This window comes from Chiloscyllium punctatum, chromosome 45 (assembly GCF_047496795.1).
Source record: "Chiloscyllium punctatum isolate Juve2018m chromosome 45, sChiPun1.3, whole genome shotgun sequence".
Classification (NCBI taxonomy): Eukaryota; Metazoa; Chordata; class Chondrichthyes; order Orectolobiformes; family Hemiscylliidae; genus Chiloscyllium; species Chiloscyllium punctatum.
This window is the reverse complement of record NC_092783.1, coordinates 45,933,247-46,005,335: the sequence shown is the minus strand read 5'-3', so window position 1 is coordinate 46,005,335 and position 72,089 is coordinate 45,933,247. Positions and strand designations below refer to the sequence as shown.

At 40.7% G+C, this 72,089-nt stretch overlaps 1 protein-coding gene across 1 annotated transcript; it reads left to right on the top strand.

The window, feature by feature from the left end:
• The first annotated feature begins 16,486 nt into the window (after positions 1-16,486).
• lamb3 (laminin subunit beta 3) lies at positions 16,487-68,995 on the top strand. Its single transcript, XM_072563644.1, has 22 exons — positions 16,487-16,494; positions 16,808-16,868; positions 22,672-22,835; positions 32,563-32,689; positions 38,392-38,465; positions 39,649-39,834; positions 40,097-40,160; positions 40,571-40,770; positions 41,729-41,849; positions 42,577-42,765; positions 44,132-44,328; positions 45,512-45,620; positions 48,337-48,706; positions 50,712-50,881; positions 54,294-54,502; positions 55,744-55,932; positions 56,225-56,369; positions 61,859-62,066; positions 62,450-62,591; positions 63,272-63,448; positions 67,265-67,415; positions 68,499-68,995. Exons 2-22 carry the CDS (start codon positions 16,844-16,846, stop codon positions 68,636-68,638), a joined length of 3,357 nt encoding a protein of 1,118 aa, XP_072419745.1. The 5' UTR covers positions 16,487-16,494; positions 16,808-16,843; the 3' UTR covers positions 68,639-68,995.
• The last annotated feature ends 3,094 nt before the right edge of the window (positions 68,996-72,089 follow it).

Here is a 72,089-nt window from a genome sequence, read left to right as displayed (position 1 = left end):
CCACAGATCAATGCCATTTCCCTAACTATGTACAATCTTTATCAATGATTTGGATGAGGTGGCAGAATGTTTGATTGCTTAATTTACTAATGCCAACTAAAAGGTACAAAAGCAAATTGTCAAGTGGAATAGAGATTCTGCAAAAGGCTATACACAGGTTAAATGAGTGAGCAGCAATTTGACAGGTGGAGTATAATTTGGCTAGATGTGAACTTGTTCACTTTGGCAGAAAGAATAAGACAAGTGATATGCTATTTACATGCAGAAAAGTCACAAACCTCAGTGGTACTGATGAATCCGTGGTTCCTGGTACATGAGTTACAAAAGTTAGTATGCAGCAAATTATTAGGAAGGTGAATGGAATGTGTCCATTTATTACAAGGGGAATGGAGCATAAGAGCAGGGAAGTTTTACTGCTGAAGTATATAGTGTTGATGATACCATATCTGGTGTACTCTTTATAGTTTTGGTCACCTTATTTGGAAAAAATAATTGCGTTAGAAGCTGTTGCAAGAATGTTCACTTCATTCATGCCTGGAATGAAGGACTTATATTAGGATGAACACGTGGACATACATTTAAACTGCAGTTTAAAAGTTCTTATTGAAATGTCAAATCCTGTGGGGTGTGGAAAGAGTAGATTCCAGGAGGATATTTCCTCTTATGCAAGAGACTAAAATTAGGGGGCATAATTTAAGAATAAAGAAGGAGGAGGTTGTCTGTTCTAAGAGGGTCATTAGAGAGTGGGGTTTTCTTCTCCAAAGGCGGTGGAGGCTGAGTTAGGTGCATTTGGATAGACAAGGGAGTCAACGGGTGACAGATGGGCAAGTGGAGCTAAGATCGCATTCAGATCTGCCATGATTTATTGAATGATAAGGCAGGCTTGAAGGGACAAATTTTTACTGCTGCATCTATATTGTTTTGTCTTGTTTCATTGCTGAATTTCATACTTATTTTTAAGCAGGAAAATTGAGGGATCTCCATTTGTTGATGGTAAAGGATTTACGAAGTACATCACACATTTCACTGTGTCTACAGCACCAGAACAGTTTTAGCTTTGTCATTCAGTTGCCATTCTAACTTACTGCTTTGAGTTTTAATGCCACTGGGTCTTCACCCTTCACCTAGTTTGCTCAGTTCCGAACTGTTGTGATTCATAATAGCTAAACATAAGTATCTCTGAATCAACTTGAAGCATTACTAATAGTTGCCAAACTCACTTCCAGTAAGTGATCATAAAACACTTTTCTTCTCCAACTTCCCGCCTGCTCCCACTCCACATTCCCCATTTCTGCTTTCTCTCATTATGCAGAACAACACTCCATGAACAAAAAGTAATATTTGTCTTCTGTACAACGTAAATTGCCTGAAAGTCTTACATACTTCTCACACTTTTGCAATATATTCTTTTTTCCAATATGGCCTTTCTTGAGATTTTAATTTCAAAGTTGGTATTTTGTTGAAATTGTAGACAGATGGTGTTCACTAATAAGTTATTGTGTAATACTAGATTCTTAGAGTAATGCCAAGCACACAGTTTGTGAATCAGTTGTACATTTATTTAATTTTGAACAGTTTCCATGCTAGTTTTCCAACTTGGCATTTCTGTAGGGAATTGTAGTATTATATTGAGTAAAGAAACTTGGTTGGACGTCGGGAATGACAACAACAAATTACATGTAGTGACTTGAACATAAATGCTCTTCACAGAAGCATTATAAAATAAAATATTGCGCCACCTAAAGGAGAAAGGTAAAATAGAGACAGAGATATCCGGAAAGAACATTCTACTTTTGTTTGAGAATCTGACCATCACCCCATGATATTCAATAGTATTACTGACATTTAACTCCCCTGCCCCACTGTCAATATCCTGGGAATTACCTTTGACTAGAACCTGAACTTGTGGTATTGTGGAGAACATTTAACATCGTATGATGGGAAAAACAAACTGGACCAGTCATATATGCTCTTTAGCTATCAGGAACTCTGTGGTTAGTAGCTCAACTCCTCATTCTTGTGCTTATTCACCATCTACAAGACAAGTCAGGAATGGGATGGAATACTCCTTATTCACCTGGATGAGTGCAGTTCTAACAACACTCAGGACATTTGACACCACCCAGGACAAAGCGGCCAACTTTACCTGTCCACCTCCTTCAACATTTACCCTTTAGCATTCACAGTAGCAGCACTGAGCTCCATCAGCAAAATGCACTTCAACAACTCCTCACAGCTCCTTTTACAACACCTGCCAATTCTGCAACCTCTACCATGTAGAAGGGCACTCACCAGTGCGTTCTCCAAGCCATGCGCCACCCTGACTTGATACTATATTATTGTTCTTCTACTGTTGCTGGGATAAATTCTTGGAACCAGTCTTCCTAGTAGCATTGCAGGTATATGGAAAATCCAAGGACTGCAGTGGTTCAAGGAGGCAGCTCACCACCATTGTCTCAATGTGAATTAGTATTGAGCAATTAAAATGCAGGTCTAGTCAGTGAACCCAATATCTGGCAAGTCTGAGAAGGGAGCTCAAACTGCCAAAATAAAACTTTTCCATCTTATGCCAAGAGCTGGTCAGAACTGGAATACTGACCAGAACATAGAAGTCAAGTTTGCACACCTACCTCTGTTCGGAGGAAGGGTTATGGGACCTGAAACATTAACTCTGACTTCTCTCCACAGATGCTGGCAGACCTGCCAAGCTTTTCCAGCAATTTCTGTTTTTGTTAGCACACCAATGTGGGTTAGTATGACAGGCTTAAATATGTTCTTTTTATACATAGAAAAAGGTGAAATAAGAACATAAGAACTAGGAGCAGGAGTAGGCAATCCAGTCCCTTGAGCTGAATGCCATTTAAGACAATCATAGCTGACTTCATCTGAGCCTCAACCCCACTTGCGTGCCCACTCCCTTTAATCCTTCATCCCATTATTAACTTAAAATTTGTCTATTCAGTATTCAGGCATCCACCACACTCTGGGGTAGTGAATTCCACACATTCACAACCCTTTAAGTGATGTATCTCTACCTCATCTCTGTTTTAAATCTGCTACACCTTAACCTTAAACTATGACCTCACATCCTAAATTGCCCCACAATGGGAATCATCTGCTCTATGTTTACTTTGCCAAACCTCCTTTCGCATATTACATTCTGAAATTAGAACTCCTCTCATCCTTCTAAATGCTTGCAGGTATATGCCTAAAGTGGTCAATCTTGTTAAAAGACAAACCTTTCATCTCTGGAATTAATTTAATGGAATGTTCAATTAATGTCTTCAAAACAAAATAGTGTATATAATTGGCAGTGGCCTTTGTCACATAGAAGAGGCATTATAGTATTGTGACTGGAGTTATAATCTCTCTGATTCACAATCCTTAGTTTTGCAGATTAGTATAGATTTTGTAATCTGAAATTGTGACTGAATTCCAGGTTTCACATTGAAGTAGAGTCCTTTTGTTGTGTTCTTTCCCTTTTTGCTGGCTAATAGTTAGTTGATGTCCAGCATTTGGAGTAAGAGCATAACTTTACCTGCAACACAAGGGTGACTGAGGAAATAGTTCTTCAACTGTGACTTTTATTCCATGCTAATGCTCAGTCCCAGGCTGGTACACATGAGAACGTTCAATCCCGCTAGCAAATCCCAGCAATGTTGAAACTTATGTTTAAACTGTTGTCCATATACATTCTTCAAAGGGAAAATCTCAAAATTTGACTGCAGCGTGCTGATTGAAACAAGGTCAGCTAGCTGGACCTCACAGAATATACCTCCCTAATTGGGGCTGTTAATTTAGTCTAAACAGAGAGTTCTGGCTGACACATAAAAAAGTCAAAATTTACCGCAGTTAGGCGGTAGTGTGGAGGTTTAAAAAAAAAGTCAAGATTAGAGTGGTGCTGGAAAAGCACTAAAGTCAAGGACTGTTCATGTTTAAATAAAGAGTGACTTGATGACAAGATACCAGCCTCTGTGGAGTTATTTCATACAGTCTGGGACATAATCTACAGGGGGTGGCTGTACAAGAACGATGTATTGCACCTAACTTGGAAGGGGACTAATATACTGGCAGGGAAATTTGCGAGAGCTGCTCAGGAGGATTTAAACTAGTAAAGTTGGGGGGGGTGGGACCCAGAGAGATAGCGAGGAAAGAGATCAAACTGAGACTGGTACAGTTGAGAATAGAAGCAAGTCAAACAGTCAGGGCAGGCAGGGACAAGGTAGGACTAATAAATTATACTGTATTTATTTCGATGCAAGGGGCCTAATAGGGAAGGCAGATGAACTCAGGGCATGGATCGGAACATGGGGCTGGGATATCATAGCAATTACAGAAACATGGCTCAGGGATGGGCAGGACTGGCAGCTTAATGTTCCAGGATACAAATGCTATAGAAAGGAGGCGGGGGGTAGCATTTTTGATAAGGGACAGCATTACAGCTGCGCTGAGGGAGGATATTCCTGGAAATACATCCAGGGAAGTTATTTGGGTGGAACTGAGAAATAAGAAAGTGATGGTAACCTTATTGGGATTGTATTATAAACCCCCTAATAGGGGATTTTAACTTTCCAAACATAGACTGGGACTGCCATAATGTTAAGGGTTTAGATGGAGTGGAATTTGTTAAGTGTGTACAAGTCAATTTTCTGATTCAGTATGTGGATGTACCGACTAGAGAAGGTGCAAAACTTGACCTACTCTTGGGAAATAAGGCAGGGCAGGTGACTGAGGTGTCAGTGGGGGAGCACTTTGGGGCTAGCGACAATAATTCTATTAGATTTAAAATAATGATGGAAAAGGATAGACCAGATCTAAAAGTTGAAGTTCTAAATTGGAGACAGGCCAATTTAGGCAAGAACTTTCAAAAGCTGGGGGGGGGGGGTGGTGGGACCCAGGGAGATAGTGAGGAAAGAGATCAAACTGAGACTGGTACAGTTGAGAATAGAAGCAAGTCAAACAGTCAGGGCAGGCAGGGACAAGGTAGGACTAATAAATTATACTGCATTTATTTCGATGCAAGGGGCCTAACAGGGAAGGCAGATGAACTCAGGGCATGGATTGGAACATGGGCCTTGGATATCATAGCAATTACAGAAACATGGCTCAGGGATGGGCAGCACAGGCAGCTTAATGTTCCAGGATACAAATGCTATAGAAAGGGGGGGGGGGGGGGGTGGCATTTTTGATAAGGGACAGCATTACAGCTGCGCTGAGGGAGGATATTCCCGGAAATACATCCAGGGAAGTTATTTGGGTGGAACTGAGAAATAAGAAAGTGATGGTAACCTTATTGGGATTGTATTATAGACCCCCTAATTGGGGATTTTAACTTTCCAAACATAGACTGGGACTGCCATAATGTTAAGGGTTTAGATGGAGTGGAATTTGTTAAGTGTGTACAAGTCAATTTTCTGATTCAGTATGTGGATGTACCGACTAGAGAAGGTGCAAAACTTGACCGACTCTTGGGAAATAAGGCAGGGCAGGTGACTGAGGTGTCAGTGGGGGAGCACTTTGGGGCTAGCGACAATAATTCTATTAGATTTAAAATAATGATGGAAAAGGATAGACCAGATCTAAAAGTTGAAGTTCTAAATTGGAGATAGGCCAATTTAGGCAAGAACTTTCAAAAGCTGATTGGGGGCAGATGTTCACAGATAAAGGGACGGCTGGAAAATGGGAAGCCTTCAGAAATGAGATAATGAGAATCCAGAGAAAGTATATTCCTGTCAGGGTGAAAGGAAAGGCTAGTAGGTATAGGGAATGCGGGATGACTAAAGAAATTGAGGGTTTGGTTAAGAAAAAGGAAGCATATGTCAAGTATAGACAGGATAAATCGAGTGTATCCTTAGAAGAGTATAAAGGAAGTAGGAGTATACTTAAGAGGGAAATCAGAAGGGCAAAAAGGGGACATGAGATAGCTTTGGCAAATAGAATAAAGGAGAATCCAAAGAGTTTTTATAAATACATTAAGGACAAAAGGGTAACTAGGGAGAGAATAGGGCCCCTCAAGGCGGCCTCTGTGTGGAGCCACAGAAAATGGGGAGATACTAAATGAGTATTTTGCATCAGTGTTTACTGTGGAAAAGGACATGGAAGATATAGACTGTAGGAAATAGATGGTGACATCTTGCAAAATGTCCAGATTACAGAGGAGGAAGTGCTGGATGTCTTGAAACGGGTAAAGGTGGATAAATCCCCAGGACCTGATCAGGTGTACCCGAGAACTCTGTAGGAAGCTAGAGAAGTGATTGCTGGTCCTCTTGCTGAGATATTTATTTAATTGATAGTCACAGGTGAGGTGGCGGAACACTGGAAATTGGCTAATGTGGTGCTACTGTATAAGAAGGGCGGTAAGGACAAGCCAGGAAACTATAGACCAGTGAGTCTGATGTCGGTGGTGGGCAAGTTGTTGGAGGGAATCCTGAGAGACAGGATGTACATGTATTTGGAAAGGCAAGAACTGATTAGGGATAGTCAACATGGCTTTGTGCGTGGGAAATCATGTGTCACAAACTTGATTGAATTTTTTGAGGAAGTACCAAAGACGATTGACAAGGGCAGAGTGGTTGATGTAATCCATATGGACTTCAGTACTGTGTTTGACAAGGTTCCCCATGGGAGACGGATTAGCAAGGTTAGATCTCATAGAATACAGGGAGAACTAGCCATTTGGATACAGAACTGGCTCAAAGGTAGAAGTCAGAAGGTGGGAGTGGAGGGTTGTTTTTCAGACTGGAGGCCTGTGACCAGTGGAGTGCCACAAAGATCGGTGCTGGGTCCTCTACTTTTTGTTATTTACATATGATAAATGATTTGGATGTGAGCATAAGAGGTACAGTTAGTAAGTTTGCAGATGACACCAAAATTGGAGGTATAGTGGACAGCAAAGAGGGTTACCTCAGATTACAACAGGATCTTGATCAGATGGACCAATGGTCTGTGAAGTGGCAGATGGAGTTTAATTCAGATAAAAGCGAGGTGCTGCATTTTGGGAAAGCAAATCTTAGCAGGACCTATACACTTAATGGTAAGGTCCTAGGGAGTGTTGCTGAACAAAGAGACCTTGGCATGCAGGTTCATAGCTCCTTGAAAGTGGAGGCGCAGGTAGATAGGATAGTGAAGAAGACGTTTGGTATGCTTTCCTTAATTGGTCAGATTATTGCTTACAGGAGTTGGGAGGTCATGTTACGGCTGTACAAGACATTGGTTAAGTCACTGTTGGAATATTGTGTGCATTTCTGGTCTCCTTCCTATCGGAAAGATGTTGTGAAACTTGAAAGGGTTCAGAAAAGATTTACAAGGATGTTGCCAGGATTGGAAGATTTGAGCTATCGGGAGAGGCTGAACAGGCTGGGGCTGTTTTCCCTGGAGCGTTGGAGGTTGAGGGGTGACCTTATAGAGGTTTACAAAATTATGAGGGGCATGAATAGAGTAAGTAGGCAAAGTCTTTTCCCTGGGGTCGGGGAGTCCAGAACTAGAGGGCGTAGGTTTAGGGTGAGAGGGGAAAGATATAAAAGAGACCTGGGGGCAACATTTTCATGCAGAGGGTGGTATGTATATGGAATGAGCTGCCAGAGGAAATGGTGGAGGCATTTGGATTGGTATGTGAATAGGAAGGGTTTGGAGGGATATGGGCCAGGTGCTGGCAGGTGGGACTAGATTGGTTTGGGATATCTGGTCAGCATGGACAGGTTGGACAAAAGGGTCTGTTTCCATGCTGTACATCTCTATGACTCTATTGAGCATGGGGTCCTCAGCCCTTTGTTATCTTTGTAGACACAGGAGATCATAGTTCAATCCTTTTGTAAATTTTTCAAATCTTTAGGTGCTATATCCCATTGGTCCCATGCTGAAATTATACCAGATAACCACTGAATTTAACCTGCAGCCATTTTGTTTCTGTACTAATCCATTTCTAAAAGACATATTTTGTAATTTTGTATAGCTAAAATGGCCATATTTCTGGGTTCTGATCTGTCCTTAAACAGCACCGCAAAATACAATATTTCTCACTCCACAGGTACAGTTTGAGAAATAAAGAGATGGAAATAAAGATTAGATTAAGGCCAAGAGGGAAGCGGAAAGAAAAAAATGTCATTACAAAATTTCATTTCTTTAAAATGAAGCAAAATAGTTTACCATCCAGAAATGAGAGTCAACAGTTCTAATTCTGGTTGAATTGAATATGCAAATCTAACTAGCTTTCTTAGAAGTAACAGGGAAGATAAGGCTGAATTGGTGTTTGTGTGAGATTAACAGCAGAATGATATACATTTTCCTACAACTTAGAGTGATTCAGAGCTCACACTGTATCACTATATTGTCCAAACCTGTTCAGTGGCTTGCTCATTAACAGACAAACATCGGAAATCAACCTTTATTTTTCTTGAATGCTTTGGGCTATTATTGCAAATCTAATATTGCTGTACCACAAGAGGGAGCTATACTTCCTCATTCAATAATTGGGAGTATTAGCTGAACTGCAACATGCAAATGGCTCAGACTCATTTACCTTTAATATGTTGTGATGCTATTCAGTGTTTAGAGTGCAGAGATAAATTACTGGAGCACTGCCATGATCTTATGCCAGTGCTGACCAAGTGGACTGTCTCTGGTGACGGGAGAGGCATGGGATTAGAGGATTCAGAAGGGGAGGTTATTTATTAGGAATTTTTTAATTCATTGAGCATAAGATCACTGTCTGGGCTAAATTCTTGTCAATAATAAACTGCCCATAAATTACGCAAAACATAAATTCCCCAATAACCTGATTAATTAAAGCTTTCTAGTGTGTATTGGAAATGTCTTTTTCTGTTTCTGCCTGTCCCGCATAGGAGAGAAGATTTCTCTTAACTCACTTAGAGCCCATGCAAACCTGAAAGAGAATAAAACAAATAAGAGCCTGGGTCAAATACAGCAAGAATAATCAAAAATTCATCATTCACCCCATTAGGTATTTGAGCCGAGGCTCTGATGTGAGGTGATGAATCACCCAGACTGATCAGCCAGCAAGAATTCAGCAAACCAATGTTCAGACTGGTTACATGCTTCACTATTCTCTGGGGGGGTGGGGGGGGGGGGTGCGGGAGGGGGTGGGGAAGGAACACTACCTAAAATCTTCTCCAGTTTTACTTTGTATGGAACATCTGACAAAGTCAATGTTGGGCTCAACATGTTAAGTCTGTTTCTCTCTCCCCAGAGGCAGTCAGATCTTCCTCTTTTTATTACAGAATTCCAGCATCCTCAACATGTTACTTTTGTTTCTAACTAATTCCTCCATCATAATATAATCCTAATTAAAATCTAAAGCTGGAAAAAGCACAGCAGGACTGATGAAACGTTCCGACCTGGAACACTGACTTCCCTTCTCCTCTGATGCTGCTGGACCTGCTGTGCTTTTTCCAGGTCAACTCTTTATCTACTCCATGCCGACCATAACCCCAACTAGACTAATCCCACCTGCCTGCTTCTGGCCCATATCCCTCCAAACATTTCTTATTCATGCACTTACCTAAATGTATTCAGCTTAGACTAGGAGAAGGCTTTTGACAGGGTATCACACACCTGCATGTGGGACATGATCTCCAAAATGGACTTTGGGGAGGGAATTTGCAATTGGATCCAACTGCTCCACCCCAACATTGTTCGTGCAGTCTCAATCAATGGGTGGGAGTCAGCTTTCCAGTCAGGCAGGGCTGCCCATTCTCTCCTGCCTTGTTTGTGTGTTGTATAGAGCCCTTAGCTGAGTCCATTAGGAAGGATGTGAGCATGAGAGGGGTGACAATTCCAGGCAGCGGAGACCTACAGATCAAAGCCTCCCTGTGATGTCGCCGTTTTCTGCTCAGATCTGCTGTCATTGCGCAGACTGATGAGCATCTGCAACCAGTTCAAACTGGCCTCAGGAGCCAAGGAAAGTCAAGACAAGAGTGAGGCCATATTCCTTGAGAACTGGCCGACTGATCCTTTACTCCCTTCAGCATTAGGACAGATTATCTAAATGTGCTGGAATATGGTTCGGAGGGGTTGGGGTATATGCAAAACCTTGGATGAAGCAGAAACTGGTCCTTTGGGAGTACTGTGGGTGAAAACATGGTCATCAGGTGTGAGGCATTCTCGCTGTTGTTGTACATGGCTTGGGTCTGGCCCATCCCCTCAAACTGCACTGTTTCAGTCACCTGAGGCATCTTCTGCTTAACATGGAGGTTGCAGATGGACTGTATCCACAGGCACTCCATGTACAAAATTCTGGATAAGAGGGGGAAGAAAGTACCCAATATTGCCCTCAATTTTTTTGTGTGTGGCTGCATCAGGCTGTGCATAGACCCTCGGTACACAAACAGCAAGTGTCACCATGTAGTGAGGTTCGACCTGACCCCAATGTTGTGAAGGATGGGACTTGCCTCGTTGTCACAAATACTTCAAGTAGTTGGATTGTTCCTGTATCACCTGTCCTTCATGGAGAAATTTGCAAAAGAAATTTGCCTACAGTCCATCAGGAAGAGGTCTGTTCGTAGTGTCCTTGAGAGACTGAGGGAAAAGGACAAGGTGGATCCTGTCACATGGTTCCCTGAGCAGACCATCAAAGTCATTTGGCAGAAAGCCTCATCATCAGAACTTTCCAACAAGCACCAAGACATCGCTTGGCTGGTAGTGAGAAGGGCATTTTCTATGAGATCCTTCATGTACTCCTGGTCAATCTGCATCATTGCATTCTGCCCTTGGAGAAGCTGTGGGATGGGGGAGGGTGGGAAGTTGATACTGTCATACATCTCCTTCAGGAATGTGTCTTTGCAAAAGCAGTCTAGAGAAAGGTGCAGTGTTTTTCGTTCTGAACAGCTTCATGGCGCAGGACTCTGTGTTCCCTGGGGGACACACCTCGGTACAAACATCAACTGTGCCTGGGTGACCATAAATTCAGTGAAAGATGCTCTTCATTCTGCCTGAAACTTGTCAGTCTTCCAAAGCAAGGAGTTGTCCTGATCGAACGTTGCAGACTGACACATTCCACAGTCCAGGACTACATGTTCAGGGATGCACTAAATCTTGGGGCAGCTGCCCCAAGACACAGTGGGGAAAGTCCACTGTCTGAGGTCTTCCTGTTGAAGTTAATTGGGGGTCTGTTAAGTTATCAGACCCTCAATGTATGTAAATATAATCTTGTATGTGAGAGATGCCTTTGGTTTCCTGTGATAGAGTCAAACTCAAATGTTTGTTTACTTGATATGCTACTGTACAGAATCGAACTGCATTTGTGACAATGTATATATACAAAGTATATTTTGTATGAATAAAGTATATTTTTGAAATAAAAATATCTTTTAAATATTGTAACTTTACCTGCTTCCATCACTTCCTCTGGCAGTTCATTCCACACACAAACCACTTCCTATGTAAAAACATTCTCCCCCATGTCGTTTTCATATCTTTCGCCTTTCATTTTAAAAATATGCCCACTAGTCTTGAAATCAAGCACCCTAGGAAAAAGACTGTTGTCATTCACCTTATATACATCCCTCATGATTTTATACACCTCTGTAAGGTCACCTCTGAACCTCCTACGCTCCAGTGAAAATAGTCCCCAGCCTCATCCCATAACTCAAACCCTCCATTCCTGGAAACATGCTTCTGAACCCTGCGTTATAGACTTTATGGTGTAATAATGCTCTTAGTAAGATATATTTTAGAAAGGAATGGTTGATGCGAACAGTTTATTGCAGGTTTAATGCTCCAATTGAGTCTGCAATACATGTAGCAAACAGGTGTTGAACATCTACAGAGCAGGCAGATCGAAACATCAATCAGTGTGTGACATCGATTAAATACCAAAAGTGCAATTTTGGAGCTTACACTCTAAATAATGCAGCCTCTTCCCCTCACATTCAGCAGGAGGCAAGAAAGCCCACCAGCACTATTTATAGAAATGATTAATAAGCCGCAGATTCGATATTATTTTGATGTGACTGTTACTGCAAATCTCCAAGTGTTTGGTGCTTTCTACAGTTGTTTCAAATTGCAAACATCTGCAGGAGGGTTGTGATGAATGCTGGCGAACTTTGTACTGACTGTAGACTTCTCCACAAACTGGCTACTCTCAGAGCCAGGAGCACTAGGAAGGGCATTTTTCTTCAGACACAGCATGCATTGGTGAATGAACAGCGGTCACATAGAGCAGGATAAGCTGGTGGAAAAGGTAAGAGGGGAAAGGTGAGAAGGGGTCTCAATAGAAGACATACCTAACTCGGGGGTTTAAGCATTAATCCTGCTACCTGGAGTTCAGTGATGAATGATGGAGGGAACATAATGCTCTTCTTGAGGTGAGTGGGCTGGTCAAACTCTAGTTGGTATCTGGTGGTTTAATAGGGCTTGGGGTGGGCAAGGAAGGGGATGTGAATAGTGTGGCTAGAGAGTTTCTGCCAGAGGTTTCAAGGGTAGGATATCCACTTTGCTAGACAGAATGAGGGCTTCCCATCTACGGGAGGCCTCAGCAAAGTGATTGAAATATAAAACATCAGGTCTCCTGGAGAAGAGAAAAGCTCCTGTCTTTCATGTGCCTTTGCCTGTCCGAGCAATTCTAATGCAATGCTTTCCTAATGATTGCAGTATGACTGGAGGAAGACCAGTGACCCCCAGTGGAGGAGAATGCAAGTGGGCTTTTGCAAATGACGTCAGCAGCTTTGGGCTGAATGGCCTGGTTACAAAATGCACATTACAGCATGGAGAGCAGCAGTCAGGGCTGCCTGACTGATAGGCAACAGCAAAACATTGATGAGAACTCCTTAGAGGCAGCATACATGAAGGGGTTGATGGGAATGCCTTAGTGTTTTGGCAAGTTGAATGGACAGTTCAGTATTGTGATTTCTACGGGGCCAGTGGAACCACCAGGGGATTGGACTGTCACCCACAGCAACAGAACTTGGGGGCAACAAGATAGTGAATTAAGTATTCCTGAAACTCAGGGATGAGAAAATTCTGCCAAAGGTCAGATAATGGAATGTTAAAAATCTGCCATTGGCCTCTTCCTTTAAAACCTTAAAAAGAAATGTTGAGGCAAGTGGCATTTGTTGCTTCTTACCTTCAGATAGTTTTCTGGTGGGCTTTAAACTGAATCCATATTCCTCGTTCGTGGCAACTCTTAGATTTGTTTGATAAATTTGTTAACTGCCAGTTGTTGAGAGTCAGAACTGATTATCAGGCAGTGATTGAAGAAGCAACTAATGAATGTAAGATCAAGCTGTTCCTCCTATCACACAGGCTATCTCACCCATGTTGACTGCTGCAATCACAGGTTCATTTTCTTCAGATCTTGCTGCTCCTCCACAGATAGTATCTATGACTGGTGGGTAAGAAGGAGGAACCCTATCAATGAAAATCAATGAGATGTCATTTTGGCCATTGACATGCAGGAGACATTCAGCCTTTCTCTGTTACCTATCCCAAAACCAAACCCGAGATGACCAGCTTGATCAGTTTGGCCTTGTCTATAACAAAAAAACCCCATGAAGACTAATAAGAGAGAAGAGAGGCAGGAGGCTGGCTGAAGCCTTGACATGGAGTGGACTGCAATGGGGGGTCACTGATTGCTTTTTATGATTTATGAAGGAAGGCCCCAAACCATTTTGTTCCGTGGTTTTCCGCAGTTTAAATAATTGTCAGCTCTTCTCTTCTTTCTGCCAAAATGCATAATCTCACATTTCTACACAGTATATTCCATTTGCCAGGTTTTTGCCCATTCACTTAACTTGTCTTTATCCCTCTTCAGTCTCTTTGTGTCCTCCTCACCATTTTCCTTTCCGCCTATGTTTGTGTCATCCATAAACTTGGCTACAGTACATTCACTTTCCTCATCCATGCTATGAAGCTATGTTGTAATTCTCTGTCTTCCATTAGTTAATCAATCCTCTATCCATGCTAATATGCTATCTCCAAACCATGAGTTTTTAACTCATTAAGTAGCTTAATGTGTAGCATCTTACCAAACACCTTTGAAAAATCCAAACACATTACATCTAGTACTTCCCCTTCATCTATCCTGCTTGTTACCTTTTGAAAAGAATTCTTGTAAATTTGTCAGGTATGCTATTTTGAGTATATGAAAGAAGTAATTTGTTAGTCACTAACTGCAAGAAGAAATAATAGATTAGAAATAGGAAATGAATGCAGGAAAAGGAAAAAGTTATAAGATATATGGATCTAATCATCTAGACTGCTCATAAAGAGAAGATGCTCAACATTAGGCTTGTTACATAGCGTGGTAACAGTAGTACTGATATTGGTGGGTGAGTGATTGATTTTGTGATTTGCTTGTCAGCTGAAAGCCCTTTGTCCTGTTTCTGTGAGCTCCCAGGTAGGATCAGAATAAATGAAGTTTATAAGAGCAAGTGAACAGTCAGGCAGCTTGGTCCAGTCCATGAGCTGGGTGTGTGTCCCTGAGTGCAATGTCCTTTCCGCAGCGTTACAATGTTAGTTACCAGTGCAACCTGAGTGCAGAATCATCCTGTAATTGTATCTGAGGATTCAGAGATTAACACGTCAGATACTAATGTCTATGAAAGTGGGGTGCATGTGACTGGTGCCCCTGGTGTGTTTATTGCAAAGTAAGTGCTCGGAGTTCAATATGGAACAAGTGGCAAACTGAAATCGCCAAGTACCTGCTCTGATTTCTATGCCAAGAAGTCTTGATATCTACCTTCTTCAGTGCATTGAGTAAGTTAGGAAGGTGAAAATTAAGAGGACGATCAGTGGCATTAACCAGCTCTAACCTCCCTTCATTAACTCAGCAATGCCTATTAGGAAACTCAGCACTTGACAAATACATAAAAGATGCAGTGTGTTGCTGCTGACGTTGAGATAGGTCTCGTCAGACCTCTCACATGATCTACTCATGTCTCGCCATAGCCTACATGTTCAAGCGCCTATAAAATTTCACTCATGGTAAGTATTGTGGCAGCACATAGCAAGATGTGTGAGCCATATAGCAAATTATAACCACTGTTTCTTCAGGTACCAAACCTGGGAAAAGTGTAGAACAATGAAAATGTACCATCACTATCATCATATCCTGCTTTTTCATGTAAGATTTTAAAAAACAACTCTATGTAATGACAAACTGCAGAAATTCTATTCATATTACGCATAATATTCATTTTGTAAGTTAATTATGGGGGAGGTGGTGGCAAAATATTATAATTTTTGTAGAGCCTCCCAGTACACCTTCATTGACCTTGATTTCTATGCAATTCTTTCTCTCTGAACTCTCAGCCTAAATGAATTGCTAATATGCATGTTTTATAATATTTCAAACAAACAAATTGAATACCCTTGCCCCACAATGGTTTCATTCTGTAACGTGTCGTTCTTAGTTGCTGAATTCACTAGTTACTAACCAATGTATCGTGATTCAGAGCTGTCTTTTAAAGTCAGTGGATCAGATTACTGAATATACTCTATTGTCCCTTAAGGTCTTTACAGTAATTTCCTCAGACAGGTTGTAACACCTGGAAGATTGTCTCATTGGGCTGCAATGGCAGGGTGGAGTTTTTTTTATGTGTATAAAGGGTTGTTCAAAATGACTCCATCCAGGGAAATTGTCTAGACAGGCCACTCATAAAGCTTCAGGTGAATCATATTCAGAAACATTAAACAAAAACAACTCTTAAATGAATTTAAAGGAGTATAGAACACAGTCGCCGTGATCTTCTTTAAAGACAATGACGAACTTTTTAAAATGCTCGTAACAAGTAATTTTTTTGGAAAGTGAACATGCTCATGAAAATTTTGTAAACTTGCTGAGGTCAATTGGCACCATGCCTGTGATTTCCTAGTGCTGTGGCATTGATGTACCCCTCATCTTTTTCATTTATAAATAGATGCTTATCAGGTCAAGCTTCTTCGGCCACATGTAACAGGCCAATTACCATATTCAAGTTGGCCACATCAAGAGAAGGTACTATAGTTAGTCCCAATTTTTAAATAATCAAAATAAGCATTGTGTTTCACTAGCCAACAATATTTGCAGACCTGTACTGTACTAGTTTGAAAAAAGAACCAGTAAAATGCGCTTCTTTATTAAAAAGTTTTTCTTCAATGCCATATGATGTGCATTTTTTATGTTATTGCAAAATACCACAATAGTTCTGGACTTCTTGTTTTGGAACTATTTAAAGTATTAGTGAGAAATTACAGTAGTTTTATGCAAAATTTAACTTATTAAAATATGAATATTTGAAATGTTTAGCATCTTTATGCAGAAACTGGAAAGAACACTCAAGACAGAACTTAATGAATATTTTAGGTAATGACTTTAAGATCAGTTTGTAATTGTTTGCAGTATTACACCAAAGGATATTGATGCCAATGGGTGTGTATCTGAATAATCCTGAGACATTCCTTCGTCACTTGGAGACTCACTCAAGCTGAGACACTCCCAGGTGAGGGCGTCAATTAAAAGAGAAACTCACATATTCAGAGGTAGAGACGGATCTGAGGCAGGTAGGAACAGCCAGCAAAGAGAGGTTTAATGGAGAATTAAAGAGATTTTTCTCTTGGTAATATTTGTATTAAAACATTCAGAATTAATATGAAGTAGTTTCTGTAAAAGTTATATTGTAATGAGAAGTATTAAATACTATCAGCTCACCTTAATAACTTCATAGATCTAAATAAGGACTTTGATCATTTTTCAGATTATGATCTCCTCAGAATAGAAAGCCAAAAATATCTGTAAAGGTTCATCAAATGTCAGCAGAAAAAGAGGACTGATTCTTATGAAATATTGTTATTGTATTTACGATTAATCCTACAGGTTTTCTATTTTAAGAGGTTTCCTTCCAAGCTGAAGATGTTGCCGCTATTCCTAAGTCTAGGTGAGTTTGAAAATCAAAACATTTACCGAATGAAGTTTAATCTGTCACTAATCTGATTTTCTACAACTGTTTTGTGCTTTGCTTTCATAATGAATTAGTTTAGCGAACTAATTTATCATTGAAAAGAAAGATGGATTTTGAGATAAAAGATTTAAAACATTCCAAAAGAAGCATCGTGCATGCATGATACTTCTGGGCTGGTTTGGGCATGTTTCCCGTAGGAAACGATACAGGCAACCACACACCAACCCTGTCAATACTTCTGCTGACAGTACATTTTTAGTATTTTTAATTTTTTTTTAAATTGCTGTCACTAACTACAGTTATTTGCCAATTTAATAGCAATTATCAGCTGGGCAGTACTAATGTTAGGTTTATTTTGCTAGCATTATTAAATTATCTGAATTTTCTTGAGAAGCAATTGTCTTGAAAAGTCATTAATGAAGGATTGATGCAATAGTTCCATTCAACTTTCTGTGTGTGTGTATATGGTACCAACAAATGCTAAGGTCTATCAATCTGAAATTGTATTACTTGAACCATGGTGACATAGTTTGTTAGAAGTTCCAGTGCATCAAGGATTATATTACTTAAATTAAGCTTCAACTTGTTTGTGGATCGGTAGAGAATTTTCACCAGGAATATCTCAAGGGCTACGCAATATCATTCTAATGCCCAAGTTTGCAAAATATGAACTGTATATTGCAAGGAGGTCAGAAGTGAGGATGTTCACTGATGATTGCTCAGTGTTCAGGTTCGTTTGTAGCCATTCAGATAATGAAGCAGTCCATTCCTATGCACAGCAAGACCCAAGGAATTTCGTTGGCTAGATAAGTGGCTAGTTACATCTGTGTTACACATGTGCTAGGCAATGATTGTACCCAACATGACATTTAATGGTAATACTATTATACAGTATGTAAACATCAACATCATAAGAGCCATCATGGCCATAAATTTAACTGGACCAGCCACATTCATTTTGTAGCTACAAAAGCAGATTAGGAGCTTTGAATTCTGCACTGAGTGACTGATTTCCCCAAAATTTATCATTCATCCACAAAGCACAAGTCAGGAATATGATAGAATACTTTTAATTTCATGGATGAGTTTCAACAGCATTCGTGAATTTCAGAACAAGCAGTCCTATTTGATTGGCATCCACTCAACTATCTTAAATATTCCCTCCTTTGACTATCAGTGTAATCTGTAGGGTGTAATGTAGAATGCAGAATTTACAAGAAGCCCGTAGCAACTTTCTAAGGTTTCTTTGTCAGAACCTCCTAAACTTGCAGCCCAAGGCATCTTGAAGAATAAAGCCAACAGGCACCTGGGAATGCGACCAGCCCAAGCCTCCCTTCAATTTGCACACCATTCTGATTTGGAAAAACTGTCTCCCTCCCTTCATTGCTGTTGGGTTTAAATCCTGGAACTCATTTACATCAGCATGGGTGTACTGTCACCAAATGACCGCAGTTTAAGACAACCCAATACCACCTTCTCAAGGATAATTAGGTATGGGCAACGAGTCCTGACCTTGCTAGTCATGCCATCATCTGATGAATGAACAAAAACACAAGTTTTCAGATGTTATGAATCACAAACACATTGTGCATTTGAGCATGAGAAATACAAATCTGATGCAAATTGGAAAATTAGGCAGTCAAACAAAGTTAGGAGTCTGCAATTTAAGAATGTTGAATTCAGAAGTATAATCTCTGAGTGACTAGAACCCTTGTGATGAAAACTGCTCTTGTGTGTAAGTAGTGCTTTAGGCCAGCACACAATGAACAGGGTAATATTCAAGGTACACTCAATTTCAAAGCTTGTTACATTAGCAATGAGGCCTGTTGCAAGGATTTCAATGAGACACGTAGTTCAATTCATAGGTATTGAGAGGAATTCAAAAGTGACAAGCAGTGAGACCAGTAGACTGTGTGTGTGCGTGTGAGAGAGAGAGAAAGTGAGAAGCATGTTCCATGTTAGGCAGGCTGCTGTTAGCTATGCTGTAAAGGCAGCTAACTACATAACATCTGTATAGTTGGGGCTCAAGGAAGTCCTCAGTCAGTTGAATAGGTCTATGTAAGGAGGACTCTGGGGAGTCCTAGAGGTTCTGAAGAGCTCAAAGGAAGCCAGTGGACAATTAATTGTTCAATATAGAGCAGAAAGGGGCTTGAAAGTCCAAAAGTGGTATTTCCAGCTCAGCCCTGTCCCCATGACTTGTCCTACCTGCCTATCTTCTTTTCCACCTATCCACTCACCCCTCCCACCCCCAACCTATCACCTTCATCCCCTCCCTCATTCACCTATTGTACTCTATGCTACTTTCTCCCCACCCCCACCCTCCTCTTACTTATCTCTCCACCCTTCAGGCTCTGCCTGTATTCCTAATGAAGGGCTTTTGCCCGAAATTAGATTAGATTAGATTACAGTGTGGAAACAGGCCCTTCGGCCCAACAAGTCCACACCGACCCACCGAAGTGTAAGCCACCCAAACCCCTATAATTACCCCTTACCTAACACTACGGGCAATTTAGCACGGCCAATTCACCTAACCTGCACATCTTTGGACTGTGGGAGGAAACCGGAGCACCCGGAGGAAACCCACGCAGACACGGGGAGAACGTGCAAACTCCACACAGTCAGTCGCCCGAGGCAGGAATTGAACCCGGGTCTCTGGCGCTGTGAGGCAGCTGTGCTAACCACTGTGCCACCGTGCCACCCAAATGTCGAGTTTACTGCTCCTTGGATGCTGCCTGAACTGCTGTGCTTTTCCAGCACCACTCTAATCTAGACTTTGTGTAACAAAGCCAGATACGCACTACAAAAACAAATCCAGGAACACCGCTAGCTTTGTGAAACTCTATGTTTGCGTAAACACTACAGTTCTGTGTATGCATAAGGGGTGGACTGCCATTTCCAAGAGTCGAGAGGCAGTGTAGTCACAGAAAGGAAGGTGGACCCCCAAAACATCAAACAGCTAGTGAGGCAGTAGAAAGTGAGGACTGCAGATGCTGGAGAATAGAGTCGAGAGTGGGATGCTGGAAAAGCACAGCAGGTCAGGCAGCATCCTAGGAGCAGGAGAATCGATGCTTCGGGCATAAGCCCTTCATCAGGAATCAGGGCTGATGGTTAATGATGGTTTCTAATGAAGGGTTTATGCCCGAAATGTTGATTCTCCTGCTCCTTGGATGCTGCCAGTCATTGAGGCATCCATGATACAACCACCTGTTTCAAGGAGAGGTCATCAAAAGTGAAGAATTGTAATCACTTGTGAATCTTCAATGAAATTTGGTGACTCACAGCATCTCTATCATCGATCGGTTGGGAAGGTGATGGATTTGTTGAGAAATCCATGAAATATGTTTGATCGCATGTGCTATTTGATATGCTTTGTGGAGTGTGTAATCACCATTTATCATTTGTTTACATTTGCCTCATGTTAACTTTGATATGTTAAATATAACTAAAAGCTATCTATCCACACTTAAACTTACATTTTCTGCTAGTACAGCGGTGCTACAAACCAATTTGTTTATAATTGAAAGTGTGAACATCTAGCTGATTAGTCCAATTTGTAATGTGGTGGCTTAAGCTAATTATTCAACAAACTCTTCAAAAGTACATAAGTAAAGGAAAACCTACCCAAGAAGTCAAACAAATGTGCCAACAGTAGCCGTGTTTGTTACTCATTTTGTTATTGCATAGATGAAAATAAATGCAGAGTTCAACCATTAGCCAGTGCTGAATTACTGGGTCAGAATTATAGTAGCATTATAATTAATTTCAGCGTGGCGAAATTCAGGTGAGTGTTCAGATTGTATTCTCACGATAGTGACTCCTGATGAAACCTGTTTCTGTGTGGATATAAGTTTATGTAAGTGTGGATATAAGTACCCCAGAATAGTACAGTGAGAGACATGAGCATTGTTACAGAAGTCTACAACACAGATAAAGGCCTTTTGGCCCATCAAGACTGCACTAGACAAAAACAATAACCTACTATTCCAACAGAAATTGCTGAAGAAAGTCTACAGGTCTGGTGGCATCTGTGGAGGCAAAGCAGAGTTAACCATAGAATCCCTATAGTGTTGAGCCCGCAATGAGCCTCAGAAAAGCATGCCACCACCCTTACCTTATATGTCCCATGGCTAATCCACCTAGCCTGCATATCCCTTGACACAATGGGCAATTTAGTGTGGCCAATCCACATAACCTGTAGATCTTTGGACTGTGGGAGGAAACCCACACAGACTTGTGGAGAATGTGCAAACTCCACACAGTCACCTGAGGATGGAATTGAGTCTAGATTAGAGTGGTGCTGGAAAAGCATAGCAGATCAGGCAGCATCCGAGGAGCAGGAAAATCGACGTTTCGGGCAAAAGCCCTTCATCAGGAATGAGGCAGAGGGCCTCTCGGGTGGAAAGATAAATGGGGGGTGGGGAGGTAGGTGAGAAGGTAGCCAAGAGTACAGTAGGTGAATGGGGGTGGGAATGGATGTGATAGTTTGGAGGAAGGAAGATTGGCAGGTAGGACAGGTCATGAGGATAGTGCTGAGCTGGCAGGTTGGAACTGGGGTAAGGTGGGGGAGGGGAAATGAGAAAACTGGTGAAGTCCACATTGATGCCATGGGGTTGAAGTGTTCCGAGGCGAAAGATAAGACGTTCGTCCTCCAGGCGTCGGGTGGTGAGGGAGTGGTGGTGGAGGAGGAGGCCGAGGACCTGCGTGTCCTTGGCAGAGTGGGAGGGGGAGTTGAAATGTTCGACCATGGGGCGGTGGTGTTGATTGGTGTGGGTGTCCCGGAGATGTTCCTTAAAGTGCTCTGCGAGAAGGCATCCAGTCTCCTCAATGTAAAGGAGACCGCATTGGGAGCACCGGCTACAATAAATGACATTGATGGATGTGCAGGTGAAACTTTGATGGATGTGGAAGGCTCTGTTAGGGTCTTGGATGGATGTGAGGGGGGAGGTGTGGGCACAGGTTTTGCAATTACTGCAGTGGTAGGGGAAAGTGCCAGGAGGAGACAGTGGGGTGTTGGGGGGCATGGACCTAACCAGGTAGTCACGGAGGGAACGGTCTTTGCGGAAAGGGGTGGGGAGGGAAATATATCCCTGGTGGTGGGTCTGTTTGTAAGTGGTGGTGTGGAATTGAACCCAGGTCCTTGGTGCTGTAAGGCAGCAGCACTAACCACTGTGCCAGCTTTAATGTTTTCAGTTTTTCCAGCAATTTCAGTTTTTGTTCCTTATCTTCAGCATCCACAGTTCTTTGTTTTATTATAATTTAAAATTTTAATCCCATTTTCCAACAGTTAGCCTTTTATGCCTTGTCATTGCAAGATTATATCTAAAATGTTCTCAAATCTCATGAGGGTTTCTGCCTCTATCACTCTTATAGTCATAGTCCCACCACTGTCTGGGTGATTTTTTTTTTCTCCTGACATCCCCTCTAAACCTTCTTCCCCTTGCCTTAAGTCTACGCCCCTGGTCATTTATCTGCCCTGATAATTTTATATGCCTTAATCATGTCACCTCCTCAGTCTTCTCTGCTCCAAGGAAAACAACATCAGGTTGTCCGATATCTCTTCATAGCTGAAAGCTCTTCATAACATTCTGTCACCTACACATGTGGAACTCTTTCTTTAATAATGCATTATAGCTGCTTTTATTCTTTTAAGCCATTTCCCTCTAATAAAGATTATGCAAAGTAAATGATACATATTTATTCAATGATTATTAACATTGCTTGAATTTGTTCATAGTGGAGTTTCTTCTTGTATTTTAATTGTTATCATTTATGTTTTCAGTATTTAACAGTTATGTAATGGCACAGACAGACTGCTCTCAATGGGCATGCTACCCCACACCAACAGACCTAATCATTGGTCGAGCAGACAGACTACAAGCATCATCTACATGTGGCCTTCGTGCATCTGAGAGATACTGCAGCCCAAGGATGTACTATGGAAGGGTCAGTGATATTACTAAATTATAACTTATTCCTGGGCTGTTGGCAAGTGTCAATAACCTGTACAAAGATTAAGTAGAGCACAAACCATTTGTTAACCATTAAGTAATCTGGCTACCATGTGGCTAATTTTATCATGAAAGAACTTCATTTCTTCAAATTCATATTTCTGATTATTTTCAATATGAAATTAAAGCAAATGATGCAGGTCATGGTATATTTGACACATTCATGGAAATGCTCAAAGTTTAGTCCAGTGTCATGATTGATGTGGTTATTTTATTTCTTTTCTTCCACATTGGAATATGGTTGGATAGGCAGCAGGCATTTTTTTCATTCACAAGATATGGTCATCACTTGCTAGGCCATCATTTATTGCCCATCCTTTATTGTCCAGAGGGCATTTAAGAATCAGAAACGTATTTGTGTGTTTCATTTCACATGTAGGCCAGACCAGGTAAAGACAGTAGTTTCCTTCCCTAAAGGGCACAATTGAATCAAATGCTTTGATCCCCCCACAGTTTGCAGTGGCTTTATGGTCACCAATGGACCATTATTTCCAGACTTTTATTGAATTCAAATTCCAACACTTGCTATGTCAGGATTCAAACCCAGATTACCTGGATCTCTCTAGATTAATAGTCTACTGATAATACCATAGGCTATCACCTCCCCAATTGATTTAGACCTATTTCCCAACTGCCCATTAACTATGTGTGGGCCTGGATGTTGACTGTCAACAGGCCACTTCCCTGGGCTGGTGAATAGATTATGACTTCTGATCTTGTCCTATCTTCTCTTCATTCAATGGTCATTTCTGACAGGGAGTACTAGGCTAGCAGAAAAGAATGGAAACTAAAATAACTCTGTAGAGGCTGGGGTATCCTGTCTCCAAGTCACCTTTTATTTACATGTACTGATCTGGCTCCCTCAGAGCCAGCTCTCAGAGTGAGCAGAACCTCTGACACTCCTGTTTGTTTTTTTTCTCTCTGGTACTCTTGTTTATTTTTATTTTTCTTTTCTTAAACCCCCACACTACCACCTAACTGAGGTGTGCAGGTGTGAGACACAGTGAAAGACACAGGTGTACAAATATTTATTCAATTGCCACCACCAGGAAGAAAGGAAACACCTGAGTGGCCAGTGACAAGCAGTGCCCTTCACATCAAAGGGTAATGCTGGGTGATCAAACAGTGAAGGGGAGGGCAGGGATTAAATCAAAATAGATTTGGAGGGGGAAATAATACACTCCACTCCCTGCGGCGCCCACCTCTCCCTGAACAGCTCAAGGGTGTTGGTGGACACCGCATACTCCTTCTCCAGAGACAACTGGGCTCCAGCATAACCGCGGAAGAGGGGCAGGGACACTCCTGTTTGTATCTATCAGCCAGGGCTCCCGGATTAGACCAGTTTAACAACCCCAGCCAGGAAACTCATATTGTCCACCTGACTGACCTTGTTACAATCACTACAGAAACCTTACCCTTTCTTTATCAATTAATGTTATGGCCACTAACTGCTGCCACCATTGCAGCTAGAGTCAGCCTACCTAGAACCTGGGTCAAAAAGTGTGGTGCTGGAAAAGCACAGCAGACCAGGCAGCATCCAAGAAGCATACTTGGATAAGCCTGAAATGTTGACTCTCCTGCTCTTTGGATGCTGCCTGACCTGCTGTGCTTTATCAGTGCCACACTTTTCGATTCTGATTTCTCCAGAATTGCGGTTCTCATTTTCTCTTGACCCAAAACCTGGTCCTTCCTAATCAATATAACTCATCCATTGGATCAACCTCCCAAGCAATTGTGGGAATCTCATGGGCATTTCAGACCTGCAAAATTGACTCAGTGTATAATGCAACAAAATTTTATAATAATATACAAATGTACTTTGTGAGTTGTATTTAGACTTAGTTTCTCCTGTCCCATGTGGGACAATGGAAAACAAGCTGCTTTCACTCTAAACAGTCCATCCACATGCAGTGCAGACCATGCACATGCCAATCCATGTGCCAACACATTGACGTTCAGCTCGGTGGATACTCATGAACCTCAGGTGTCCAATCACTGGAATGAAAAATGAGGGGGCAGCTGAGGCAACAAGCTTCCACCATTTGTATCAGTTTATTGCAATCTCTTTCACTACTGCTCAAGTGGTGCCCTACACTTGAACGCCCTCCTTAAATCTAGTATGCCAGGTCTTCTTTGACCATCTTTCTCTTGATCTGCTTCTCTGGCAAGGTGCACATCCAGGAGGTGAAAGACACATCCTGCCAATGTCAGTCATCCCTATCTTTTAGGTGACCCTGACTAGTCCTGTGTAGCATTTCTTCACTGAAGGCATCGTCTCTACTGCGTAATGTTTGAGAATATATCCCAGATATTGAAGGAACTCTTTTAGTTTTACATTTCCTCAGTAATTTAAATAAAACATATGCATTTTCCAGTGTCTTATCCCAAACTTTGTCGAAATTCTAATGAAAACTATAAAGTGGAGTTTGATTTAAATGGGAGGCGATGGCCTAGCGGTATTATTGCTTGCCTTTTAATCAAGAGAGCCAGGGGAGCTGGGTGGGAATCTCACCATGGCAGATGGTGGAATTTGAATTCAATAAGTATCTGGAATTAAGAGCCTAATGATGACCATGAAACGATTGTCAGAAAAAACTTATCTGTTTCACTAATGTACTTTAGGGGAGAAAACTACCACCCTTCCCTGGTCTGGCCGACATGTGATTCCAGATCCACAGCAATGTGGTTGACTCTTAACAATTTGAGGGCGGCACGGTGGCACAGTGGTTAGCACTGTTGCCTCACCGCGCCGGAGACCCGGGTTCAATTCCCGCCTCAGGCGACTGACTGTGTGGAGTTTGCACATTCTCCCCGTGTCTGCGTGGGTTTCCTCCGGGTGCTCCGGTTTCCTCCCACAGTCCAAAGATGTGCAGGTCAGGTGAATTGGCCATGCTAAATTGCCTGTAGTGTTAGGTAAGGGGTAGATGTAGATGTAGGGGTATGGGTGGGTTACGCTTTGGCGGGGCAGTGTGGACTTGTTGGGCCGAAGGGCCTGTTTCCACACTGTAAGTAATCTAATCTAATTAGGAATGGGCAATAAATGCTGATCAGCCATCGATGCTGTCCTCCTGTGAATCAATAAAAAAAAATGGTACCGCCACTTTTTCATCTGCAATCTCAGTGTGGACAAAGTTTTCTGCATATCAAAATAGTCAAACTTTTCTAAGATTAAGCTGGAGGAGTGATTTACTTTTTTTGAACTGCATGTTTTACACTGTTAATTTGTATGCTTATATATGTACCTATGTGATTCCTTCACTAGCATAGGTACAAAACCAAACTGTGAGGGAGTTCAGGGATGTTCGTCAATTGGATCTACCCCCGGGCTATTTTTCTCTTTGAGCCAGCCTGGCCTCCTAATGTGTTGTACCCAATTGACTGGGATTTTCTGACGGTCAGATAGTCATTTTTGCAGCATTGATAGGATCTGTGCATTGGGATCCTGCAAAATTCCTGGCATAGTAGATTCCAGGGAATTGCCTCTGAAATGGAAAATTCCCATGGCCAATTCCCATTGCCTTGAACCCTCCAAAAAAAACATTTAAGTCAGAGAATTCTGAGGCTTTCATTCCAGTTAATAATTACCTAGGGAATTTAAACAATTAAAAATTTAGTCTAACTCCTGGGTAAATATTAAACTGATCCTTCCCCAGCCTGTACACACACATTTCCAACTCCATGTCCCCCAGACCCTTTAGAGTTGCTGGACCTTCCCCTGATACCAGCCCCAATCTACCCCCTCCACCCAATCTCTCATTCATCACCTGAGCACATATCCCTCCATTCTGCACACCCACTACCTGATACCTGACAGCAAACCCTTCCCTCCATATCTGACACACATCCCACCGTCAGATCTGAAATCCCCCCCAACCTCCAACCCACATCCCTCTGCCAAACTCAACAACACCACACCCCTCCTTGCCAGGCATGACATCCATATCTAGATTCATATTTTCCTGCCAAACCTGACCTACTCTAAACATTGTATCACCTGCCTGGCACTCTACCTACCTGTGCTGCTGGACATTGAAATCACAGGATAAGGCAATGATGTTGTGAGAAAGGGGCATGGTTTGACTTCCCCTGACACATGAGCTCTGCAATGGAGCTGTTAGACTGAAGGTGCCCTCTGCTTTTCTGAAGGAGTTAGGATCACAATTTCCTGCTAGCCACATAGAAATATTTCATAACAACTAAAACTAGCTCCTGCAGCTCCTAGTCTGACTGTGGTTGCCATTATTCAGAAAATGCAGCCTTGTATTTCTGTTGGCTTTCTCTGGTATAGCCAGCTTAACCTACTTTTTTCATTCTGCAGTGTATTAAAAGAAATAGATCAAGACTGTTGGGCGTGGCTGTCTATTGAATCAGCAAGGCTGGTCTCAGTTCTCTTTACCCAAACACACCTAATTTTATAATGTTCTCACTCGCAATACTTTAAGTCACTTGGGATTGGAGTTTTAATTCTGTGACAAAACATTTACAATGACAAAACCACAAATTCTTTTGAGCATTTACAAATAGCTTATTAGTTACAGTGTTACCATTATCGTTATGATCACAAGATCTGCTAATGAGTCTATATAATAATTTCTACAGAACAGTGACAATGGGTAATTTTGTTTTAAGCTCTGAAGTGTTTTTTGTATTATTTTAAATTAAATTAAATTCTACATTAATACTCTGCACCATAGCTGCTTCAAAATTGTGAAATGGAATCAGAATTTATTTCTATATTTCCATATAGCTAGTTATTTAGTCCTATTGAATAGATTCACAAATGCAAATTAACCAGCAAGTATCCAACTGATTAAGTTTAAGCAATAATTCTAAGTAGGTTTTGGACAATTACTAAACTGACTGAATTATTCAAAAACTTAAATTAGGTAATAAAACTAACAAATGAAAGCATGCATTTATTGAAGAATTTATTATAAATTATTGAAATATTTGTACGAAGTAATTTTTCAGTTGAGTGGAGAAGCTCAATAGATGAAGTGTATAAACTTTAATATACTTGTCAAACTTTAATATACTTTGTCAAACGGAAAAAATCCAACTGAGATGCCTGGCATACAAGCAGACATGGCTACATGTCTAAAACATTTAAGGACACAAATGTGTGTCCTGATGGTGAATCCCACAAAGCTCACTTGAGGGAAACATTGCAACAGTTGCTAAAATACCAGCAGAGGATTCAGTCCCCACATTTGCCAATTTTCTGTAAAATTAACATATGACTTTGTGCCGAACATTTAGAACATTGAAGTTTCATGGAAAACATTCTAGCTGGATTTGTCATTGCACTAAAAATGCAAAATCCTGCAATAGGTTATAATAGAACCTTAATGACTCAGCCACTCACTAAGCCACTCACAAAGAAAATAATGCTATGCAGATTTCAAAGTAGCAGAGTTGGAGGGAATAAGAAATTCCATGGTCCTGCTTCTGTGTTGCAAGTGATATATAGTTCAATTTGGGAAAAGCTTATTAATATCTGAAGACAGCTGACATTAAAATGCTGTCACCACTGTGAAAATTAATAAACCGGCAGCAAAAACCTTTTGGATTAAGTTTGACCATTGTGTTCACTTATCCCTCTCGTTGACTTTCATGTAGCTATTCAAATATAGATGGTGAGAAATGTTATATCGAAAACTGCCTTAAATTTGCTGAACTATGGTGAATAAAAGGTGTGCCCATCTTTGGAATACCTCTTGTTTTGCTATTTTTCAGCCACATGTCATTTGATTGTAAGGCAAATGATATTTGCTTTAAAATGTAAAGTAATTTGTCTAGGTGAGATTATATTTTGCACCAAGAAAATTCCATCATGGAATGTGGGCTTTGCAGGTGAGGCTAGTATGTTTGCCCATCCATAATTATCCTTGAATTATGTGACTTGCTGAGACAGTTAAGAGTCAACATCATTTTTGTAGGTCTGGAGCCTCACATTGGCCAGACCAGTAAGAATAGCAGATTTCCTACTTTAAGAAAATAAATTTACTGAACAAGTTGTTGCTTTTACAATTAAAGGTCCTGGTCACCATTACTGAAACTAGCTTTACATTCCAGATTGAATAATTGAATTTAATTTTAGTTTCAAAGAACAAGAAATTTACAGCACAGGAACAGGCCCTTCAGCCCTCCAAGGCTGCACCAACCAGATCCTCTATCTAAACCTATCAACTATTTTCTAAGGGTCTGTATCCCTCTGCTCCCTGCCCATTCATGTATCTGTCTCTAGACATTTTAAATGATATTATCGTGCTTGCCTCTACCATCTCCACTGGCAACATATTCCAGGCACCCATCACCCTCTGCATAAAGAACTTTCCATACATATCTCCCCTAAACTTCCCCCCTCTCACTTTGAACTCGTGACCAGTAGTTCCACACTCTGGGAATAAGCTTTTTGCTATCCACCCTGTCCATAACTCTCATGATGTTATAGACCTCAATCAGGTCCCCCTTCAACCTTCATCTTTCTAATGAAAATAATCCTAATCTGCAGAACCTCTCCTCATAGTTAGCGCCCTCCATACCAGACAACATCCTGCTGAAACCTTCTCTGCACTCTCTCCAAGGCATCCACATCCTTTTGTGATGTGGCAGCCAGAACTGTACACAGTATTCCAAATGTGGCCGAACCAAAGACATATACAACTATAACATGACCTACCAACTCTTGTACTCAATACCCTGTCTGATGAAGGAAAGCATGCCTTATGCCTCATTTCCTCACCCCCCACCTTGTCTCAGTCCCAACCCTCGAATTCAGCACCACCTTCCTAACCTGCAATCTTCTTCCTGACCTCTCCGCCCCCACTCCCACTCCGGCCTATCACCCTCACCTTAACCTCCTTCCACCTATCGCATTTCCAACACCTCTCCCACAAGTCTCTCCTCCCTACCTTTTATCTTAGCCTGCTTGGCACACTTTCCTCATTCCTGAAGAAGGGCTCATGCCCGAAATGTCAATTCTCCTGCTCCTTGGATGCTGCCTGACCTGCTGCGCTTTTCCAGCAACACATTTTCAGCTCTGATCTCCAGCATCTGCAGTCCTCACTCTCTCCTTATGCCTCCTTGCCCACTCTATTGACCTGCGTTGTCACCTTCAGGGAACAATGGACCTGAACATCCAGGTCTCTCTGTACATCAATTTTCACCAGGACTTTTCCACTTACCTATGTCCCCAGAGTGTTCTCACCAGCTCTCCTAAATAATTTACTTCCCCTAAATACTGATAGTGTAGTAGTCAACAACCAAAAAGCTATTCCTCCTCTTTTGCAACTGAGACACTGATCTCCCACCTGTGGAAAATTATTTTCAAGAAAACCCCATAATTGTGATGCAGATTCTACAATGATCTAGAGACATGTCATAAAGTTCTAAATTTATAAATGTTATTGTTTCATTTCCAAGATACCACAATCGGCATTTTCTGAGAGATGGGCCCTGATAGTCTGTAAGACACTGATCGTCTGTAAAACATTGATCCCAGCACAAATTTTTGGATTGATCCACGACTGAAATCAGTTTCAAACTTTGAATAACATTAATAATCACATTGGCATTGCAGGCACCTCTCAGGAGCCTGAGGATCTTGATCAGATGGGCCAATGGGCTGAGAATGGAGTTTAATTTAGATAAATGCGAGGTGCTGCATTTTGGGAAAGCAAATCTTAGCAGGACTTATACACTAAGTGGTAAGGTCCTAGGGAGTGTTGCTGAACAAAGAGACCTTGGAGTGCAGGTTCATAGTTCCTTGAAAATTGAGTCGCAGGTAGATAGGATAGTGAAGAAGGCATTTGGTATGCTTTCCTTTATTGGCCAGAGTATTGAGTACAGGAGTTGGGAAGTCATGTTGCGGCTGTACAGGACATTGGTTAGGCCACTGTTGGAATATTGTGTGCAATTCTGGTCTCCTTCCTATCAGAAAGATGTGAAACTTGAAAGGTTTCAGAAAAGATTTACAAGGATGTTGCCAGGGTTGGAGGATTTGAGCTATAGGGAGAGGCTGAACAGGCTAGGACTGTTTTCCCTGGAGCGTTGGAGGCTGAGGGGTGACCTTATAGAGGTTTATAAAATTATGAGGGGCATGCATAGGATATATAGACAAAGTCCTTTCCCTGGGGTGGGGGAGTCCAGAACTAGAGGGTATATGTTTAGGGTGAGAGGGGAAAGATAGAAAAGAGACTTAAGAAGCAACTTTTTCACGCAGAGGGTGGTATGTGTATGGAATGAGCTGCCAGAGGAAGTGGTGGAGGCTGGTACAATTGTAACATTTAAGAGGCATTTGGATGGGTATATGAATAGGAAGGGTTTGGAGGGATATGGGCCGGGTGCTGGCAGATGGGACTAGATTGGGTTGGATATCTGGTCGGCATGGACAGGTTGGACCGAAGGGTCTGTTTCCGTGCTGCACATCTCTATGATCTATGACTCTATAATTAGAAAGACTGCATGGAGATACCTTGGTCACTTTTTTTTTCCTTCGTTGACCCCAAAGATGTGGTGGGGTGTGGTCCACCTGTCAGGAGAAAGTGGGACAAACTATTTTCAGGAAACCTTCTCCAGTCTTCTCCATATTTGGGATGAACAGAGAGCATTCTGAAATGGACTGCTCAGTCACAGATGCTGTTGCCCAAATACACTACTGTCCCAACAGTGTGGAGGGACCTTTATGCATCTGCTGCATGTGTGCAGTTTTTTTTGACTCGGAACTCACAGCTAATTAACCTAGTCACTGTTGTCAAATCTCCATCACCATAAGACTTGACCACTGGATCCTGATAGAAGCTTGCTCATGATTTTGTTGAATGGTTAACTTGTGGTGCTGGCATTTTCCACACAATTTTCACAGGTTTGTGGTTAGATTTCAGTAACATGTTGATCCACAAAGACAGGGACTGCCTTGTTGCTGCCATCAATGAGAGACACAGTCTTCCCTCACCTGTTCATGCTGCAGAGGACCTTTTGGACTGTACTTTGTCTGGTCTCCAAACTACCGTCCCAATCTTGGCACCATTAGTGGCCTTACCAAGAACAAGAAACTCCCAACAGCATAATTCCAAAGATTGTAGGAAGGCACAACCCTCTCCACCACATCAAGCTGGCACACAAGGAGATCATTGAATTTGAAAAAGGATTTCTATGTGTTCCATAATTGTGTTTCAACAAAACTTTGTGAAGCCATGGTACTGAACTTAAAAGTTAACACCATTTATCAAGATTTGGGCAAGTGATTTGGAACAGTTGGAGATCCCACAAATCTTTACACTCTTGTTGTGATAAGCTGCACAAGAATCATAGTGAAAAGGTTCCTTTCCAAAGAATAAAATGCTCATCCCAATAACAGAATTGTAACGGTTAACTACTTAAATAGGTCAGTGCACAAACTCATCTTTGACTATTGCAACATTTCTGTATTATCATCAGGTTAAAGGTGGAAGAGTTGGAATCAGCCAATTCTGTTTATTTTAGTGCACTAATGGTTCATGAATTACAGCAATCTTATGCCAACACCATGTTAGCTGAAGAAGAAAAATCAATGAATGTTGAATAAAATATTCAATTTAATTAGCTGCTGGAAGCAGCCAACTAATTATTTTACACCAAATGAAATGATCTTTTGAAATGATGTTTACTTTGTGCCTTAGGAGTTGCTGCAGTGTTGCATCTGTGACTCGAGAAATGACTACAATCCTGTCTATTTCACAAACAGCCATCGAATTCAGAATGTGGCTCCTTCAGGGGCATTGAGGAGCTGGTGGCAATCAGAAAATGGTAAGATTAGTGATTCCTTTCACAGAAAGACCTTAGTAGAGTATGACACCATGTTTTCAAGGAATTATATTCTTATATCATTATCCTTCCACATAAAAAAAGGGTTAGAAACAGTATCAGAATGAGTTAATTTTGAAGTGGTTGCAATTCCTGGAATAGACATCAATACTATGAAGCTCTAGACTGAAGCAGACCATTTATTAACTCCATGGCTAAGTATTATTAGTTCAGCTTTGAAATATTTCCTTTATGTTTCATTACATTGCACCGTAAGACTTTATTTGCATCTTGTTACGATAAGTGTAATGGAAATACTTAAAGGGTAGGCCATGTTGGAAACAGTGAATACTCTTCTCTGTGAATTCACAGCTTCTCTTGTGAATTGACTTGGCAGTCCTAGCAGTGCAGGATTTGGAATCATTAAGCTTATTTTTGAAACTGCTCACTCTCAGTTGTTGTGCTTCTGTAATTGCCAGGCACATAGCGAGTTCAAGAGCTAGTTTATCTGGTACACAATAGCCCAGGAATTGTTTCGGGCTGGTTTACAGAATGGGAACTTGCAGCAGGGAACTAATCTAGCATCCTGGGAAGGCAGACCTTGGCTTGAGCCAAATTGGTCCTCTGGCCTCAGCCAAATAATTGTGACAACCTGCCAGTGGGTGCCATGCCTCCAGGGTCAGCTCACTCCACTAGAAAGATAAGAGAGTTTGACTGGAAAAGATAAAGTCCAGTGAGATAAGAAAGAATCCAGGCCAAATTAACTGGGTGGACAAATCAAAGAATATATTAATGCATCAAAGGTAAAAAGTCTTCAAGTATGGGATTCATAGGGTGGAGTCTGATAAGTTCTGAAATGTTAGCACCATTTGCAGATCTCAGCCCCACATGGTGGACCCAACTTTGCAATTTGAGAGGAGACAGCCAGTCTTTGTGTTCATCATCCAATTAAAGACAGTAAGTGGGAGGCTCATTGGGAGGACCCACAGAGCGAAATTGGCCTGCAGTGTCCCTAGGAGAGGTGGAAGCAATTCAGGCAAAGCTTGAGGATGCCTAAAAATGGGCTATTCAAAATAAGCAGCTGTTACGGCCAACAGTGCAGAGGATGAAACTGTTCCATAAGAATGCGCTTGGCTGCAGCTCTGCTACATTTAGCCCTGTGGCTTCATTACAGCAGCATGGACAGCAGCCTCCATAGTCCCCCTAATACTCTGCTGTGAGACTGCCTCTTAATATGCTGCACCTTACAGTATGCAGGGTCATCTTGCATCAAAGCGCCATTGCTGTACATAATGAAGGGCTCATTGCTCTTCCCTATACCTTGATCTCTATAGATAAGCTGGGAGCCACTGCCACAGGGAGACCGCTTCCAGGAAGATTATAGAACATAGAACATAGAACATAGAACATAGAACAATACAGCACAGAACAGGCCCTTCGGCCCACGATGTTGTGCCGAACTTCTATCCTAGATTAAGCACCCATCCATGTACCTATCCAAATGCCGCTTAAAGGTCGCCAATGAATCTGACTCTACCACTCCCACGGGCAGCGCATTCCATGCCCCCACCACTCTCTGGGTAAAGAACCCACCCCTGACATCTCCCCTATACCTTCCACCCTTCACCTTAAATTTATGTCCCCTTGTAACACTCTGTTGTACCCGGGGAAAAAGTTTCTGACTGTCTACTCTATCTATTCCTCTGATCATCTTATAAACCTCTATCAAGTCACCCCTCATCCTTCGCCATTCCAACGAGAAAAGGCCGAGAACTCTTAACCTATCCTCGTACGACCTACTCTCCATTCCAGGCAACATCCTGGTAAATCTCTGCACCCTCTCCAAAGCTTCCACATCTTTCCTAAAGTGAGGTGACCAGAACTGCACACAGTACTCCAAATGTGGCCTAACCAAAGTCCTGTACAGCTGCAACATCACCTCACGACTCTTGAATTCAATCCCTCTGCTAATGAACGATAATACTCCATAGGCCTTCTTACAAACTCTATCCACCTGAGTGGCAACCTTCAAAGATCTATGTACATAGACCCCAAGATCCCTCTGTTCCTCCACCTGACCAAGAACCCTACCATTAACCCTGTATTCCGCATTCTTATTTGTCCTTCCAAAATGGACAACCTCACACTTGGCAGGGTTGAACTCCATCTGCCACTCCTCAGCCCAGCTCTGCATCATATCTAAGTCCCTCTGCAGCCGATAACAGCCCTCCTCACTGTCCACAACTCCACCTATCTTTGTATCATCTGCAAATTTACTGACCCACCCTTCGACTCCCTCATCTAAGTCATTAATAAAAATTACAAACAGCAGAGGACCCAGAACTGATCCCTGCGGAACTCCACTTGTAACTGGACTCCATGCTGAATATTTACCATCTACCACCACTCTCTGACTTCGACCGGTTAGCCAGTTTTCTATCCAATTGGCCAAATTTCCCTCTATCCCATACCTCCTGACTTTCTGCATAAGCCTACCATGGGGAACCTTATCAAATGCCTTAATAAAATCCATGTACACTACATCCACTGCTCTACCCTCATCCACATGCTTGGTCACCTCCTCGAAGAATTCAATAAGACTTGTAAGGCAAGACCTACCCTTCACAAATCCGTGCTGGCTGTCCCTAATCAAGCAGTGTCTTTCCAGATACTCGTAAATCCTATCCCTCAGTACCCTTTCCATTACTTTGCCTACCACAGAAGTAAGACTAACTGGCCTGTAATTCCCGGGGTTATCCCTATTCCCTTTTTTGAACAGGGGCACAACATTCGCTACTCTCCAGTCCCCTGGTACCACCCCAGTTGCCAGTGAAGACGAGAAGATCATTGCCAACGGTACTGCAATTTCCTCTCTTGCTTCCCACATAATCCTAGGATATATCCCGTCAGGCCCGGGGGACTTGTCTATCCTCAAGTTGTTCAAAATGTCCAACACATCTTCCTTCCTAACAGGTATCTCTTCTAGCTTACCAGTCCGTTTCATAGGAGTTAGTTATATAGGAGTTAGGACCACGTTGAGGAACTGACCTGGTGGACAGTGTTCTAAATTTCCATGCTGCCTCCAAAGTCACCTCTGTGGCATTAGTGTGTAAAAATAGATGGACTCCTGAAAAGAAAAGTAAATGATGCATCAAAGAAATAGCACAATACAAGAAAATGCAAAAATTAAAATAAAATTGAAATGTAACTGGGAGGTGTGTGATGGATGTAGCACAAACAATACAAAGGAATATTCTGAGAAAGTGGATTTTCAAGGGAAGTTTAGAAAAAAATGACTAAAACCATGCAAACAGATGGATTTTAATGAAGGCTTTAAAAGAAGCTAGGGACTGTTAGGAATGAAAGGGAATAGGGCTCAGACAATTGAAGTTCAGTCACTAATTGTGGGATGAAGGGACTGGGGTGTGTCTAAGAGGCTAATCTTGGAAAATTGCAGATTTCTCACAATGATTTTAGGGCATGAGAATGTTATAGAAATAGGAAGAGGTGGCACTGTTTGAAATTTAAGCATATAACTCAGGACAAATCCAATCTGACTAACTGTTAGCCTAGGTACACAAACCACATGGAATGCATTGGTTGAAGAAGGTATCTTCCCACCACCTCCTGATAGGAATCTGGAATTTGAAGCCATATAGATCAGCCTTGATCTTGTGGAATGATAGAGCAGACTCAGGGCAGAATGGTCTACTTCTGTTCCTGTTTTGTATGTTCACATGTTCTAACAGGTAGTTAGACATTTTCAATAAATATTGACCTAATCAATGGCACACACTTTCTGTGAAAAACATAAAGGAACATACATTTCTGCATTATTGTACTCTCAATCACCAGTAAAGTGATGAATGGTGACAGCAACAGTATTACCAAGCAACACCAAGAATCTGCTGACCACCACTTAACTTGGGTTTCATCAGGTGAGCCCAGATTTTGACCTCCTTCCAGCCTTGGTCCTAAAGTGGACAAAATAATGAATTCCATAGGATGAGGTGAAAGTTACTACACTTGACATCAAGAGTTTTTTTTGACTGATTGCAGAATCAAGCAACTTGAGTTAACTTGAGGTCAGTGGGAATCAGGGAAGAAGACTCTCCACTGGTTGGAGTCACATCATAAAATATAGAATAATGTTTGTAGTTTTTGGAAACTGATCGGCTTAGGCCAAGAACACTACAACAAGAGTTCCTCAGCATAGTGACCGATTTCCAATCACCTGTTCTGCATCAATTACCTTCCCTCTATCACAAACTCAGAAGTCAGAAAGTTTGCTAATAATTGCATTTTTAACTTCTCAATTGATGAAGCATTCCATGATCATATGTGGCACGATCTCGATAACATTCAGACTTGGGCTGAGTAGCTGCAAGTATCATTTGTGCCACATATTCCAGGTAATGACCATCTTCAACAAGAGATAGTCTATCGAAATCTACTTGGCATTCAGTGGCATTGATATTGCCGAATGCCCCACCTGTCAACATACAAGGGTGATCTACTTTAGGAATGATATTATTTCATGGGAGACAGTACAGGGAATGTTCACTAGGATGATCCCCGGTATGGAGGGGTTGTCTTATGAAAAAAGGCTAAACAGATTGGGACTCTATTCGTTCGAATTTAGAAGATTGACAGGTGTTTGGCTTGGGTTTAGAGTTGAGACATGTAGGATTCTTAAGGGGTTTGACAGGATAAACCTGAGAGGATGTTTCCTTTCATGAAGTGTCACAGACCAAAGTGCATAGTCTCAGAATTAAGGGACACCAAGTTAAATCTGAGATGAGGAGGATTTTTTTCTCTCGGACAGTTGCGAGTCTTTGGAAGTCCTTGCCACAGAGAGCTGATGAAGCAAAGCCCTTTTCTATATTGAAGGCTGTGATTGATAGATTCTTGATTAATGGGGGAAACAAGGGTCATGGAGAAAAGGCAGGGAAGTGGATGTGAGTAAAGGCAGATCAGTCATGATCCTATCGAATGGTGGAGTTGGCTTGAAGGCTAAAAGGCCTTCTCCTGTTCCTTTTTCTTATAGTTTTTTGGAACTGTTGCACTGAAAGTTAACTGGATCAATAACATAAATTATTGAGATGACTATATAAGGTCAAAGATCAGATATTCTGAAGCACGTAACTCACTTGACTGCCCAAAACATTTCCACGATCTACAAGGTGCAGGGAGGGAGTGTGCATGAATAATTTTCATTTGCCTAGATGAACACAGCTCCAACAATGCTCTAGAAGCTTGACACCATTTAGAACAGAGCAAATATTCTATAAGCAAGTGGATATGTGAATATTGCCACCATCAAGTTACATGACTCATTGACTTGGAAATATATTACCATTTCTTTATTGTCACTTGATATAGAGATTTAGGAAAATATTTTCTCTGAGGCACCTATGATGAGCCATCATCAATTTAAAATAGTTCTCAATTGAGAGTGAGAAGAAAATAGTTTTCTTTCAACACAATAGACTGATCTAGAATGGAACAATTGGCCTCAGAAAATGATTGAAGCAACGTCTGTTACATTTTCACGGACCAAGGAAACAACACAGGCATAGGAACAACATTTTTTGAGTCACTCTTGTGAAGGGCTAGTGAAAAACAATGGGGAGTGACTTCTGTGTTGTAATATACTGTGTAGCTTGGTTGTTTCAAATCATCTGACTCCATCTCTGCATTTACAGATCGGGACCAAGTGTCTATACAGTTAGACATGGATGGGAAATTCCAACTTAATGACATTCTTCTACGCTTCAAGGTAAAACACATTCTTAAATACGTTTGCCGAGGTTGGAGCTTTTTCTACATAATGTCTATGTTCTTTCTGTATTTATGCTGTTCTCAGTTTGTCCTCTATTTACTACTATTAGTATATATACTACTTCCAGTTGTGCTCTTGTCACAGCTGAGTCATATTTACCATAGGTCACTACCAATCTGTTCCTTCTTGGAGTTACATTGCTATCCATACCTTTCATTGACAGAATCATTCTTCCCAGTTGTAATTCTCTTTACAACTCTTGACCTTACCTAAGAAGCCGACACCTTCAAAATCCATAACACAAGGTCCAGCATTAAATGTGAATCCACAATTGGGCAGCATTTGTTATATGATCCTGATTGTGCCACAAATTGTGCTAACATCTAACTTAGTCAGACTTGTAATATGGTGCTCTTGTGTGTACTGGAAGCAACAAACATTAATACAAAGAATCAAGTTCTTTTGGACAGAAAGTACAAGTATACACATTGCCTGTTGCAACACAATAAATAGATGACATCCATTCTGTGATTCATTTCTTAGGACAATGCCTTGACCAATCAGACTCAGCTGAAAATGTGTTGCTGGAAAAGCGCAGCAGATCAGGCAGCATCCAAGGAGCAGGAGAATCGACGTTTCAGGCATGAGCCCTTCTGCTGCCTGACCTGCTGCGCTTTTCCAGCAACACATTTTCAGCTCTGATCTCCAGCATCTGCAGTCCTCACTTTCTCCAATCAGACTCAGCTGCCTTGTTTAAAATTTAAACATACCATGGCAGTTAATTATCAGTCATCATTAACAGGTACATTGTCCAGGACAATACTTCTACCAATCAGAATCCACTTGCCAACCAATCAGTACTTTCGTCTGATGCAGCATAAATGCTGTGTTCCTTTTACTTTAGTATGTTTTGTGAGTTGTCTTGATGAGAGCAGAACAAAAGTCATCAACAAAATGTGTCTTTTTGTCAGCTCAAACTCAAACCCTTGTTTTATTTAACCTGACTACTTTCAGGTAGCATGCTTCAGGAATGCTTTAGAACACTAAACAAGGGTATAAATTATGAATTTGTTTATCCCTGTGCAAAAACGATCCTCCTAATTTCTCTGAATGCAATTAATTTGCATTATATTGATGAAGAGAGTACTTTTAATGCTTTCTGCTCTGCTTTTCATTTCAGTCTCCACGGCCAGCAGCCATGATGATTGAGCGCTCCACAGATTTTGGTCAAACTTGGAAACCTTATCAATACTTTGCTGATGACTGTGCTGCCTCTTTCCCTCAAATACAAACAGGGCAGCCTCGGAGCTTTGATGATGTGCGCTGTCAAGAACAGCCAAGAAATCATGCTTCATCAGATGAGCAGGTACAGCCTACCACAGAAACTGGTTTTCAGAATCATCATTCTATTTACCAACTCCCCACTCTCCCTTTTAGCTGAGAGACTAAACAAACATATTGCTGAGGTATGAGCTGTAACATATCAGTCAGTGACCTGATAACTCTAAAAAGTCATAAATATCAGCAATTCTGTTTGTTGAATATGTTGCTCAACTGCAATTTGTGAAAACTAGTATCAATTAAAACAAATGTTTTAACTATCTCTTTTTTTCCATGGTTGATTTCAGGTTACTTTTAACCCCCTCAAACTGGCTGATTATATCAGTGGTTCAAAGAGTAACAAGATTAACAGTAAGTAATTAGCTTTTGGTGAGATGAATTACAATTTGAGTTTATGATCTCTCAACTTTGATTTCTGTGTCTTATGACACTTTCATATATAGATACAGTAATTAGAATAACTAGAACTTCTGCTCATACATTGTGTGTTTCTAATTGATTTTACATTGGCAGAGAAGCTGGTAAATTTATCACACCTTTTTTCTCTGTATACCTTATCTGAGGAGTTTGTATCGTCTGCTTTAATGCCTCATATCCCATGGCCTTGCTGTCTCAAAGCTTGCAATCAGACTATTATTCACCAATTAGTCATATTCATTTTTAAGATATAAAACTGTCTTTTACAGTTGCAGCACATCCAAAAGAATCTCAAACTCTTGCTGTGTTTTTGAAATAAACAAACACTGTCTCTCTGTTCTTAGACATGACCCCTTTTACAAATCTGAGGATTAATTTTATCAAGCCATACAAGCCAGCTTTATCCCAAGAGCTTAGTAATGCCAACACCTTTTATGCTGTGTATGATATGAAGGTTCAAGGCAGCTGTTTCTGTAATGGACATGCATCTAGTTGCACCTCAGAAGAAAGCTCTGTGTATACTCCACAAGGATCAAGTAAAAAGGTGAGAATCCGGTTTCCATTTCACATTTGCATCTCAAGAGATTGTATAATATAAGTATGAAATTGAATCACATCTAAAATACCAGTACTTCTTACAGCTAAACATAGAATTTGTCCTTCCTAAAATTATAATTATCAATTATAATAACTCATTTTAATTAGGCTGCAGAATTTCTGTCATTATGCTGTAGAATGTGTGTTAGAAGCCCAAATTCAGCAATATGCCAATACAAAATGTAAGAGTGGAAATCAGTAATTAAATGGTCAAGACCAGGCTAAGATTTCCGACAGAAACCAATTTAAGATTATCAGTCAGGCTCAAAGGATGACGCATTTGGATGTGCTCAAAGCTACATATATAAATACGTTCAGCCATGTTGTACATAGGTAAATTTGCACACACATTGCATCTTTTTCTTAAAGTTATTATTTGACAGCTGATTCTCGACTACATCCTCATGTCAATGTCCTGACCAATCAAACTTTTCTTGCCTAGTATGAAAAATATGATTGTCAGCTGATTGTTCTTGCTGCACTCTTTGCCAATGATAGCCCAACAAATCAGCAACCGCTTCTCATACTGGCTTCAAGTTTGCATCTTAGTTCTGATGATTGCAAGACAAATACTTCAACTTCTTTTTTTGCAATGTTTATGTTCTGACTTTCAGAATGCAGTGAGGAAGAATGACACTGATAGAAATGCAGGATATAATCTAATGAGACATCTAAACTTTATTCCATGAATGAGGCTAACTCAAATCTCTACCACATGACATTGTTTAAATCAAAATGAATAAAAATGCTTCAACGCAAGACTTGTTTCTATGAGTGTCCATGTAAATTCTTCCATCAAATTGAGAATATCCAGATGCCCCTGCAATTAAATTAGAATCTGGCCTCTGCCACTTGTTTGTATTTTTAGAGTTGTGTTTCAGTAAGTCTCTATTCATTTCTTTTAGACTCAAGAACAATGTGTCTGTAAGCACCATACTGCAGGTAAAAACTGTGAAGTGTGTGCAAGCTTCTACAATAACCAGCCCTGGAAACCAGCCGATGACTACAATACTAACCCATGTAAAAGTGAGTAAATACCTTAGACTCTTTCTATGACTCTAAGTGAGAGTTTCCTGGATTTAAAGTAGGATATCGGGACATATGCTGATTTCTGACATCTAATTAAAAGTATTATTTTCCATGGGTTGTAGATTGCCATTCATTTGACGATAACATTAAGAGCATGTGCTGTGCTATACTTTAATGAGCCCAATTTTGATTCTGTAGGTGGGGTTACCTGGCAATTATGTGTTAATTAGCATTGTGCTTTCTATCTCACTGTCTTACACCTAACTCTATGCCTATCAAATTCTTCCTATTAGCTCTCTTCCATGTACCAATGCAGTGATGTTTGTTTATATCCTTTATTAGTAGTAATCTAAATCAACACTTGCTCCTACTGTAGAACTTTACTCACAATGAGTGCATGGAAATCAGTCACACACATTCCAGTATCTGCATTTGTCAAAACAAATGAATGAAAGTTACATGGTATATTCTACAGTTTTGTCTTGGAAGAAGTCTACATAACTGATAAAAACAATCCTTATTCAGATAGTATAGCATGCACACAGTAAGGCAAGGCCTATGACTGGAGTTTGGGTTTCTAAGTAGTTACCATAACACTGTAGTTTCCTAATCATGTGGATAGAAAGCCAAAGGTCCTCTGCATCGTTTACTTCTTAATAATCCACTTAGAATGTGTTGGATGCTGTGCTTAGTTATAATTTGTTTTTCGAACTTTCTCCGACAGAATGCAACTGTAACAATCACTCACAGCGGTGTCGCTTTGATCCTGAGGTGTACAGAGCCAGTGGAGGAGTCAGTGGTGGAGTCTGTATGGACTGCCAGCACAATACAATGGGAAACAACTGTGAAAAATGCAAACCCTCTTTCTATCGCAACCAACAACGAGATATTACAGCAACTGATGCCTGTGTTCGTAAGTAAATTACACAGAGTACTAAAATTAGTGTTAGCAAAGAGTTAGGGAAGAAGATTCTAGACCAATAGATTGCTTAAATATATCCAACTTTTAATTTCCTATAGTTTTCCTGATATTCCTGATATGTTACCACTGTACTTAAACTGGTCACAGTGAGCATGGCATCAAACCCAACTGTAACTTTTATGAGAAAAAGCAGGTATATTTTTGATATCATGGTTACATTTAAGGAAAAACTAAAAGCAAGTCAAAAGCCAGACTTTCCAGCTTAAAAGCAAGAAACTCACCACAATAAAATAAGTTCAGAACTCACAGAAATTATTGGAATGCTAAACACAAATATAAAGCTTGTACTGTAAGCAGAAAAAAAAACTTGCATTTATTTTGGAAGTTTCGTAACCTTTAGTTATTGAAAAGCACATACAGCAATACAATGTAAATATTATCACAGTGGTATTGTGCAGAATGGTCAATTTAAGTCCCACTGTCAGAAATGAACAGACCCAGCTTTTTTCAGATTTGATGATTGAGGGATAATTTTTTCCCAGAAGTTTATGAAGAGCTTCATTTTCCTTCAAGACTCTACCATGGTTATTTTATGACCATCTGCATGCCATTCTTCAGAAACTGGGGCCTTGTATTGAAGTCTTCACTGATGTTGTAGTTCTCCCCACTGAAAGCAGCCTGGATTATATGCTAGGTTTTCGGACTGAGACTCGAATCCGCACTCTTCCTACATGAAGCAAGGGAGCTACCAGTGAACCAGGAAGTCTTGTAGAAACCTCAAGGTTTAAATTCCACTTCAGGGCTGGATGGTTATGGGAGGTGTTAGACGTAGCCAGGCATCAATGTGTAAATCCTTCTGTTTAGTCAATGGCAAGTGGTAAGAGCAGGAGAATTTCCTGATCAGCCAAAACCCTGTAGGAGGTGCAGCACAAGAACCTCTCCACTTTAAAAGACTCTACAGAGATGTTCTTATCATGCCTGTCTTGACAATCTCATGTCCCTAAGCCATGGCTGACTCTGTCTTAGAGAAAAGGTACTCATGGGTTTGGAGGCCAGTAGTGAGGAAGAGTGGAGAAAAATGTACTTTATGTCTTGGCAATTGTGCTATTGATTGAGACAAACGCTGAGCAACAACAGGCAAAACTTGTTTAATTCCCAAACACGGATGTATATCCCCATTTAATGAGTCTAAAATATATGTGACAGACTATTTCTCGCTGACTGACTTTCATGTTTCCTCCATTTACGCAATGTGTATTTCTCATCCAAGAACAAAGAGGAAGATCTGTCCCATGAGTTAGTGAAAAAAAAAGAATATTCTAACATGAATGCTTCAAGGATTTCCTTCATTTTTCAGAATGCACATGCAATGGACTGGGATTGCAACCTGACAGCAGCTGTAATCCCACCACAGGCCAGTGTAATTGTCTACCAAATGTGGTGGGTCCAAACTGCGACCGGTGTGCTGAAGGCTTCTGGAATTTGCGAAGAGGAATTGGCTGTGAGCCATGTCAGTGTGATTCCAGAAACTCTTACAGCCAGCGCTGTGACAAGGTACTGTATAACTTCCACTAAAAATGCTGCTACGCATTTGAAATAAAGAAGTGCTTAAGCTGAATATCAATTGACTCATTCTTGTTGTTACTTACTTTAGTGATTTTTTTTATTCATTCAAGTGATTCTGTTTGTGCTGCCAAGCCAATATCTACAAAATGTGGGAAAAAAAATCAGAAGTGAACCACCAGAGATGATTTTCTAATGTTTACTCATTGCGAGGGCTTGCAGATTTTGCTGATGCTATACCTTCAGACAGAAAAAAGAAAGACATGGCCTTAAACTCAGGGTTCATAACACATTGCATATTGAAGTACTATCAGAATGGTCATATTCTACTGTAAATGTAAAGTTAAGAAGTATAATTTTATACCAATATATTTCCATGGAATGTGTTTTGATATGATTCAGTAGATGTATGGTTCCTACTTGGGTATCCACCGCCTATTGTACTCCATGCCCCCTCCCCCACTCACCTATTGTACTCCATGCCTACCTGCTTATCTTCTTTTCCACCTATCCACTCCACCCTCTTCCCTGACCTATCACCTTCATCCTCTCCCCCACTCACCTATTGTACTCCATGCTACTTTCTCCCCAGCCCCACCCTCCTCTAGCTTATCTCTCCACGCTTCAGGCTTTCTGCCTTTATTCCTGATGAATGGCTTTTGCCTGAAACGTCGATTTTGTTGCTCCTCGGATGCTGCCTGAACTGCTGTGCTCTTCCAGCACCACTAATCCAAAATCTGGTTTAAAGCATCTGCAGTCATTGTTTTTACCTAGTTTTTACAGCATGTCTAAGATGTGATGTAATTTGCATGTGTGATTTAGTTAGAGATTGGAAACAGCTTGCATTTATATATCACCTTTTAACATAGTAAAACATCACAGAGTCTTGACAGGAACCTCACTTAACATAATCTGTCATTCTTGGATACGTCTATGTGCTTGCATCCTAACAGTGCAGGTTAAAATCTATAGTTTGTTCTTGGGATTGAAAATAGTGTCGATATCTTGAATGATTTAAAAAGAAATCTTGCTGATATGTTCAGTTACCATGTCACCATTGACACATTGCATACAATATGCCTCACTGAAATACTAAAAAGGTGCATGTTTTGCAGCTCTTTAAACAGCCATGGTGCAACAAATTACTGATGCGTTACTGTATTGTTTTGTCCAGGTTACAGGTCAGTGTTCATGTAAGACAGCAAATAGCGGAAGAACATGTGCAAGAGCAAATTTGGAAGAATGTCCAGATAACTATTACAGTCGGGGTACACAATGCGTACGTAAGTGTCTGAAGCCTTGCCAAAAACACATATCTTTACCTTGATTGAACCATCTTGGGACCTTTCTGTTAAATTGTCGGAAACCGTGGCTTAGATTTTCCAATGGCCAGGTGGTTATTTTTGCAGCATAAAGGGAAGTTGCACATCAGGCTCCTGTGAAAGGAAGTAGGGTGATGCGTGAATTGAAGCAAGTGTCACAAGACAGCTCCACTTCCTAACTTTTGGCTCAGACTTTAGAAACTGAAGCATAAGCAAGGAATGTCTTTGACAACAGAAGTGACTAAAATCAAAACGGAGAAGAAATCACTGTGAAGCTATAGCGGGATTGACTTTGCTTTCTTGTACCACACCACATTGTAAGGAGTAAAATGTTAGCTCAAAATTATTCTTCTCTTGAAAACATAGCACAGCACATTTTACAATTACATATGGTGTAATGACAAAAGGTCATCTGATCAGAAGTGAATTAAAAGAAATGCACAGAGCACTGCTTTCACAGTAAATTGTCAGCTAAGTATTCAACTTCAGTGACGGGAGTTGCTATGCTTTGTTCTGGATCAGTAACTGTATTCTTACTTAATGATTCTAACTGGTTTATTCACAATAAAATATGTTACATCGAGTGGGATTCTCTGCTCTCACTGATGATGAGGGTTGGAGGCTGGGAAGAGAAGAAAATGTTTGACTATTTTGAAATCTATTCTAGAATCTTTTCCCTAAGAAGACGTTAGGCAGTAGAGTGTCCTACTGAACCCTGCTGTCTTCCCACCTCCACCAGAATTCTATTCCAGGCAGCAAGATCCGTGGTTGACTTTCCTGTCCAATTGGGCCCTTGAGTGACTAGTTAATTACCACTTAAGAACCTCACCTCAGTGCCAGTGGGAGATTACCTCAGCTGTGGGTGGGCCTGCCACCCTATGCAGGTCACTTCCCACCACTAAGTGAGATGGGGCCTCAGTTGAAGGCAATCAGCACCTTCTCAGGTACTAGAGAAGAGGAAAGGGGCTTCCTGATGACAGCCAACTTCCTGCCCTTGTTTCTGACCCATCTACCCTGCTGACTCCCTCTTCATGAATCTCTTACAGAACAAACTCAACCAAATGACTGAGCTGTGGCCTTGCTCCTTGCTGGCCATACCCCCCACCTGGCTGGCTTGTACTTCAACAGGCCTTCCTGAAAAGAGGCATTGTGATCTCTTGCCAGTTCCTCGGTTGATGGGCAAGACCTGTGATACCACAACATGGTTCCACCAGTAATCTCCAAAACAAAGACAGAAGATGCTGGAAACATGCAGCATCGCTGGAGTAATCTGTTATCTTAGTGTTTCAAGTGTAACACTTCAATAGAATAGAAAAAAGAATTAATGGTGAATAGGATTTAGAAAGGAGGGGGAGAACATACACATGTATAAACAGAGCAGGATGTATGTGTGGAGCCAACTTTTAGACACTTTAAAGGGAACTAGGTGATGGTAAAATGGCTGATGTGATATTAATATGAGACAATGAAAAGAAAGATACACAGAGTCAATCAATATCAAAACAAATATAGAAAGAGGTGGGGCTGATAAAGTGAAACAGGATCCATCTGTCTGGGAAGAGAGACAGAACAAGCAAACATAGGCAGATTACTCTGCTCGGACAATGATCGAGTGGAAAGTATACACATATATACCACACCCCTCACTCCCACACTCTAGAAACATTAATGTACCCTTCCCAGGATTGGGTGCAGCTAAGAAAGTAACTTCTAGGTAATATCTGAAAATTCAGGTTTACATTTTCTAATCATCAACCCTTTCAAACTTCTCCCTCACCTTGTCTTATTCTCTCCTCTACTTCACTATTCTAAGTCTTCACAATTGTAATTGATCACAGAATGCATTGTGAAAATTCATCCCAGTACCTCAGAAAAATCATTTTGACTATTTATTTTATTCTCGTTAATTTTTGTTCTAATAACTAAATCTCTCTCTTTCATTTCTGAAGTAATGTGCCTACAATAGGGAAACTGGTCTAGTCAGATTCAAACACAATTTAAAGGAAGCTGTTTGTGCTCCTACAATGTTGGAAAACTTTCTCTGATGCTTTGTCTTTAACTAGAGAGGAGCTCCATGTAATGGTTTGATTGAGAGCAACAGTTAAGACATGGATTCTACAATTAATAGGAGTTATTAGTAAAATTATGTCACTCTCCTTATTCTGTGCTGATATTTTGCTCATTACAATTTATTACAAAAACCCAATTTGAAATGTCTAATCCATCAAATGTTTGCAGGAGTTTTTCTCAACAGAAACCATGCAGCCTCATGCCAACCTCCTGCTTTCTCACCACACCACCTAATGTTCTCTTTTTCACCCAGCCCTTTAATTTTTAACTCCCCTGCTGTCTCTTTAGCAACATTACATGGAGCAAACTCAACATTAACAAATCACCCTCCATATATAGGCAGGCAAATAACATGCAAGGCTGCTAACAGAAATATACCTTCTGATAAATTTCTTGATATTACTAAATCATTTCCCAACTCGGACCTCCTAAAAAAGGCAGAAATTAAGGTGGAACTATCAGCATCTACAAGTCTTCCATTGTTGGAAATTAAGTCAAACCTTGTTCTGGTCTTGATTATGTTACAATTATGTTATTAACATTGGTGCCATGTGATGATAGTTGGATGCACTAATTCAATTCTCTTTGAAACTTACTGTCCTGACAGGGTGCAATTGTGATGAAAGAGGTACCGTGACTGGTGGATGTGACAAGAGTACAGGACAATGCCTGTGTCGTCCAGGTGTTACAGGGATGCTCTGTAACAAGTGCAAGCAGCTTCGTGGATATTGCTCTGACTTTCCAAAGTGCAACCAGTGTCACCCATGTTTCCAGATTGTGGATAATCAAATAAGCACATTGAACATTCGACACAAAGCCCTGGTAAACACAAAGCTGCCGGCTCAAGGGGGAAATGATTATGATTCTGAGATAGGTGGCCTCACTAACAAACTGCAGCAAGTTCAAGTAATCATTAGCAATCCAGCTGTGACAGACAACACGATCACAGATGTGTACAACAACTACAATCGGCTCAGGTAGGGTGCATTGAATCTCATTTCATTGTCATTGCATATTGTCAATCTTAACAATCACAGCAACGGTTACACTTCAAATTATAACATAGTATAAAATCTAAGTCTTACTTCCTATGCAGGACTTTAATTTTCACCTTGTTGCCCTACTCCATGTGTGTATTTTATTATGTTTATGCCTCATCCTGGCAGAAGCGGGTTATTTATCATTATGTTCATCAGTGCCTGAATTAGCAGGATATGAGTTCAAGCATTCATTACTAAGACTTGAGCACATGACCGAGGCTGACACTTGAGTGCAGTGCTGAGGAAGTGCTACAATATCAGAAATCCAGTTTTTCTGTTAAGGCTTTGAATCAAGGCTTGACTGCTAGGAAAATTTAGTGTGAAATCTGCAGACCTTTTAAGTGAAACCACTCAAACTATCTGGTTACGACTGGTCTCTCAGATTTGTGAAAAAGTTTGCATCAGCAGATTTGGAAATCATTCAACTGTGTCCAAAATCCATTGCAAAGAAGCTACAAAGTTAAATAGTTGAGATGGGGGTTTTCTCTGGACTTGAGTATGTGTTGGGAATCTCGTCAACATGTTGTTTTGATGGATATTTTAGATCTTGCTGATTGTCTTCTATATTTAGATAGTTAGGTTTGATCCTCTTATTTCTTCACAGAATCCCTACAGTGTGAAAGCAGGCCATTCAGCCCAACAAGTCTACACTGACCCTCTGAAAAGCATCCCACCCAGACTCATCCACCTGACCCTATCTCTGTATTTCCCATGGCTAACCTACCTACCCTACATTTCCCTGGACATTATAGGATAATTTAGCATGGCCAATTCACATAACCTGTACATCTTTGGATTGTGGGAGGAAACCAGTGGACTCAGAGGAAGCCCACGCAGTCACAGAGAGAACATGCAAACTTCACACAGACAGACAGTCTCCCTAATTGAACCCAGATTCCTGGCACTGTGAGATAACAGTTTTAATCGTGCTGCTCTTTTGTGTAATAAACTTCTGTTGTTAATGAAAATCTGTATTCACATGTGAATATGTCTCAGTGACTAACTACTACATTAACTAACAAAGCAAAAGAATAAATCTATGATCCATAAAACCAGATTTCACTCTGGGATCTGACTTGTCCAATAGTACCATTAGCTGGGATCAAAGCAATCATAACAGTGATTACAGTTTCAAATTATAACATCGTACATAAATACATTAACAGATTCAGGCATGGCAAGACATACAGAAATAATAAATCTATTCTGGACCTATGTATCCCCAGAATGTCATGTTACAAGCTTTTCCTGTGGCAAAAGTAGAGTCCGAGAGATCAACAATATAGAAAAAGGGCCTTTCACCCATCCTGTCGATGCTGGTCAAAAACAACCACCTAACTTTTCCAATCCTATTTTCCAGCACTTGCCCCACAGCCTGTGTACCTTGACATTATAACTGTACATCTAAATACTTCTTAAATTTGGGGGTTTCTGCCCCTGCCAACCTTACAGGCTGTGAGTTCCAGAAGCCCACCACCTTTTGGGTGAAAAAAAATCTCCTCTAAAGATCTGAGTATATGCAATAACTTCACTGGGGTTTGAAGTTGTTCTTAAGATAGCCCAGGCATGCAGTTTCACTTTTCTGATAATAATCTTGTTTAAGCACAACGGAAGGATTTAGAGCTCAACCAAGCATCAGGATCCAGGCTGAATCACTGATCTTAAAACCTGAATTTTAAAAAAAGCCTCTATCTGGAGCATGAGGATGCAACAACACCAAGCTTCGTTGTATAATAATCCCAGTTTGATCTATGTCAAGATGTTCAATCTTTCGCTATAGCTGTATTACAAGTGAGATTGGAGCGAAAAATACAGATGTGGGAACTCCATGATAATACATGTCAAGGTTCAGTAGGGTCCATGTATCGCTACTCCCCTGTCTGATGATGCTGTATTAAGTCAGAACCCTATTCCTCAGCCTGTTTTTTCTATTTGGAAACAGGACGGAAACTGACCAGATAAATTTTGACACCAATATTGTGGATCAAAGTTATCGTCTACGTACTGAAATGGATGTCTTGAACAATAATGTAAAAAACATCAACAGTCAAATACAGAGCACACAAGAAAAAATTGACATTTTCATCAGTGAAGGCTCACAAGGCACTCAAGGTATTAAGTTCTGGAAGCTATGCTGTTGTTCTATTTTTGTAAATGCCCAGTGTTACATCATTCATAATCTAAGAGCAGATATGTTTTAACCTAAAGTATCATTTAATGACAGTGGTATCCTTTGATAGTGAAGACCAGAGTGTGGAATAGAACCAGGATGGTACATGGTAAAGGGTTACAGTTTATAAGGGAGCAGTGAACATGAGATAGCCAATGTCACGTTGGCAGTTCTCAATTAAAAGATCGAGTCAGGGTTCCAGATAAAGAGGGAAAACAGGAGCTAAGTAAAAAGTTAATCTCTGCTAGTGGAGGATGCCCAGTCACAAAATAGGCACAGAGGCAATGATGATGGAAAAGCAGCTGAATGTGGTGCTCAGTTCAAAATTCATCGAAGTAAGTGCATAAGGGAATGGAGCTGAGCTCTTTGCTGAGGACAGATAATTCAGAATTGGCGTGGGAGTCAGGATTTGGGACACTGGGAATGGTGGTGGAGGGGAAGGGTGCTTGTTTGGGGGGCAGGAAGTTTGGTGGAAGTGGGGTGAAAGATCAGAGGGTCTTTTGAATAGGAAGCAAAGGGTGACATTAAAAGAATGGATGTGAACATAGGAATCCAGAAAGTTTTAGCTTAATCTCAGTTTGGGTTGAGTTAGATCATCTTTATTGCTGGCTAAGAAATATTGCTGAAGTGAGATTCGACACAGTGACAAATTAGAGTCCAAACAAGGAAAAGGCTTTATTTGATCATATGCATTCAGGGATACAGCTTGAGAGAGGCTGTTCAATGAACAAAAGTTTCTTTCCGTACTTAACCACTTTGCAGGATACTATATGATTACCTGAACATAATCTGTATCAGACAGTTACAACATTGACATGTCATTCGAGGGTTGAACCCGTTTTGAGTTAGAATAAATGCTTTCTATTCCAAGTCTAAATAACCTCTTGTTGTGCCCATTTCTAGTGACCATATCAATTAAAAATGCAAACTGTTCCCATTTGTAATTGTTTCCATTGATATTAACAAGTGTCTACTTTTACATGCATTGCCATGATTATGTCCCTTTTTATAGCAAAATGGCTCCTGTCTCTTCTATGCACTGTTCTGGGTAATGCTTATGTTCAATGTATTTTGTTTCAACCCTTTAAACCTCAACCAAGTGTCACCCAATACTACCCTACTATATAATATCTATATGCCCATGTATATATTTATCTAGGGTTATTAATTTCTGAACCTAATGGGCACCCAAAACAGTAATAACAAACCAGTCAGGTATTCTGCAGCAGGATGCTCAGGATGCAATGACTTCTTGAGAAGATGTATGAAGATGGATGACAGGATTGGGCTATCCTTTTTATTGGTGTAGCCCAGATTAGAATAAAGCATAAATGGTCATATGAAAACTCACCTTGACAAGAGGCCACATGCCAGGTATCAAAGAACAAATGGCATCTGTGAGACAAGAAAGACAGAACAGATGCTTGGAAAGGAATATTGTTTGCAGTTATTTAGTCTTGTGAGTCTGGATATTGCTGTGTTCGTATAATGCACCAAAGGGTTAGAAAAGTTTCTCAGCCTAACATTAGGAGCTTTCAGTCTCAGTCACTGCGTCAGGAAGCACCTTTCAGTGAGATGAGGGAGAATTGAAGCAATATCCCTGCATCAGGATCTCTCTGCACCATAGTTCAGAGAGTAGAATGGTTCAGTATTGGCAGATTCCTGGGAATATGGTAGTTAACCAGAATCCCCACAGGGTGGTGTGGATAGGAGCTTAAGACTATGAGAAAAACTCACAAATGAGGGAATTTGATTCATAGAGTCATAGAGATGTACAGCATGGAAACAGACCCTTCGGTCCAACCTGTCCATGTTGACCAGGTATCCCAACCCAATCCAGTTCCACCTGCCAGCACCCGGCCCATATCCCTCCAAACCCTTCCTATTCATATACCCATCCAGATGCCTTTTAAATGTTACAATTGTCCTAGCCTCCATCACTTCCTCTGGCAGGCCATTCCATACACACATCACACTCTGTGTGAATAAGTTGCCCCTTAGGTCTCTTGTATCTTTCCCCTCTCACCCTAAACCTATGCCCTCCACTTCTGGACTTGCACACCCCAGGGAAAAGACCTTGTGTCCTCTAGTTCTGGACTCGCACACCCCAGGGAAAAGACCTTGTCTGTTTACCTATCCATGCCCCTCATGATGTTATAAACCTCTATAAGGTCACCCCTCAGTCTCTGACGCTTCAGGGAAAGCCTACTCAACCTCTCCCTATAGCTCAAATCCTCCAACCCTGGCAACATCCTTGTAAATCTGAACTGAATCCTTTCAAGTTTCACAATATCCTTCTGATAGGAAGGACTAGAATTGCATGCAATATTCCAAAAGTGGCTTAACCAAAGTCCTGTACAGTGACAACATGACCTCCCAACTCCTGTACTCAATACTCTGACCAATAAAGGAAAGCAGAGCAAATGTTTTCTTCACTGTCCTATCTATCTGCAACTCCACTTTCAAGAAGCTATGAACCTGCACTCCAAGGTCTCTTTGTTCAGCAACGCACCCTAGGACCTTACCATTAAATGTATAAGTCCTGCTAAGATTTGCTTTCCCAAAATGCAGCACCTTGCATTTACCTAAATTGAACTCCATCTGCCACTCCTCAGCCCATTGGCCCATCTGGTCAAGATCCTGTTGTAATCTGAGATAACTTTCTTCACTGTTCACGGCACCTCCAATTTTGGTGTCATTTGCAAACTTACTAACTATACCTCTTAAGCTCACATCCAAATCATTGATATAAATGACGAAAAGTAGTAGACACAGCACCGATCCCTGAAAAACAACCCTCCACCACCACCCTCTGTCTTCTACCTTTGAGCCAGTTCTGTATCCAAATGGCTAGTTCTCCCTGTATTTCATGAGATCTAACCTTGTTAACCAGTATCCCATGGGGAACCTTGTCGAATGCCTTTCTGAAGTCCATATAGATCATGTCTACCACTCTGCCCTCATCAGTCCTCTTTGTTACTTCTTCAAAAAACTCCAATGAGACATGATTTCCCGTGCACAAAGCCATGTTGACTATCCCTAATCAGTCCTTCCCTTTCCAAATACATATACATCCTATCCCTCAGGATTCCCTCCAACAACTTGCCCACCATTGACGGCAGGCTCACTGGTCTATAGTTCCCTGGCTTGTCCTTACCACCTTTCTTAAATAGTGGCACCATGCTAGCCAACCTCCAGTCTTCCGGCACCTCATCTGTGACAATCGATGATACAAATATTTCAGCAAGGGGCCCAGCAACCATTTCCAAGAAACAATTCACCTTTCTTCTGAACAGTGATGCCTGAACACAGAATATCTATATTAATGATACTGATGATTTATATTTCCACCAGGTACTTTCAACAACATTCTTTCATCGTATCTACGGTCTGGAAAAGCAAAAGATAGGGTTGTTCGCGTGGAACCTACCATTCTTAAATCTAGAGAAGCACGGTTAACTGCAAACCAGCTTACTAAACATTTAAACACAGACAATAGGAGTAAGTTGGAGAAGCTGAAAGATGGTCTGAAATCTCCCAATATAAATCCTCTCATCAACAAAGTAAGTGGGCATTTTAATAGTAGAATATGTTAATTAGCACAAAGAGCATTTGGTAGCAGGTAGAATTTGCAGCTATAATAGTAGTATTATCTGTTCCATACAGGTATATGAATATTTCAAAAAGCAATTGAATTGACATATTTGTATTTGTCCAGGAAAAAGTTGACAATTTAGGCAATGTAATTGCATTCACAGTGCACAGGGCTTCTGACCATTTATTTTCTCAATCAACTGTCATAACAGACACAACACAACATCTTTCAATATATTTCTCCTGTTATGTGGTTCACTTACACGTCATTTTACATCTGAACTTAAGAACGACACCACTAAAGCATTCTGTTTGTGATTTGTTACTTTCAACCTTGATTACATTTGTTTAATTTGAAACTGAATGTCTAATTCTTCACAAGAGCTCCAATTTCCAATAGCACAATGATACACAGTTTGACTGGGACAATACATCCATTCTAGGACAAGCCAAACAAAGACACGCACGAGAATTCCTAGAAGCATGGCATTCCAACCAAAACTCTATCAACAAACACATCGAGTTAGACCCCATCTACCACCCCCTGAGAAAAGGAACAGGAAGTGACTTTACCACAGGAAATAACATCACCGACCCAAAGAAGTCCAAACATATAAATAGAAAGCAGGAATTTTCAGCATTGCTTTGCATGATGTCCACTGAAGATGTTACCTAGTAAGGTAACGAAATGTCTGGATATGAATCTTTCAGCTCAGTGAGCAAACCTACATCCAAAACACAGTAAAAGTATTATATCATTCTAGAATTTTCAAAGAGTCCAACCTCCTAAGTTTCATCCACATGAAGAACCAGTTCTTAGTTTAGATGGAGTAATGCAAACATGACTTCATTATTTAGCCCTGGAAACATGAATGCAACTGCATCCAGTTCAATTAGTATGTAATTCAGAAATTATTGGCAGAAAGTTTATTCGTGTAGAGCATTAAGTCGGAGCACAAGCACTTTGCTGAATTTTGCTTCAAGTTAGTGAACCTCATGGAGGTGCAAACTTAGGTTCTCCATAACTTGTAACAACTCAAATATTGCAACCAGCCTCCAGACCCATGCACCAGGAGCTGAAAATCTGAAAGAGTTTCCTTTTAGAACATTGCAAAGCCTATTTTAAATTATCTTATTGTGAATGTTTTTGTTGTTGTTGAAGATTTATTACTAGTTTTATGATCTATGAACTATGATGATGCTTCTTCAGGTCTGTGGTGGATCTAGGGAGGAGCCTTGCACTCCCGAAAAGTGCCATGGTGACCTTTGTCCTGCAATGTGCGAAGGTATCAACTGCCAGGGAACGCGTCATCTGGCTGAGAAAGCTATTGAAGATGCTGAGAGAGGAAGTACCTCCCTACCCGATATCTCCAACAGAATAACACAACTCACCAAACGGGTATCAATACTTTCTACAATGTTCAGATCATATGAAATATTCTGTTATATAATATTTCCTTCATGTATCTTTCAGAAGCAACATACAGTTGTTTTCCTGAAAAGTTATTTCTGGTGGAATTGCAATTTTCGCTACTTTAATCAACAACTGAATTTTAAAACAACTATAAATATTTAATACTCTGATTATTACTTGGTTATTTTCAATTGGCAAGGTCATGACACTGATACCAGATTGTGAAAGCATTGTTAGTGGAAAATGTGGATATAATTTAACCCATGTTTATTTCCAGCTTGAAAATACCGACCAAAAAGCACAACAAATGAAAAACCACACTCTGCGTTTGACAAGTCAAATTGTCTCAGCCAAAGATCAGATGCACAACAACATTGCAGACATCAAGACCCTCATCAACACAATTAAAGGTTTCCTGACATGTATGTAATCAGCTTCTAAACTCTTAATTATCACAGGTGAAAAAACACAGTAGCTTTAAAGGTAACAAACAGTGCATATGCAAAGTTGGGCTACAATCTCATTCACTACACTCTATGCCCTTTCCTACTTCCATGAACTGATTGTACTGTCACAAAGCAAGAAGTAGAATATATTAAAACTAATAGAATGACCTGTCTAAAAGGTCTAACTGAACTGCTTTGCATTAATAAACTTTCATGATTTGTAAAAGCTGCAATACAGTAAGAGTAAATAAACAGTACAATCAGTGCATGCTGTAATTCAATTACATTGGTGCTACAATGATGTAAGTGTTTCATATTGAAAATTGAAGATCAGCAAAACTGTTCTTTCCTGTTTAAGTATCACAGGGGGTCTGTTTTTCTCTCTCTCGAGTTCTTTGTGAGACGGTTACCTTTTCATTTTCAGTGCCTTACTTTTCACTTTCATAGACTCCAAATTGGATGAAGCAGTCATGTAGTAACAATGTGGTCTGCATTTATGTTTTGTCTAGACTTTTATTTATAATGATGAGATACAACAAGTACCATCAATTGATTGCATACAAATTATTCAACATTTTAACTTGGTATCTAGAAGTAAGTTTTCTAGTTAATTTATTATAAATAAATCTCCTGAATTCTGTTTCCAAAATGGGATTGTACACAAATTGTAATCAGCCCTTTTTACCACCACCATACGCAATATTTGCTTCTTGTTCCAGGATAGCTAGCTGATCTTTTGAAGAAACATCACCAATAATCATAAGATCCTTAGTTTAGAGCCAGCAATATTTTTGTGCAAACACTTGATGCTATTGAGCATTTGCTCAGCCAGTTCCTTTGATGGTTCAATAATGAGCACTTTAAAAGCATTTGATAAACTTTAGTTTGGGCCCTTGAGCAGTTGTTTACCGTCATGTTGTGGCTTTAAATTATGACCATCAATGACCTTGTCTAATGTTGTAGAATCATCTACTGGAACATATTTTAATTATTGTTCACTTAAGTTAAATTTGGACACAGCATACTTTAAAACACAAGAGGCATGGAAGACTTGGTTCCTTAACTGGGTGAATGTCAATGGCATGCTGTAGTTCTCACTTATTTTTGAAAACATTATGGAGACCCTATTATCAAGAGTAATGTTGCTGCCAATTGTAATTAACCCTCTTCAGTACAACACCCAGGGCCCTGCTTTTCCGTACCTCCATCAGCTTCCCCCACCACCCCATTCCCCCAACCAGGACACTCAGGGTACACAGTACCTTTTATAATTAAAAATTCAACAAGATACCTTGCTAGTACATCAAACATTTCTGTACAATAATTCAAGCACGTGTGTCTGTTTCCTGAAGTTGGATAAGGAATTACACTAATAGAGGGTTTAAAAGGGATACTATTAAATAATAAGTGCAGGATGGATGAAAGTAGCAGCTTCTGTTGTCTGTGAATCTCCCACTCTATCTCTTACCACTTCCTACCCCTTCCATCTACCACCCATCCAGCGAACACTTGGGCCTTGCCTGTTGCCTGGCTGACAGTCAGGCTATGCCTCAATGGGTAATCAACTCTCTGAATATCCATTACTCCAACCTCCTGAAAGTTTGCTGGATGTTGCGCCTAGCAACACATCCAGCTCACCCAATCATAGGTTCCCGCTCTCCCACCTATGCTGTTCCTCCAATCACACATTCTGCCTTTGGGAATGGGAGAAAGGGAATTTGTGATTGGACAAACAGCTCCTTGCAGATTCTGTTTCTCATGAGTATGGGATGACTTTTCTCCAGTTGCCAACCCCATGACTGAATCTTCAGGGCAATTTGGGTGAATTGGCCACTGTCCTGATATATTTTGAGCACTGAATATTCTTCATTTCCTTATTCTTTCTATATGAGAGGCAATATGGATTTGAGAATTTACATAATCCCATAAATTATTTTTGTTGATATTATTCGATGAACATAAAGTGAATTAATCTGTTCATTATATTAAAGCAGCAATTAAATCAATTACTAATCTATTATTAAAGAAGCTGAAAAGAACTTTAAAAAGTAGGCTAGAAAGTGCTGTGCAATGTCCTTGGCAGGTAGGATTAAGGAGAATCCCAAGGCATTTTATACATATATTAGGAGCAAGAGGATAACTAGGGAAAGAATAAGATCATAAAACAGGAGCATAAATTAGGCCATTCAGCCCATTGAGTCTGCTCCGCCATTCAATCATAGCTGATAAGTTTCTCAACCCCATTCTCCTACCCCTTGACAATCAAAACCTATCTATTTCTGTATTAAATACACTCAATGACCTGGCCTCCACGGCCTTCTCTGGCAGTGAATTCCATGGATTCACAATTCTCTGGCTGAAGAAGTTTCTCCCTACCTCTGTTCTAAAAGGTCTTCCCTTTACTCTAAGGCTGTGCCCTGGGGTCCTAGTCTCTCTTACCAATGGAAACATCTTCCTGACATCCACTCTGTCCAGGCCATTCATTATTCTGTAAGTTTCAATTAGATCTTCCCTCATCCTTCTAAACTCCATCGAGTATAGAGCCAGAGTCCTCAAACATTCCTCATATGTAAAGTTTTTCATTCCTGGGACGATTCTCGTGAACTTCCTCTGAACACGCTCCAAGGCCATTATATCCTTCCTAAGATATGGGGCCAAAAACTGTGCACAATACTCAAAATATGGTGTGACCACACCCTTATAGAACCTCAGAAGCACATTCCTGCTTTTATATTCAAGTCCTCTCAAAGTAAATGCATCATTGCATTTGCCTTCCTAACTATTGACTTAACCTGCAAGTTTACCTTGAGAGAATCCTGATCTAGAACTCTCAAGTCTCTTTGCATTTCAGACTTCTAAATTTTCTCCCAATTTAGAAAATATTCCATGCTTCTATTCTTCCTACCAAATTACATGACCTCACTTTCCCACGTTGTACTCTATCTGCCACTTCTTTGCCCACTTTGCTAACCTGTCCAAATCCTTCTACAGCCTCCCCAGCTCCTCAATGCTACCTGTCCCTCTACCTATCTTTGTGCCTTCTGCAAACTTAACAATTCACTCAAGGACAAAAGAAGGAATTTATTGTGGAGCTAGAGGAAGTGGGTGAGGTCCTTAATGAGTACTTCACTTTGGTATTCACCAAGGAGAAAGACTTGGTAAGTTTTGAGAAAGGTTTGTTGGTACTAAAGCATGTTGATATTAATGAAGAGGAGTTGTTGGGTCTTGAAAAACATTGAGGTAGATAAGTCCTTGGGGCCTGATGGTATCTGTCCCAGGATATTAAAGAAGCAAAGGAAGGAGATTGCTGAGATCTTTCTATCCTCTTTAGCCACAGGTGAAGTCCCGGAGAGTGGAAAACAGCCAATGTTGTTCCTTTTGTTTAAGAAGAGCTACTGGGATATGTTAGAATATTCTAGGGCAGTGAGCCTTACATCAGTGGTGGGAAAATCTATTGGAGAAGATTTTTAGGGACAGGATTTACTTGTTTTTGGAGAAGAATGAACTTATTCAGGGTAGTCAGCATGACTTTATGCAGGGGAGTTCTTGTCTCACAAACTTGAAGATAATTGATGAGGGAAAGGTAGTGGATGTTCTCTATAGGAATTTACTAAAGTATTTGACAAGATCAAGTCATGTGGAGTCCACGATGAGTTGGCAAGTTGGATACCAAATTAGCTTGGCCATAAAAAACAGAGGTAGTTGTAAAGGGGTGTTTCTCTGACTGAAAGCTGTGCTCTGCAAGGATCAATGTTGGGACTTCTGTTGTTTGTAATATATACAAATGAATTGGATGAAAATTTCAGTGATCTGATCAGTGTGTTTGTAGATGACACAAAAATGGTGGAGTTGTGGATAGTGAAGAAGGATATTAAAGAATGCAATAGGATATAGATCAGTTGGATAGTTGGGCAAAGAAATGGCAGATGGAGTTTAATCTGGACAAGTGCAAAGTGATGCATTTTCGGAGGACAAATGCAGGAAGAAAGTATACTGTAAATGGATGGACTCTCAGGAGCATTGAGATCCAAAAGATCTTGGGGCCCAGTCCATAAATCTCTGAAAAATGGCAACATAAATGGATAAGGTGGTGAAGAAGGTAAACAGCAGGCTTGCCTTCATCAATCAGGACATTGAGTATTAAAGTTGGTAAGTCGTTGTTGAAACTGTTTGCGACTTTGGTTAGGCCACATTGGAAGTACTATGCACAGTTCTGGTCGCCACACTATAGGAAGGATGTAGAGGTTTTGGAGAAGATACAGAAGAGGTTTACCAGCAAGTTTCCTGGATTGGAGTGTATTAGCGAAAAGGAGAGGTTGGACAAACTTGTTTCTTTTGCGAGATCATTGGATGCTGAGAAGCAATCTGATAGAAGTATATAAAATTATGAGAGGAATGGATAGGGTGGATAGTTGGAGTCTCTTTCCGAGGGTGGAATTCATGGGAAAGCGGCCTATCATGGCCCAATGGATAAAGTATTGGCCTCCTAAGCCAGAGATCGTGGGTTCAAGTTGCATCTGGGGTGCTCTGATTTTTATGGGTGCTACAGTGGTTAGCACCGCTGCCTCAAAGCACCAAGGACCCAAGTTCAATTCCAGCTTTGGCAATTGTCTATGTGGAGTTTGCACATTCTCCCTGTGTCTGTGTGGGTTTCCTCTGGGTGCTCCAGTTTCCTCCCATAGTCCAAAGATTTGCAGGTTAGGTGGATTAGCCATGCTAGATTGCCCATAGTGTACAGAGATGTATAGGTTAGGTGCATTAGTCAGGGGTAAATGTAGAGTAATAGGGGAATAGCTCTGGGTGGGATACTCTTTGAAGGATCAGTATGGACTTGTTGGGCCGAAGGGCTTGATTTAACACTGTAGGGATTCTTCTATTCGATGGAATGTCAAATACTTAGTTTGAAGATGAGAGGGAGAATGTTGAAGACTATGTGCGACAAGCCTTTTACGTAGAGGGTAGTAGGTGCTTGGAATGTGTTGCCAAGGGAGCTGGTAGAAGCAGATATGATCATAAAAGATACAGGAACAGATAAGAATAGAGCTATATGAACCATGTGCGGGCAGATGAGATTAGATTAAAATGGCATTATGGTCGGCATAGACATGGTGGGCCGAAGGGCCTGTTCCTGTGCTGTACTGTTCTATGTTCTAAACTGTTAATATATTGGATGAGGTCTCTAATACAAAGTCACCAGTCACCATTTTGAGATTATTAGGTGGCCAACAATGTTTAGCAGCTGATTTACATTTGATGCACTTCAGATTTACTTTGCTCAGTGTGGTTTCAGGTTGTGAAAGAATTCATCATACAAAAGGTGTTAAGCAAGTTGCATCTTTGACAATGCCTAAAGGTGGCTGATTTCAAATCATGAAACTTTAATGATGGTCAAAGACTGCTCATTATGACTTTACCTTGCAGGTGCTGTAATAACTATCTACTTATATGTCATTTGACTTTTACAGCAGCCCAGGCAGATCCAGATGAAATTCAGAGAATTAGTGAACACGTTCTCTCCCTCAAACTTCCCACTGATGCTGTTACAATCGGAGATAAGATCACCAGTTTACGTAACATTGCCTCCAGGATTCCTGATGTAAGCGAAATATTAGCGAACACACAGGATGATGTTGCCAAGGCTAAGATGCTTCTTGAAAATGCAAACAAAGCCAGGTACTAAGTCAATGTCATTATAGATATTGTCATCCTCGAAAGAGAGAAGCAATCCAATGATGCTTTACTGTTGTAATCAAGAACCCATTGCTACATTCCCATTTCAATTTTTTGGATCAGCCTTTACTCAAATTACAGAATATATTTATATACGAGCAAGCTTCAAAGTTGCACTGAATTATTGTAGTCCTAGCCAACAATTCAATTAAAATAAGGTAGAATGTGAGTGCAAAAGGATGCAGAAAGTTAAGCACCGACACTGAAAGGGATTGATTCACTCTCTGAGCTTTAGAGTTTAGTTATTTAATAGCCCTTTAAGTACAATTAAAGATGCATTCAAATGAAGATGTCCTCATTCTTCTTTCTTTGCCCTTGTAATCCAGACAGCGAGCTAGCAGGGTGAAGGATAATATCAATGAAGTACAGGATGTTCTGGCTGATGCCAATAAGGCCCTGCAGGATGTGAGTGACATTATTGAAGATGCCACAGAGGCTATTGACACAGCCCAGGCAAAAACTACAAAGGTAAGTGAATCACCTTCTAACTTTTGACTTCCTTCATCTCTAACGAATATTATAGTAATTTTTTTGCAATGCATTCTCCCCTGAAACAGAAATAGTTTACTTTTCCCAGTGTTTTTTTTTGCTCCCTTCATTCTTTTGTCACCATGATATGTAGGTTCTTCCTAAATTTCAAACACCAACTGTTGGAGTTTCAAATGCCATCACAATTTCCTTTATCACTGTCTCACAATTATTCAATATAAACCAAAATTAAACTGAAGAGAATACTTTTTCCATGCTTTTGCTCCAGTGAAGAAAGACCCTGCCCTTTTACCATCCCAATGTGGCTTAGTGAACTGTCACAGGTGGATTTGGTTGGCATTTGACTTCGGGATGTGAAAGTCATAACATTCTGATGACAAACTAAGTTTTCTGTCATTTACATTACTGACCAATTGCACAAGAGTACATATTATCATATTTTATTCAAATATATATTATCATTCAAAAATAAAGAATTCAATATTTTTATTCATTTAGCTATACACAGACACATGGAACACTTCTAAATAACCTGTGAAAATGGTATATCTATTTTGCTTACAGTAAAGAACAATTCTAAATTCTTTAAAAAAATACAATTGATGCTACATTTCTGAAATTTCAATAATAATATGCTCTTATCATGTCTATTTTTTTAGATTGAGGACCAGCTCACCCACACAGAAACAAATTTGCAGGATATAACAGATCGTCTCAGGGACCTCACTGAGAAGATTAACAACTTACAGAACCAAAATGATCTTAACCGGCAGAAGGCCACAGATTTAGAAAGCAGAGCTCTCGATTCACGAAACATGGGAGACAAAGCTGAGCAGGTAAGTAATCATAAAATTCAATAGAACAAATACACGTTAATCAATATTTATTTTGTTTCACCCTTTATTAAATATGTATTTATATCTACATACGTAAGTTACTAGAAACCTCTCACTGCTCAATTATGCTACTAGTCTTGTTCCAGGAGTGCATTGTAATACTGATTGCAAACTGGTAAAATGTCTTTTCCAAACATCCTCATTGAAAAATGTGGCACTAGAAAAGCACAGCAGGTCAGGCAGCATCCAAGGAGCGGGAGAGTCGATGTTTAAGACATAAACACTTAATCAGGAATGCGGGTTGTAGGGGATGAGGGGAAGAGGGAAGGGGAAAGGGGGCTAAAGATAAATGGGGGGGTTGGAGGGAAGGGGAAGGCGATAGGTAATTGAAGGGGTGGGGTGACTGCGATAGGTCGGAGGGGAGGGTGGAACAAATGGGTGAGGAAGATGAACAGGTCAAGAGGGAGGTGCCGAGTTGGAGGGTTGGATCTGTGATGAGTTGGGGGGAGGGGAGATTTCAAAACAAGTGAGGTTGATGTTGATGCCATGTGGTTGCAGGGTCCCAAAGCAGAAGATGAGGCATTCTTCCTCCAGTCGTTGGGTGGCTTGGATTTGGAGGTGGAGGAGGCTCAGGGCTTGCATGTCCTTGGTGGAGTGGGAGGGGGAGTTGAAGTGGTCATCTTCACCATGGACATCCAGTCCCTTTACACATCCATGCGTCATGGTGAAGGCCTCCAAGGCCTCTGTTTCTTCCTGTCCTGCCGACCCACCCAGTACCCCTCCACTGACACGCTCATTGGATTTGACAAACCTGGTCCTCACCCTAAATAACTTCTCCTTTGATTCCTCCCACTTCCTTCAGACCAAAGGGGTAGCTATGGGCACCCACATGGCCCCAGCTATGCCTGCCTCTTTGTAGGATTCGTGGACCAGTTCATCTTCCGCAGTTACACTGTGACCATTCCCCATCTTTTCCTCCATGACATTGATGACTATATCAGCACCACCTTATGCTCCCATGAAGAGGTTGAACAGTTCACCAACTTTACTAAGCCTTCCACCCTGACCTTAAGTTCACCTGGACCATCTTGGACACCTCCCTCCCCTTCCTGAGCCTCTCCATCTCCATCTCTGCCAACTGACTCAACACAGACATTTATTTCAAACGCACCAACTCCGACAGCTACCTGGACTACACCTTCTCCCCCATCTCCTCCTGTAAAAGCACTATCCCAAACTTGCAATTCCTCTGCCTCTGCCATATCTGCTCCCAGGAGGAGCAATTCCACTCTGGATCATCTCAAATGCTTCCTATTTCAAGGATCGTAATTTCCCCTCCTACGTGATCAACAATGTCCTCCAGCACATCTCCTCCAATTCCACACCACCACCCTTGAACCCCATCTCTCCAACTGCACAAGGATAGAACAAAACCCCCTGTCGTCCCCTTCCACCCCATGAATCTCCGGATGCAGAGCACTATCCTCTGCCATTCCCACCACCAGAGATGTATTTTCTTCCCCACCCCTATCTGCATTCCTATCTCTCCATGACTCCCTCGTTAGGTCCATGCCCCCCACTAACCCACCCTCCATTCCCGGCACTTTCCCTTGCTGCTGCAAAAGGTGTAAAACCTACACCCACACCTCCCCCCTCACCTCCGTCCAAGGCCCCAAAGGATCTTTTCACATCCGGCAGAGATTTTCCTGCACATCCCAAACATCTCATGTACTGTGTCCATTGCTTTCGATGTGGCCTCCTCTACACTGGGGAGACAGGATGTCAGCTTGCAGAGCATTTCAAGGAACGTCTCCAGGACAACCCCACTGCCCAATGGCCGAACACTTCAGCTCCCCATCCCACTCCACCAAGGACATGGAAGACCTGGGCTGCCTTCACCACCAAATTCAAGTCACCTGACGACTGGAGGAAGAACGTCTCATCTTCCACCTTGGGAATCTCCAACCACATGGTACCAATATCGACTTCACTAGTTTCCTCATCTCCCCTCCCCCCACCTAATCCCAGATCCAACCCTTCGACTTGTCCATCTTCCATCTCACCTATCCGCACCCTCCCCACCAACCTATCACAATCATCCCCTCACCTGCACCTACCTATCACATTCCCAGCTACCTTGTCTCCTCACCCCATCCCCAACCTCCTATTTATCTCTCACCCTCTTCCCTCCACCTATTCCTGATGAAGGGCTTATGCCCGAAACATTAACTCTCCTGCTCCTGGGATGCTGCCTGACCTGCTGTGCTTTCCAGCTCCACAATTTTTGACTCCAATCTCTAGCATCTGCAGTCCTCACTTTGTCCAAACACCCTCATGTTGGCTTAGTTCCATATTTCAATAAGAATGTCAGAGAGTTTATATTTCTTACCAGAATGAATTTTGTTTTGTGTAACATGAACAAGTGAATCACGTGCTGCTTGCAGTTCTTTCTGTATCTGCCTCTGATGTGAAGTAGCTGAGATTTCCTTTATTAAAAAAGAATCTTAACAAACAACAATAAAATGCTTGCACTTCTTGCAGTATTCAAATGCAGGTTTCAAATGACACCAGGCTAAGAACATAAGAAATAGATGCAAAAACAGGCCATTTGTTCTTTTGAGCAGGTTTTACTTGTTAATCATTCACCAAAATCTGTTTTCTCCGATTATCCCTCTATCCCTTGATTTTCTTAGTATTGTCAACTCTCTGTTTTGAATACACTCCATTGAGCATCCACAGCTCTCTCAGGTATAGAATTCTGAAGATTCACAACCCTCTGTGTAGACAAATTTCTTCTCTTCTCACTCCTAAGTGACTGGCCTCTTGTTCTGAGACTGTGACTATCATTAGATCTTCCCAGTGAAGGGAAACAGGGGAAGCCCTCTCAGTATTTACGTACGTTTTGTGAGATCAAATCTCATTTTTGTCAGTTCCAGGTAATATAGACCCAATTCACTCAATTTCTCTCTATAGGATGATCCCCTCATTCCAGGGAGCAGTCATACACATATTTGTTATACTCCCTCTCAAGCAAATATAACATTCCTCAGGTGAACAGATCAAAACAGTATATAATTCCAGTTGTGATCTCACTAAAGCCCTATGGAGGAGTAGTAAGACAACTTTTATTCTCCACTGTCAATGTAATAACTGTTAACATAACCCTTGCTTCTTAATTGCTTCCTATAGATACACATTAACTTTATGATTCATGTACAACGATGCCCAGGTCCCACTGAATGCCAACAGTTTCCAGTCTCTCATCTAAAAACAGTCTGCTTTCATGTGCTTCAAGTTAACAGCCAGGCATTTCTCCACACTACATTCTATCATTCCGCTCATACACTTAATCATCTACCTTCCATTGTAGCCTCTATATGGTTTCTTCACAGCTTGCTTTCCCACCTGGCTTTGTATCATCAAGAAATGTGACTGCATTATACTAAGTTAGGATTTATGAAGCAAGCTTTTCACTCACTTAAAAATCTTCAGCTACAAAGTGTTAAAATTCGGCCTCCATGGACTCAACCAGAATATAATTTCCAACAGTTTCAAAGGTACATTTAATTTCAGACACTATTCAGAAACCCAGTTATTAAAAAAATTGAAGATGAACTCCAGGAAAACCACAGGAATGAACATTAAATGAATGGATGCTTCTTATTTTTTCTTCAGGATTTGTTTCAGCCTTTAAGAAACTACTGTAGACAGGAAATCAGAATTTGCCAATTTAGACTGATTATTATGACACATGTCTTACATTTTACTCAAACTTATTGGAGAATGTGTTGAATTGAGCTTTGTCTTCCTGTTTAGGATTTCAAACAACTCGTTTCCCTGTATGAGAAATTACAAAATAACATTCCGCAATCACTGCCAAAGGACCTAATAGATCGAGTAAATCGGGTTAGATCTGAGGCCGATTATTATTTTAAAGAGGTTCAACAAAGGTTGCAGGAAATTGGAGGTAAGTCGGTGATACCCCTTTGCTGTGAAGTCAGAGATAATCTATTTTGTGAAGAGTTCATTTAATAATATTATAGCATAATGGGCAAATATTTTGCTGACTGTCAGTCCCAATTTAGAAAGAAATAACTCATTGACAGCATCAAAAATAGCAGTGGCAGTCTACAAATATTCCTCACTCCGTTGTCATTATTGAAAATATCATGGTGAAATTCTGCTTTTGTGCTTGCTCAATGGCTGGAATTTAATGCCCCTCTTACTTAAAAGTTATGTCCCGTGAATGGGAAAAGACAGGCAAGAAGGTGCACATTGGTGATCCCACCACCTCCACTTGATTACAATCCACAGCAGGAGGCTCATGGACAGTCTCCCCACCCAGTTGCTAAAGGTGACCATCAGGTGGGCAACGCCTGTCCACTGTCCAACTAGAGGCAAGTGGGGACTGGAGAAGACTGATAATCAAACCCTGTTGGTACAGGTTAACAACCCCTCGCTCCCATCTCTTTCCCCTGATACTTGACTCCCTCTTGCTGCTGCAATTCCGATACGTCCTCTTTCATCTGTGACCTGCATCCCTCAGCAATCTCAGGCTTTAGGCCACCATTCCCAGTGACACTGATGGCAGTGTCACTCTAAATGGCCAGAAACTCTCCGGGCTGGATAGTCACCCCATCCGCCCCAACCCAGGATTTTAAATCTCAGGGCTGACCAGACACTTGCACTGACCAGCACTTAATTCCATTGGGTCTCAAGAAGTGATGACAGACTCCAACCAGGTGAAACATATATCATGAAGAATAAACTTTGTTCAATGGATTTTGTCTTTGGAATAATACATGAAAAGAAGCAAAGGTGCTTGAAAAAGAGTGTTTAATTCCAATCAATATAACTATATCTTAAAATGATGTATCAGAAATTCAGGAGTTAACTTTGTAAATCAACAATAAGGAATATGACTACATGACATTCAGTTAAAGGGAATATGTACTAAGAAAGAGTTTAAATAGATGTAGTCAATAATATATCAAATAATTGACTGAACTCAAAATGTAAGCCTGACATTCTGAATCTGTTCTCATTTTAGCAATTGAGCAAAATCTTGCAGAAGGAAATAAGCAACTGGAGATGAAATCTGCTCAACTGGAAGATTATCAGGATCAAGTGACTAACATCAAGAAATACATTGAAAGTCGAGCTCAATATTATGACCAGTGCACACCATAACTGTTCATTAGCATTGTGCAAGATTTAACTAAGTTATTTCCCTTACACTTATCTTTATGCTTGAGAATTAAAACTATATTCAGTTGAGCCTTGAATATGACATTTAATAGGAATGAGTGCTTCAACCTGACCTGGAAACAACTTCGAGATCATCAAACATGATTAAAAAATACCATGATGAGTATTTTCATTTTCATTTGCACTTTCCGCCTTTTCATTAGAACAAGTCCAACAGTAGTGAATACAAACTTAGGTTACCAGGCTATAGAATAAGCCTTCATTTTCATGTTAAACATTTCAAAAACCATCTAAAATACAAGATTGTATTGAGTTACTGTAATTCAATAAATGTTAACTTATGGCAAGTCTTCTGTTTATAATTTGGGACTACTGGAATTATTTGCACTAATCAATGAAAATACATGATTAATGACAAAGGCTGAACTTTCCTAGCCTCTGAATGATGTGTGCAACGACAAAATAGTTGGGAACACAATGTCTTACACTTGCCTTTAAAAATAACAAAAAGCTGAAGCCTTGGTTACCTTCTAAACATCTCTTGAAGGGGTTTGGTCTGGTCTGTAACAAATTAGAGGCTCTTGTCAGGATCAAAATCTCTAATTCCTGGTTGAATATTAGGGTTATTAGACTCAAAAACAGTGAATGGTGGGTGTTGGTCTTTTTGGGTGTTGCATTCGGTTGGTTTAAAATTGGGTTTGCCTAATATAGTAAAGGTCTTTCGGTCACAATTTCCTGGGGATGGAAGAAGTAATTTCAGGAGTTTTACAGAAAGTGAGTGAGACAAAGCTTTTGTAATTGGCAGGCAATCTGGAGTTGGGATTTGATTTGTCAGTGAAAAAGGGAGGTTGTTGCAGCAATAGTTCAACATTTATAATTGCCGGAAATGACAAGTGAATCTTTGGAAAGGGCTAAAATCCCATTTCATATGAAGCAGCTTGAATTCAGAGGCAGAAGAAAAAGAAAGAGAAAAGGAAATGAATCAGTTTGAATAATGAATGAAAGCAGAACAAAAGCAGAAAGCGAGAATAGCTCTAGCAAAGGGAAAAGAATGTCCCTTTCTTCTGCTAGGGCCTATGAGAGTTTTTGAACTTCAGAGGTTGGAACTGAAAACTCAAAGTCAACTTAAAATGGCAGAGGTAGAAGTGAAATGTAGGAGTATTGATGAGGACAGTGATGGATATCAATCCCACAAGAGCCAAAGGCCTGGTGGGGACCTATTTAAGTATGCCCAAGTGTTGCCTAAGTTTGGTCAGAAAGATGTAGAAGTCTTTTTCATTTCATTTGAAGAAGTGGCTAAACAATGAAATAGCTGTTCCCATGTGGGTATTGTTGATCCAAACACCATCTGTTGATAGAGCAAGTGAGGTATTTGATCACTATCAGAGGAGGTAACTGGGGAGTATGAGGAGGTGAGGAAAGCCATCTTAAGTGGATATGAGCTGGTATCAGAAGGCTATAGACATCATTTTAAGAATCTAAGGAGGGAACATGGTGAAGTGTGTTTTGAGTTTGAAATGATCAAACAAATTTTGATAGGTGGATAAAAGCATTGAAAGTTAATCAAATGCCACTTTTAGAAGGATGACTATTCTGGACAGTTCAAAAATTCACTTCCTGAAGTAGTGAGGACTCGTGTGGAAGAGCAGAGAGTTAAGACTACAAGATTAACAGCAGAAATGGCAAATGATTACGAGTTGGTTTATAAATTAAAGATTGGCTTCTAATATCAATTTCAATCCAAGAGAGATAGAAACTGGGGAAAAGAGAAATCCTCAGCTGGTAATGAAAAAGGAGATCTCATTGAAGATAATAAAGATAGTTTTCAATAGAATAAAAGGGAAACTCATGAGAGGGAAAAGAAGTTAAAAAAAAACCTCAGGTGTTTTACTGTAATAAGGTAGGTCACATGAAGTCGTCATGTTGGTCATTTAGGAAAAGCACAGGGAAGATAGATGTAGGAAAATAGGATAAGTGATTGACTTCTGTTGAAGTGGTAAAGGAAAGTACATTAGAAGCTAAAATGTTGCACCAGAATGCACAACCTGTCCAGGGTTTGGTAGAAAAGAAAGTGCCAGATCTCTTTTGTAGAATTTATTTGCATGGATAAGGTTTATTCATGTATGCCGGGAGAAGCAGTAAAGAAATTAAGATTTTAAGAGATATGGAAGCAAGTCAATATTTGATTGTGAGAGATGAGGAGATATGTAATTTAGAAGTATTGCCAGAAAAGATGGAAATATGTGGAATGCATGGTGAGAAAAGCAGTGTTCCATTAACTAAAGGAGGTTGGAGAGTCCAGTGAAAGGTAGTGAAGTTGTGGTAGGAATAACAGAGAAATTCTCAGTTTCTGAAATATGTGTTTATCTTTGGTAATGATACAGCTAGAACACAGATGGGAGTGATGTCTATTACATTGAAAAGCCAGTGGAAAGTCAGACAACTGACGTGTTACAGGAAATATATCCTGGGATTTTTCCTGACTGTGTGATAGCAATTTTACAAAGCCAGGTTACAAAGTTGGGTTGGAGAGTCCAGTGGTGCTTGTGCTAAGTGAGGTTGGAGAGTCCAGTGGTGCTGTAATAGAGTTAAGTTATTCCAATTCTTTATTTTATTTGTATTTTAACTAAGGTGTGAGAATTAAGGATGTTTTACTTCAAGCCTGGTTGTTTGACCAATCGAATTGCATCCAGAACACAACACCTAGCACATGCCTTTTAAAAATAAGAAAAAAATTGGGATCTAGGCTACCTTCTTGAAATATTTTGAGGAAGTTTGGTCTAGTCCATAATAGCCTAGAAAAAAAGTCTGACTTTTTGCTTTTGGATTTCAATGGCAAAATGAAAATCTTCATCAGGCTTTTGCCCGAAACGTCAATTCTTCTGCTCTTCGGTTGCCACCCGACCTTCTGTGCTTGTCACAGCACAACACTCTCGACTCTAATTTCCAGCATCTGCAGTCTTCACTTTCACCTTCAGATACCTGCAGCTCACCGGTGTCTTCTTCACCTTGGCTAGCATCCCCCGACATCTCAGGGCATGCTACATGGGCAGTGAACCCCTGCATTCTCCATCCATGGAGCTTGACATCAGTAAAGCTTCAGTCTCACCACATCATCATGGCACAACTGGGGGTTGGCTAATTATACAGCTAGGTTCTTCAATACAACAGTTTAAAGTTCACCAATCCCTTATACTGCAATGCTAGTGCCAGACCAGTTTGTGCACAATGACATTTACCTTTCTCATGCATCAGAACAGGGTATATTTCAGGGCCTTTAACTAGTTTTCATAGCACTCACTCACTTTGCACTTACTTGGATACTCAGAGCATTTCTGCCTTGTCGTCACTTAAACACAGGCAGAAAGGCAGAAGCTTGTCATGTTTGCTAGCAATGATTTATCAAGGGAATAGACACATAGCTGGATGGTAC

Coding starts and splice junctions, on each gene's coding strand:
- lamb3 (XM_072563644.1), top strand. CDS start 16,844: ATGTTGCCGCTATTCCTAAGTCTAG. Junction 38,466..39,648: donor ACATTCTTCTACGCTTCAAG/GTAAAACACATT, acceptor TTTTCATTTCAG/TCTCCACGGCCAGCAGCCAT. Junction 39,835..40,096: donor ATGCTTCATCAGATGAGCAG/GTACAGCCTACC, acceptor GGTTGATTTCAG/GTTACTTTTAACCCCCTCAA.